Raw genomic sequence first — 62,453 nt, forward strand, 5'->3', positions numbered from 1 at the left:
TTGCATTTAGTCACTGGTTAGATTAGCATTTCCTCTGTGTTGCCAATAATAGTGCTGCTGTATGAAGCCCCGCCCCTTCAGAGGTGGACATCAATTTAAAGACCAATCAACTAGTCGATTAACCGAGAAAATAACCAACAGATTAATCGACAGTGAAAATAATCGTTAGCCGCAGCCCCAATTGTAGAGCTGAATTTTTGACTTTTTTTTTTTTTGACCAAATTTAGATGCTTATGGCTTGAAATGCAGGCCAAGCTCTGCCGCTCACTTCACCACTGAGTGTGTTAGGTGTGACCTCACAACCCTGATGCAGTTGTGACTTTGTGACAAGGTCAAAACACTGGGGACTCTGCGCTTTATCGTGTACCCATAGTGATCACCGTTTGTGCCACATTTAATGCCAGTCATTTTCTATCAGCTGTGTGTGTGCGTGAGTTCACGGCCTGCCTCGCTTCATCTAGTGTTGTGCCTCGCTGTGCCAGAATCTGACAGGAGCGTAATATGCATCTGTTTTTTGCCCAGAAAGTCTCTTTTAAGGCAAATTGTTTCCAAGAAGTTATAATGTCCTTCAGATGTTCAGTGTTGCCTTTGGCTAATGTTGCTTTTTTCAGCAAGTAGATATAAATATGGAAAGCAAAGGTCCTTTATCTGTCATATTAAAGGGGAATTCCACCCAAATTGCAGCATAATTGAGTGGTTATGGTGTAAAGTCATTCAGAGTGGTTTCGTATCGCTGTTGTTGTAATAAAACCTTGTATCTCCAAAATTGAACTTAACAGGAAAAGGAAAAAACCTACTCCTACTTTTAATGCAAGTCAATGGAACCAGACGTTTTTCCAAGTATTTTTGAGTCATTTCTGTTGGTCCATTTAATCACAGCATATTGGACCATGGGGACTTGTGTATTTGTCAAAAACTGAAAAATGAGAAAAATGGAGGTACAAGGTTTTGTTCTGGCAGCAGCGATTCAGAATTGTTCACAGTGGTGCTGATAGGAACCAGACGTCCACCTCTATAAAAGCTATTATATGAAATGGTTATGAATTCACTGCCTGATGTCTGAGACACTGTTTTGTGATAGATCTAATAGCCGACCAAGGAAAATGACTATTTTCAGATTTTCCGCTATTTTCCCATCATCAACATTCCATATAAAAGCTGGTGGCTCTGGACCGTTGTTGTTTACAACGGAATCTGAATTGGTACGTTTCTCTGCAGTGAGCCATTTCCTATCAGATCGCTCTGAATGGCTTTCCCAGCCTCTGAATTGCACAGAAATTTAGAAAACTTGGTGGAATTCCCCTTTAAGACTACACTGCAAAGACTACTAAAAGTGGAACCGAAAAGTTCTGCCTACCAAACTCATCCGGCTTTCCAAGTATTCCATGGAAAGCCCGACATAGGTTCTCAGAACACTGCCGAAGGATAAAAAATGAGCTGTTTTTTGTTTTTTTGTTTTTTCCTGGGAACTCCAGACGAGCATCTGAAAGGCACTGCGCAATTAGAGCGGCCAGTGGAGCTTCTGACTGGTTCAAATTCGTCGTAGTGCTATTAATCAGTACGTGGGCGGAGCTCAGCGAGGCTTGCTCTGTCATAGCCGCTCCCTCCCACAGCTGTGAGAAACCGACCGGTGGTCGAGGAGTGTGGTTTTGGAAAAACCTGAAAGACTTTCGACGTCTTCACACCACAGAAGCCCAGGATAGAACCTGCAGTGTCTTTTGAAGAGATAAGCGAGCGGTGTTGTGGCTTCTGTGAAGTCTCCTACAGATTTCGGTCTCTGAGCTGGAGGTGGTTGACTAATTTAGATAAGTTCTTCTTTTCTCCGGTAATCTTCCTCTTAGTCCCCGAGTAAATGTAATGACCTCAAAGTTCAGCGTAACTGAAGCAACTGACCTTTAAACTTCAATCTTGAGTGTAATTGTAGGCTTCCTCCCTCACTTTATTTCTCTGGAAGCTTAATCTGAGAAGAGGAGCTCACAGTAAGAGCTGCAGAGCTGCCAGCTGTCTCTCTTTTTTCTTTAACTCGTGGGCATGTGGTCTAATGCCCCACCTGATTTCCATAGCTAGACAGTGGCCCTCATTCATTAAAGCTGTATACGGTCAAATCTGATCATGCAAATCATCTTTGGCGTATCTGTACTCTCATCTGGTGGAAGTGCATGCGGGTTAGAGCATAATGTTCATATTTGGACAGACTGTACTCGTTTTTATCCTGCATACCTTTTGGAACAGGTCAAAGGCAGATAGGACCTTCTACTCCTAAGAACGCACCCTCTGCTTGGAATTAGGCTTTTGGCAAAACGTGAAGACATGAGCGGTTTACTCGTAATTAGTTTCAAGACATAAGATTAGTGTAACCGAGTGTCTGCGTGCATCGGAAAGGTACATTTAATGCTTTATTAATTACTGACATTTATTTGTATTATTTATTTATATTTTATGACGGGTTGGTAGCGCGGCTCTGGAGCCACCTGCAGCTCTTTTCCAGCCCTGTCGCGGCTCCACAGCTGAATCAGATCAGCAGGTAATAATAAAATAATCCTCCTCTACAGTAAAATAAAGCTCTGCTGATCCTTCAACTCAGTTTAACAGTAAATGGTCTTAAACGCTGGAGTTAATGTAGAACTGCTGATTCACCCTTTAACCCTGAAGATCAGCCCAGACGGCTGGTCACCATAGCAACACAGACGACAGTCTCGCCCAGCTAGTAGCTACGAAACGGCAAAGAGAGAGATTTAAGACGGACGTCGGTAATTTGGAGACGAATGGACTTACTGGTGTTTATAGTCACTCCAGCTGGTTTCCTGATACGTTTAATCTGCAACGAGAAACTGAAACACTAAGAAGTCACGAACGCTTCTCGTTCAAATTTTCTCGTTCCACCTTAAACAGTGACTGTTGCACCCTTTAAGGTGGAACAGAAAAATTCGAACGAGAAGCGACTTCAGCCTCGTAACAAAGCAAACGTTGAGAGATTTTGAGAGAAACTTCTGCTTTTGGGAAAGTTTCCTGCCAGAGATGTGAGAAAAGCAGCTGTAGCTGAGCTTAAGGTAGACATCAGCACATACCGAGACATATTTACAGCCAAGACAGCCAGGTTTTTAAAAAACGGAACAAATGGAAAATATGCAGGAGCGTGCTGTAGACAGTTCTATATAGAACCTTTTCAAAAAGTGTTCCACATACAGCCCGAAAAGGTTCTTTTATTGTTACAAGCTTGACACTGTAGCAATAGAATAACCCTTTTAGGTGCTGTATAGAACCTAACTGTCTAAAGCACATGTGTCTAAAGCTTTTATAATGCAAAGAACTCTTTAATCATGCAGAGGGTTCTTTGAGTGTTTATGGTTCTATATATAACCATCTGTTTTAAGAGTGCTTTAACGATAGAAGAACCGTTCTTGGTGCTATGTAGAACCCTTTTCAAAAAGGTGCTATTTGAAAGCATATACAGTATGTCAAATTGGTTCCATTGGTTCTATATAGGATTGTATGACATTGTAATAAGAAAAGAACCCTTTTTAGTGCTCTGTAGAAACTACACAGAACCATCTACAGCACGTTCTCTGTTAACCTGAAGAACCATTTCACCATGCAGAGATCCCTTTCATTATCCGAAGAGCTCTTTGAGTGTACGTGGTTCTACATAGAACCATTTTGTTTACTAAAGAACCCTTGAAGAACCATCCTTTTTAATCGGTAGCGTCCAGCACGCGCCCACTTTCTGCCTGCCGTGATTAAATCAGCCCACACTGGTGCTTCTGTTGCAGCTTAGTCCATAAAATAAACCTTGTTTTGATAGCAAGGAAATCACTGTGCTTGGAACTGGTGCACTGAGAATGGAGATGAGGAGATAACGTGAAGGACTTGAGCACTTCTAAGAAACCCAAAGCCCGCTCAGCTGTTGACATACTGAGAAGAGGACATGCTGAAAAGCTTAGAGGCACCCTTTGCTGCTCGGCTATGCACGGCCAGTAGACTGTGTCCTCGGTTTCCAGGGGCCGGATTCACGGAAACTTGGGAAGGTTCTGAAGACAAACACTGAGATGTTCGTGAGAATGTCCTCAAAAAAACTTTAGGAGTTCTCGGATATTCTTTATTGTTTTCTTAGGTGGGTTGTGTTGCATTTTACCTCATAATATAAACAAAGTGAGATACTGCTTGACTTTCTATTGACTCTTATTCCCGTTAATTCCGGTCAGAGGAGCAAAATGAGGAAAAACATCAAACCAAGTGCCAGAAAACTTGAGGTGAAGGTCCTCCTTAGAAAATACAGGGTGATTCAAAAAGATTCATTTCAAAGCGCCATATTATTACAACCGCCGAGGAACCAATCACACTCCAGCTGTAAGAGGAGGTCATTGAGTTTCTGACTGGCTCCTTCAGTCTGAGAGGAGCTGAGACCCCTGAGCAGAACGTTCTGCGTTCTCCACGTCAATCAATGTGAATCCGTCAGAACTGGGCAGCGGGATTTTCATCAGCAGTGAAGCTCCAGCAGCTCAGAGCGTTCGGCGCTGGTTCCACAGCACTGGACGATCTCCGAAATCCCACTGAAAGAGCCGTGAGAGCAGCGACGCCCGACACGCTCAGTCCAGTCTGGGATGAGTCTGACTGTGGTGTTGATGTCGTCCGTACAGCTGGAGGAGGTTCAGACTGAGACCTTGTAGAACTACATAATAAACTTTATGCTCATTTAAACTGTTTACAGCTCACTGCTCTGATCTGTGATGACTTACAGGTGAAATCAATCATCTTGAAATCAGACGAACCTTTTTGAATCACCCGGTATGATAACTGTGGGTGACGGAGGAGGATGAGGGGCAGCCGAGGCAGCGTCCGTGATCCGTTTAGATGCTCACCTCGTCAACTCGTACAGCTTAAGACAGCGTCTGTCGTAAAGTCACGAAAACATTTAAGAACGCAATATTTTCAAGAATATCGCTTGTATTTAGAATTATTCTTAAGAAAGTAGTTAAAAAAGAAAATCTTAAGATGTTACTTGATCAATAACAGTTTCTCAAGAAAAACACGTATTTAAGAAGATTTTGTGAACCCGGCCCCAGCTCTGTTATTTTGGATATGCCCTCAACCTTCGGGCGAGTACGAGCGCCTTTCTCGACCAGTCGCCAACAAGGCTTCTTTGTAATGTGTTTAAAAGGTTATTTCATTTATTTTAACTCCCTCAAGAACCATTATTTCTAGACGGGCGTGTAATATAGAGTGCCAAGTCAGAGACCACCCTGCCGTTACTTTATTTTCCAGTCAAAACGGCCCAGAAATTCCCAGTTATTTATTTCTCATCATCAGGCAACAAACTATACAGAACCTTTCCACCCTTTTGCCTTGGCTTGATTCTTTGCAGGAGACTTGCTTTCAATTTTCCGAAGAAATCCGCAGCCACACGTCCCCAGGCTGACTGTTTCACGTGCATTTGCACTTGTTTGTCTTTTTTTTATTATTATTTATTTACTTATTTATTTATTATTTATTTATTTATGTTTTTTAACCTGTCATGTTTGGCCATGTTTGCAATCGGAATGGTAATCCGAATGTACTGATGTACCAAACATATTTGTTTTCACAAGAAAAGCTCTATAGGTTACTAAAGCCTATTCTTGTTAAAGTTTGTATTTTATTTGTTTGGCCAGGCCTGACAGGCAATAAAAAAGAGGACAGGAAAGAAAGAGAAGAAGAGAGGAAAGAGAAAAAAAAAAAGATAATAATAATAATAAATCATAATAATGATAATTAAATAAGTAAATAAATAAATAGAAAAAAAATAAAAAAGTAAAAAAAAATAAGTAAATAAACAGACAACTAAATAAAAATAAATAAATAAGTAAATTAAAAAAAAGAGAAGGGAAAAAAAAACAATTATACAGATATACATACATATGTATATGTATTTTTTTATTTGTTTATTGACGTTATAGGTGAGCGTACAGTGCTGTGCACGAGTCAGAGACCCTTCATGTCTTTCATTTCTGACCAGAGCAGCTGTTAAAGCACTGGTTAGGTCAAATCTGAACACGTAGACTGAACAGAAAATTACACAACAACGTGATATAATATCATGATTTTCACTCCTGCCCTTTATTCCTGCCTCCATTCTTTTCAGGAGGCTCACTTTCAGTTCCTCAAAGAATCTGCAGTCTTAGAAGCTGGTTGATCTAAAAAACCTCAATTACAAGTTTTGACGCATCGGTTCATAAAAGCACACTAGTCTGGAGTCTCCTCTCTCTCGAAGATGAAAGCGTTAAGTGCTGTTTATCTGATGGGGGCAGTTTTGAGGTCGACCAGCTCTTCCGGGTGGTTGTTAGGAGCCACATTTTCCCCAGTTTTTTTTCCATTTTTTTCTTTATCTTTCTCCTTCCTTAGGCAAGTTGGTTATCCTATAATAAAAAAAATAATAATAATAATAATCAGCCTTTTTATTTATGTAGCACTTTTCTTGCCATGGCAGCTCAGAGTGCTTTACGGACAGGTGATAAAGCCAAACAGTAATACATGAAATTATTCATTTAGAATCATATAAGAAAAGATCAGATTAAAGATAAACAGCATGAGACGGAGAGTTTTAATGCAGCTCTGAGTTAAAGAGCTGCGTTTTCAGATGTTTATTTGAAGTGAGCTCTGAGCTCGACTGTCTACTGAAAGCTGAGCTCCACAGTTTAGAAGCAGAAGAGCTGAAAGAGCCTCTCCACGTTTTCTGTCTTTTACTGAGTTTGCTAGCGAAGGGTCAGTATCTTCACAGTATCTAGAACATAAACAGACAGACACTCTGTGATGTAAGCGGAGCTTTAAACTCTGTCCTGAGCGACACAGACAGCCGGTGCAGCTCTTTTAAAGCAGGACTCATCTGATCTCAGGCAGAACTTTAGTGATTTTCTCTGATACTCTGCTACCCTGTTCTTCAGTGGTCAGGACCCCCATGGACCCTCACAGAGCAGGTGGTGGGTCACGTTTTGGTGGTGTGTTAGTGTGTGTTGTGCTAGTGTGAGTGGATCAGACACAGCAGTGCTGCTGGAGTGTTTAAACACTGTGTCCACTCACTGTCCACTCTATTAGACACTCCTACCTTGTCGGTCCATCTTGTAGATGTAAAGTCAGAGACGACAGCTCATCTGCTGCTGCACAGTTTGTGTTGGTCATCCTCTAGTCCTTCATCAGGGGTCACAGGACGCTGCCCACAGGACGCTGTTGGCTGGATATTTTTGTTGGTGGACTGTTCTCAGTCCAGCAGCGACACTGAGGTGTTTAAAAACTCCAGCAGCACTGATGTGTCTGATCCACTCAGACCAGCACAACACACACTAACACACCACCACCACGTCAGTGTTACCGCAGTGCTGAGAATGACCCACCACCCAAACAGTACCTGCTCTGTGAGGGTCCATGGGGGTCCTGACCACTGAAGAACAGGGTAACAGAGTATCAGAGAAACAGATGGACTACAGTCTGTAACTGTAGAACTGCAGAGAGCAGCTATACGGTCAGTGGAGCTGATAAAGTGGACAGTGAGTGTAGAAACAAGGAGGTGGTCAGAATGTTATGCCTGATTGGGGTGTATACATACACACACACCCACACACACACATATATATATATATATATATATATATAGTTTGTGGCCACTGTCTGAAGGCTCGATGGCAGTTCTTTTAGAAGGTCAGTGCTCCAGTAGGGGATAAAGAGGCCGTTTCACTCGCTTCCTGTTTGGCATCTTTTCCTGTATCTGATTGCCTCACGTTTGTGTATTTCTCTGCCCTTGTCTCTGTCCATTCTTGCCTTTCATATCAACAGTGTTTTCCTGTTTAGTGCATTTACAGCTTATTTTTCAAGCTTATCTTAGTACAATTTGCAGCATGAGCTTTTTTTTCCCTTTCTTCAGCGTCGCTGCTTCCCTCTCCTGCATCGTGTCGGTGGCTATACTGAAATCTCTCACAATCTTGTTTACATTAGTTTAAAGGACATTCTGTTCAGTTCACCACAGACAGATGTAACGAACAGTCTGTTCAAATGCTCATGTGCAGTTGGCTCATGTTCAAGGCAGCAATAGGTACTTGAAGAGGCAGCAGCTGCGAGGATGCTGTGGTTATTTTGAGAAGTTATTGTTGTTAATAGAGTTTTCACCAGTTTTGCTTCGGAACCCCCGGCTCTCCCACCCTCTCGCAGTAAGAACTGAAAAATCTGTTTGATTAAGCACCTTGTTTCAAAACTATCATAAAGCAGTGCCTGTAAAGATTTGTACAGATTTGTAACCGTTGTTTAGTAATAATTCTGTGAGGGAGCTTTTAGAGATGGACGTCTGGTTCCTATCACCACCACTGTGAACAGTTCTGACTCTAGAACCGAGCATTTCACACCAAAACTCTCTGAATTACTGTCATCTTATACTCTTTTTACAAAATGTTCTTCCACATGGTGTGTGCAGTTACACATTTCCACCACAGAGGTCTCCAAATCCCCAAAGCTTACGTAATGCAGCTTTAAGCAGAGGTGGGTCCAGAAAGTAAAAATCCTTCTCAGGATTTTGTTACAACTGCCTGGACAGCTCTGCTGATGGTTTGATCCAACTAGAGAAGCCAGGCCTTTGGGACAAAATCCTGAGAAGGATTTTTACTTTCTGGACCTGAATTTTTCCACCTTGAATAACAATATTATTTGGTAATAATTCTATGATGGAGTTTTTAGAGGTGGACGTCTGGTTCCTGTCACCACCACTGTGAACAGTTCTGGCTCGGTACGTTTCTCTAGAATGGGGCGTTTCACGCCAAACCACCACAATTCCTACTCTTTTGTAGGAAATTTGAAAACCGGTGGAATTCCTTATCAGTGTTGTGATGGCGTGTCTTCAGAAAGGTGGGCTAGATTAGTCGGTGCCCCTGCGCTGTATTAAATTACAGGAGATAGTAAGTAGCTGGGAGCTGAGCTGTCAGATATCAGTTATTATACACACACTTAAAAAGGACGGTGCTTCAAGGGTTCTTCAGTAAAGAACATGGTTCTGTGTAGAACCATGAACACTCAGACAACCCTTTGCATGGTTAAAGGTTTCTCAGCATCATGAAAGGGTTCTTCAGATTGATGGAAAATGTGCATGAGTGTGCTATAGATGGTTCTATATAGAACCTTTTCGGAAAGGTTTGTGTGTAGCACCCGAACAGGGTTCTTCTGTTGGTGACACCGTAACAGTAGAAGAACCTTTTGGGTGCCATGTGGACCATTTTAAAAGGTTCTAAACCATATAGAACCATGCACACAAACAGATTAGACCAACATAAGCTCGTGTTATACCAGAGGTCAGGCGGAATTGTGGTCGGATGAGCGGAATGTGAGGGGCGGGGTGTTTTGTTTCTAGAGGCAAAGAGCAGAAATCTGATGAATCAATGAGTCTTTGTGCACCCTTTTGCAGGATTTTGCTGTTTGGAAACAATTAATACTTATTATTTTAATGTTAAATTGAGTTATATATGATAGTGTCATCAGATTCCCGCTGTGGACCTCTAGCCTCCCACATTATTGGCCCAAGGACCACCACTGGATGCTGTGCGGCCCAGGGGTTGAGAAACCCTGCTCTACAGCACGTTCTCCATGAATGTGAGGAACCCTTTCACAGTGCAAAGAACTCTTTTACCACTTTCTTTATTAAAGAACCATCATTTTTAAACGTCTACTGTTAATCGTCACATAAAACCCCTCGTTTCTTTATATCCTTGAAACGTGGACATCTGATAGAAAACGTTGAAGATAAGCGGCTCATTCTGTTACATCACTGTCTGCATCCAGTAAACAGCAGCTTTTCAGGATAATCAAGCATTTCCTCTGTTTCCTCCCTTCACTCAGTCTCTGTTGTCTCTGCAACCCATTGTGCTTTTTGAGCTGTAATTGCAGTCTCCTCCTGCGGGAGGTTCTCGGCCAGGAGTTTGTGAGTCACATTCATGCAAGTGCAAAATACCGCAGTGTTTTTACGATCAGCTCTGCGTCCCCAAAGTCTTCCTCGGCCCCTCTGAGCCCTGAGACTAGAACGTTTTTGGATTTCCTCTGTTCTACCACGCCTCACCCTGCAGATTCGCAGCTTTTTTACCAACTTAATCAGCTGAATTTGCTGTTCTACATAAGGGAGAATATAGAAATATAGAAACCCAGTACTGGAGAACCACTGCTCTAAAACCGTGAAGCCAGAACACGGAGAACAAATGCCAACAAACACACAGTACATGTTTGACCGGTGTGTCATACTGGTGTGAGTTTGGGTTTCTCAGATGTTCTCCACCCAGTTGTTGTGTTTCTTTGGGCTTGTCTGTTTTTTCTTTCTAAAGACAACTGCAAACAGTTGAGCGCTGGCAGCTGGAGGCTGTTTGGCTGGTGTGCTCTGAATCAAATGAACCAGGGTTAGTGAGGGGGAGAACGTCGTAGAACAGTTTGAGTGAGGGAGATAACATTTCAAAACGGCACGAAACAGAGGAACAGTGTGAACCTGGGGAGAACATTCCAGGAAAGTGTGAATGGAGGAGCAGGTTGTGTGGAGAGCATTTTAGAAGGATGTTCTCACACTTGGCAAATTGCCCACAGCGTGTCCTGGAGCAGGGTGAATGAAGGAGAACATTATAGAACAGTGTGAATTTGGAGAGCTTACTAGTACAGCTAAAATGGAAGAGAACTTTTTTTAGAACCTCATGTCATCGTACTGCCCACCCCTTATACTAGAACAAAGTGTAAACAGTTTAAGTGGGACATGACATTTCAGAACCGTGTGAATGAAGGAGAACATTCTAGAACCTTGTGACGAAGGAGAGAGCATTCCAGCAAAGTGTGAATGGGGAGAACAATCTAGGATAGTGTAAATGAGAGAGAGAACATTTGGGAACGATAAAAATATTCAGTATGAGTGCAGAATAACATTCTAGGTCAGGGACAGTGGGGAGAACAGTTTAGAAAAGCATGGGTGTAGGAGAACATTAATAGAACCGTGTGAATGCAGAACATTTTAGATCAGTGTTGATGATGGAGAGCATTCTGGAACGATGCAAATAAGAATCATATTCTAGAATGATGTGAATGGAGAGAACTTTCCTGAACAGCTTCAATGGATTCTAGAACAACGTAAATGAGGTAGAACAGTGTGAGTGAGAAGAACATTCTGGAACAGTGTAATTGAGGAGAACAGTCTAAAACAGTGTAAATGGAGAACACTCTAGGAGAGTGTGAAGGAGGTAAATAATCTAGATGAGTGTGAAAAGAGGAGAACGTTCTAGAACAACATGAATGAGGAAAATACTGCAGAAAACTGTGAATGAGAATGTTCTAGAGACTTCAAACAATCTCACACAGGTTCAGCACACCAGCCCATCATTTGGGTTCTTTGGTGATTTGTTTTTTGGAGAACACGGAGTCGCTGTGCTTTGAGCTTTAGGTCTCCATCCATGCCGGCTCTAGCTCACATAGTGTCCTCTCACCATTGGTCTCTGCTGTGTTGATGTGAACAGACGAAGCTGTGGGTTCTCGCATGGTTCTGACTGACTCTGCTCTCCCTGTTTTAGCTCCAGCTCCTGCTCTGGCTCCCAGCCTGACGCCTGCCGCCCAGCCCACCATCTCCCTGCTGTCGGACGCGGACGCTGAGACTCTCAGCGTGGACTCCCTCACCCTGCTGCCCCCAGCGGACCCACCTCGCCTCCGGGCCTTCAGCTCGCAGTCCTCCGTCCAGGAGGAGACGCCGAGCGCCGCCCACGACGAGGACCTCAAACCCGAAGAGTCTTCAGCTCGCTCAGGCCTGTCCCTGGGGGACAACACGGAGAACACCGCAGGAGAAGAGGACAGGAAGGACATTACTGTCATTCCAGAGGAGAACGAACCTTCTCCCGATTCTGAACCAGCAGATGTGGATTCTGAGGAGCCGGAGTCGACGTCGAGACAAGAGGCCGAGACTCGAGCAGAGAGCGAGCCTGCAGCTCACGTTCCTCAGCCAGACCCGGAGGAGAACCCTGACCTAGAGCAGGAGACCGAAATAGACTGAGCGGACCTGCTCTGAGGAGACACTTCCAGTGGAGAAGCTCACTCCTTAAAGCGATAGTTCAGCCGAATATCTCATTCACACACTTTTAACCTTGACCCAGACGTAGATGATCAGCCAAGACATGTTTGATGTCAGAGACTTGCTTCTTAAAGGGCCCATATCCCGCATTTTTCTTCTTTATTTTTCCCCCAGGGTTCCATTTCTAACATCTGTGCGAGTTTGTGTGCCAAAATCTAGCAGGCTGTTTTTCTTACTGTGCCTTTAAGACATATATATGTAAATGAGCTCTGTTCTGATTGGCTGTGCCTCAATCCAAAAGGCAGTCCCTCTTGAAATACTCCTCCTTCTGCCTTCGGTGTGAGGAGAAGGCATTAAACTGAATAGGGGGATGTAGAGAAATGATTTGGTCTTTATGACATCACAAAAACAGTGAATTCAAAACGGGTTTTAGGAGCTTATTTTCCATTTCTGGGCTGTAACTGGGGAGTGAGCAGGACATTTGGAAATTATGTTTACATACAGAATTAAACTTTTTAATGGCCAGTTCAGTTTTTATGATGTGGGCCCTTTAAGTCTGGGATGGATTACTAACAAATATTCCTTTAATATGTAATAAATTAAAAGCCCCCTCTTCTTCTACCCTGCTTAAATGATTTAAAAGCCCCCAGCAGCAAAGATATGGAAATAATAGCCTTATTGCACATTAATTGAAAATAAATGTTTGTTTACACTGTTTAAAGCGCACATAAACGAGCGGTTTATTAAAGTTATATACGTTTTTTTTAATATATTTTGTTGTGTTGTCAGAGTGTCAGGATGGGCGGGCCTCCAAAGACACCTGGGGTCTCGTGAAACTTTGATCCACCCCTGATAGCACTGGAGCTAATGTAGTATTAATGCAAACTTACACCCCACCATTTAGCATGGTGCTAACTGCATGTCTAGGTTTAGGTTAAAGGGCCCAAAACCTACATTTTTTAGACCCCCCCCAACCAGTTCAATTTATGAAGCAAAAATTGCTCATAATTCATTCATTAAAAGACAATTTTCTATCCACCCAGTATCCCTCAAAATTAAACAGACTGTGCCTTTAAGGCTGACGTATGTAAATGAGCTCGTGCTTGTGACATCACAAAAATCATTTATTCAAAGCGGGCCGCTTTTGCTGCATATTTTCATACAGCGAGTGAGTGATACCTTCTGAAACCTTTCCAGTATTTATTTCAAAGTAAGCAAGCAAAGCCCTTTTTTCTGTGATATGGGCCCTTTAAGCTGTCTTGCCGTGTTAGCACGATGCGACTGGTGCCTATAGGCTTTCACTGATTGTTAGCTACATTAGCTCTGAGCTCCAGCTCAGCACTAACGAAGCAGTGAGCATGTCTTGGCTGACCGACAGCGTTTGGAAAAGGGGCTGAATGTTTAGGTCATGTTTTTGGGGGAACCATCGCTTTAAGCCTGGACATACAGTTGTGTGCAGAAGTTTGGGCGCCCCATGTTTTGCTGAATGCGCGGTCACTGTTTGGTCACTGGGTTTAACAAATGCGTAAGACGCACTGGGGGAACATGAAACGTGGCCTGTGTGAAAGTTACAGCACAGGTCGTGTTGTGTTTTATCGTTTTTAATAAAAGGAAATAGAAATTTTGCACTAAGGTTTCAGTTTTCCACAGGAAATCAGCCGGAATAGTTTGGCCTGGGGTGTTTGAACTTTGGCATGCAGCTGTATCCGTACCTGTGTACCGGTTAATGATGGCGTGAATGCCCTTCTTTGTAGATTCATCGCGCCGGTGACTTCGTTTTGGCGCCTCCTCTTTGTTTAGGGCGCTCTGGAATGCAGCGTTTCTGTTTTCGTTCCCAGAGAACAGTGGCGCTCTCACGGGAACAATGCGGTCACTGATGCCCGAGCGTCCTTCAGAGCGCAGCTTTGTTTTCTCGTCTGAGCACCGTTGTCTTTCTCGTTTTGCTGTCGTGGTGCTGCGTGTCTGAGCGAGGCTGGATTACGAGTGAATGGGTGGGTTTGTCCGGAGCTCCTCGTCTGTGTGAGAGGAGGAGCAGCAGAGCGGGTTTGTTTTTATGACTATGTCCGAGTGGGTGAGCGAACGCCCGCTCGCTTTTACCAGTCTTAACACTGAGGAATGTACAAAGCCTTTTTGGAGTCTGTCCAGCGGTGCTTTCTCCTGGAGGACTGTTCCGCGTTGACTGAACGTGCGTTCGCACTTCATCAGTGGCTTTGTGTCTTTTTTTTTTTTTGAGATCGTAGGTGAGCAGACAGCACTGTGAGAGTCAGAGACCCATTTATTTATTACACGAAGTACAAGCTGTTCATTTTTCAGAGTGAGCAAACAGCAGAACATATCGCCGATGTCGGAACAAAACCTCCAAATCTCCAACATAGTAACTTTACAGGAGAAGGAAAAAACCTACTTTACTTTACCTGAGAGTCAATGGAACCGGACGTTTTCCCAAGTAATTTTGGGCCGTTTATTTTGGTCCATTTATCATGATATTTATTCACAATGTAATATATATATATATGCTTTTCACTCTTCATTCCTCAAAGAATCTGCAGACACACCTCCAAAGTTCAGTCCTAGAAGTTGGTTGATCATTTTCTGCTTCTCCCCATCCCAATAAATCCTGTAACAAATTTCATAAAGCCTTACTCCACATCTCAGATTCAGTCCAGTTCAAGTGTCCCAGGACAGTTTCTCCCATCTCTTTCCTTTTCTCAGTGAGGGCTACACGTCCTTTCAGACCCGCAGCATCGGCAGTGACTGCTTTGGGATTAGATGTTGGTTTGATGTCATATTTAGTGTTGCAGACTTCATTTTCTTTGTTTCCTGCTTTTTTCCTGATACTGAAAAATGAATAACTTGGACTTTATTTCGGATCATTTCTATTGGTCTGTTCATGTTGAGATTACGACACAATTAAAGGGCAACTGCCGTTTTCAAATTATGTCAAAAAATGAAAAACAGCAGAGATGGAGATGTGGGTGTAATTGACTGGTCTCTGACGTTTTCACAGTGCTGTGTATTTATATTTGACTACGTTTTCTAGTGAAACGTGTCCTGGTCATCAGAACGGCCTCTAAACCAACTCATCTTTTGTGCTGAATGCTGAATCCTTAGAGGGCTGGAGTGTCTTTGTAACGCACTGTCTGAGAAAAATCGGATGTACACAGTTTTCCGCTTTTTCCCAGATGGAGTCGATCAGTCAGGACATGTTTGGTGTTCAGATTTCGCTTCTTCAGTTTAGCACTGGGACTAAACTTGAACACCGTGTGCACATCAACAAGCAGGCTTGGATCTGAAAGGGTTGCCGGGGCTTTCCCTGACTCCTGATTGGTCACCCCAGATGCCGCCCCCAAAATTTCTGCCAAGTCATTGGCCCCCACCTCGCTCTGGGGCGGCTCTCGGGGGGGCTTGGCGGTTGTTTGCTGCCAGCGGAACAACTCCACCCCCTCACTCGCACGGTCATCCCCCTTCGCACGCTCTCAAAGTGAGCGTGTGTCTCACGCCGATTAGTGAAACTCCGCCCCCTCTCGCACTTTCTCTTAGAGAGTAGTAGGCGGGACTGACCCCCCCCCCCCCCCCCGACGCTCGCACGTTCATACTGCCACCTCGCCGAAACTCCCCACCACCGCTTTGCCACTCCTGCTGAAAATCTCTAGAGCCACCACTGTAGACGGGTCTGCGCTGCCTCAGTGACGACCTCAGTGCCGGCTGAGCAGGTGTGGGGATGTACTCAAGAAAAAGATTTGGGTGACTATTGACTTCTAGTGTATTTTTAGCCTTGTAGCTCCAGCGCTAAAGTAAAGAAGCAGAATTCGGACACCAAACTTGCCTCAGTTGATTGATTAAGTTTAAGAACAAGTGAAAAGTTTCTTTAGTTTTGTTTTTTTCGTTAATGTGAAAGACCGAGCCAAGTACAAAGACCAAGTACTGTAGGGTACTGTTCATAAGGCTACATGACACCTACATAAGCTTGTCATGACAAGTGACGTAACCCTACATAAATGTTTATGAATGCCTATTCCAATAAGTGTCATGTGTCATAAAGGCTACTTTAGCTAAGTTTCATCAAAACTGGTAAATGTAACCTTCAAAGCAAATTAGGTCTATTAGAATAAGCATTTGTAAAGTAGTCTTATGTCAGTTGTCATGACAGGCTTACGTAGGTGTTATATAGCCTTATGAGCAGCACCCGACAGTAAAGTGTCTAGTTAACTGCTTTCATAACTACTGACATAAACCCATATAAACGACTCAGCACTTTCTGAGCCCTTCTTAATGACAGTTGACGCTCATAGGAACAAGTCTTTGTAAGTGTTTATGTGGGTTTATGTCAGCTGTTATGGAGGGCTTATGTAGGCGTCATGAAGTTTTGGGTGTTACCCAGTTTGCATCATCATCCATGCAGGTAAAACATCAAACCAAGCGTTCAAACAGTTTTAGCTAATGAACTGGAGGTGATGGTGGAAAAAAAACAGTCAACAGGGAAAAAATCCTCTTTGAAAAATATGCAGAATATAATTGTGGGGCGACGGCGGAGATAAAGAGACGAGAATGAGGAGCAGTGATACAGATGCTTATCTCCTCGACTCTTTGAGCCTGAGACGAGTGTGAGGCTGTTGCAAGTTTAAGAACCTCACGTTTTCAAGAAAACCACTTGTTCTTAGAATTAGTCTTAAGAAAATAGATAAGAAAAAAAATTATCGTGTTTTTCAAAGAGGATTTTATCCTGTGGGCTGTTTTTTCATCACCTCTAGTTCTCTTTGAACGCTTGGTTTGATGTTTCACCTCCATGGATGGTGATACAAATTAGGTAGCACTCATAAAACTTCATGACACCTACATAAGAAGTTATTTGAATAATAACATTTTTTAAAAGAATGAATTTAAGAAAAAAACACGATTTGAGAAGATTTTCTGTCTTTAGACACTTTCTTGAATCCGGGCTTTGATTGGCATTAAGGTAATTTGGTAATAGCGCGCTGTGCATAAGGCTGCGTGACACCTACATAAGCCCGTCATGACAGCTGACATAAACCCACATGAACATTCATAAACACTTTTCCAGCAGGCACGTTAGTCATAAAGGCATTCTTTGATGCATTCCAGCTTTGATCTGTATCAGGTGACCTTGATCTCTCTGACTTTAGGTGTCATCATGACACTTGCTGGGGTGAAACGACAGCCGTAGCTCAGTGTATGTCACTGACGACATGTTCTAGCTTGTGTTCTCTGTGGTTCTTCAGTAAAAGTGGGATTGATTTGACCATTTATAAGAATAAGCTGCGTCTCATCATCATCATGATGCTTTACCCAAGCAGTAGAACATGGTACAAAGATGGTTCTTTAGTAAAGACAGTGTTCTGTTTAAAACCCTGACTTGTATATAGAACCATTTGCCTGCTAAAGTGGTTCTGCACATGGTGAAATCGCTTGACACGATATCAAAAAAAGAACCCTTTTTGGAGCTGTATAGAACCGTATACAGCACGCTCTCCCTCAATCTTGAAGAACCATTTAACCAAGTACAGAACCGTGTTAACCTGCAGATGGTTCTTTGAGTGTTCAGGGTTCTATATAACCATTTTCTTTACTAAAGGGCCCTTTGAAGAGTGTAGAACCCTTTTCAAGAGTGTTCTAGGTGTCTTCTGATGTTACAAGCTTGACATCACAATAGCAGAACCATGTTCTGGTGCTATATAGGACCATATGTAACACATTCTCCATCAGCGTCTGGTCTGATAACCATTTTCACCATGCACAGAACCATGCAAATGGTTCTGATGGTAACTCTTGGTGAAAAGAACCCTTGCCTATACTAAAGAACCCTTGAAGAACCATCTTTTTAAGTGTGTAGGAAGCGTTATGGTGAGTGCTATTAGCCGTAACACATGACGGCCGGTGTTCTGCGGCTTTAATACAGCAGTTCTGCAAAATAAATTAAATAAATGAATCAAATATTATATCATATGTGCTTTAATATCTTTCTATTAATATTTCTTCCACCAAACCTACGTTCTCTCACTCCTGAAAGCCGGAGAACCAACCACAACTGCAAACTCATTAAATTTTGCTGAGACACAGATCACCAGCCGTTCAGCTCTTAAGGGACCGTCTAAACAGCGCAGAACACATTTCCCACGTATTCATCTAAAATAAGGCAAAATCACATCAAATCACTTTGAATAAAGAGAGTTGCTTCCTTTAAGCCGACGGCAGCTTCCAGTTAAATCAGTGATTTGATACGATTTCAGCTACATACACGGGAATATATGTCGTGCACTTTGTAGACGGTCCCTAAAAGACAGACACATTGATGATTGAGGTCTCTGAGCCTGTCTCTGCGTCTTTCATCAGAGAGAATGTAGGTTTGACCGTTCCGGAGGCGCATTTCACAAAAAATTGAGGAGAGGAGGTTGAATATCCAGCACAAAGCCGTGAGCATCACGTTCATCTCAGCCTTTTCAGGCATTTCACAACCCATTCTGTTCATTTCCAGCTAATCCCAGTTTGTTTACATGTTACTTTGCAGCCGGTGCCCAGCATAATTACAGTGCAATTACAGATACGGTTGTGTTGTTTGTGATAACAGCACAGCTAGAACACGCCTCAGCTGATCAGACGGTGCCGTCGGAACTGTTTTGTGATGTGAAATAAGTTTCATTCCACTAGAAAATGATGTCATTCGACATACAAAGCAGCAGGTTTGTGTCAGCAGTCGTGACGAGCTTATGTAACGCAGCGTTATGGTCACTGCCCTACAGCCAGCGGTTCCCGATAGTCCTTTATATTTACGCTGAGGATGGGACGCATACAGACACATGCACTAAATCATGCCAGAAACAGCTTCAGAATCAAAGGGTGTGGAATCTGTTCTCTTTAATCTGCAATAAATTAAATTTAAACAGTGGGCTAATTTATCTCGTGTAACATTCGGTCTTCAGGCATCACGAATTCGATCATTTGTCACTTACCAGCGCACACCGTTCCTCCGTGGCTCACCCGGGATGAGCATTTCTCTCTGGAAGAGTTTATTTGTCGTGAAAAGCTGGCAGAATTTTGTAAACCGCAATCTTAAAAGCAATACAGTAAATTGTGTTAACTTACTGCAGTATTTTCACTCTAATGTAAATTTCATCTGTTAAAAACAAACGGAACGAAATGACGTTTATGTAAACGCTGTAAATTGCTTTTAATCTGCTTTTAATCTGTTACAGTTCCTTTACCGACAGATATTAAAGACATGCAATAAATTATTCTGCGTAAGTGAAGTGTCGTGTGTTGCTTTCAGGTCTGTTTTTGAGGTTGGATCTTGATGTGTGAGATTCCCTGGACATTTGCTGTGTTATCTGTAATTGTGCTCTTGTGCAGATTTCCCGTGGCTTCCTGTGAACTGCTGAATTACACTGTTTACTTCCCAGTTGCTCGGATTCCCCTGAACTGCGCGGTGGCGTCGCCTTCCAGATTTGTCAGCATTTAGTCAAGAACAACCACAACCGTCCGGGACGTAATACCAGTAAGTGTTCCTCCACTGACCGCTGCCTTTCGGTCATTTCTCATGCATTACAGTCAAAACTGGCCCCTCACCACTGAATATCCTCCACTGTAAATATTTAGATGTTGATGACGTTATTGTTGTATTTGCTGTCAGTTATTGCGTAATAGTGATTAATATTAAATCAGCTTTAATTCGGGACCATTTGCATCCAAATAAGGTGGACTGTGTAGGAATCACAACCATTTTTGTACATACTGCCTCCGTTTTAGCGGCTGAGAAATAATTAGAAATAACTAACATAAGTTGTCATTTTTAGTACTTGCTTGTAAATCCATCGTAGTCAGTGGCTGCCTGAGGACCACCTGAAGTCTGGAACCCATGCACATAACCCTGGTGGAGCTCTTGCCAGGCTTTTAGTGCAGTTCCTCCTTTTTCTTGGGGTGTTTTTGGACCCTTCGTTCCAGTGAAGGGAATCTTAATGTTTCAGCACCAAGACATTTTGGACTGTTGTACACTTCCACCTTTGTGGGAAGAGTTTGGGCAAGAACCTTTCCTGTTCCAGCAGGACTGAGCCCCAGCGACCAGAGTAGCTCCATAAAGTCAGGACTGGGTGAGTTTGTTGTGGAAGAACTTGACTGACCCTCACAGAGTCCTGACCTCAACCCGATAGAACACCTGTGGGATGAACTAGAACGGAGACTGTGAGCCAGGCCTTCTCGTCCAACATCAGTGTCTGACCTCACAAACGCTCTTCTGGATGAACGGGGAGAAATTCCCGCAGACTCCAACATCTTGTAGATGCTTCCCAGAAGAGTGGAAGCTGTTAGAGCTGCAAAGGGGGACCAGCTCCATATGAATGCACATGGATTTAGAGTGGGATTCGAAAAAGCTCCGGTAGGTGTGTTTTGTCCATATAGTGTGGTTTGAAGAATGCAGATCTCCAACCATTGCATGGATTTGCTAAATTCCATCAGCAACGCCCGATTTAACATAAAGTATTGATTAGATAAACCAGGTGTTGGATGATAACCACATATAACACTGGACTTCCTTGAGGAGAGGTTTGGAAATGTAAGTGAAATGGACGCTCAGTTGGATCGAGGTCAGGTGATTGATGAATGAGAGTCTTGAGTTCTGAAGCGTTCGAACATTAGAAGCACAGATGTAGCAGTGTTTACATTTCAGCTCCTTATTGACCCCATAATTCAGAGTGTCCAGTGATGTTCAGTGGGAAAATGTATGTAAGACGAAACATATAAAGTTTGCAGTCTTTTTTTCCCCCAAAATTTGCCATGGAAAAATCTAGTTAGACCTGGAGTTGAGAACATGAGCATGACGCTGACCACATCATGACATCTGTACACAGAATTCATCCTGCTTTACATCATCAATAAATACAAGGGAACCAGTTCCACTGGCAGCCATGCATTCCTATGGCACAGCACTACCTCCACCATGCTGGACGCTATGCTTCTCCACAGGTGCAGGTTTGTCTCATTGGTCTGTAACATGTTGTTCCAGAACTGTACAAGCTTTCTTAGATGTTTTCTGGCAAACTGTCATCCAGTCTTCCTGTTTTTGGTGTAAAGTAGCGCGGTAAAACTTGTCTTCTCCTGATTGTCCACTCCGATGTAGATACACCGACCTCCTGGAGGGGCTTTTTCATCTGACCAGCTGTTGAGAAGAGAAGGAATTGTCATCCACCACAGTTGTTTTCTGTGGTCTTCTGTCGTACAGTGAGATCTGTCCTTTTAAGAACTGAAAAATATTTGGCGTAGTTTTGTTGATGCTCATATATTCCTGGACCTGACTGTAAATTCTTGCACAGTTGGGTTCAGTTTGCATGAGTCAAGGAAGTGAAATTGTACAAATATTGACGTTGAAATGCAAAGTCGGGTTCCTGCGTGTCTCTTACACAATGCAGTTTTCAGTTAAAGGAAATTCAGATGGGCTCTGGCTCCCAGACCAGGAAGGAAACAGGGATGTATTTTGAGGCCTCTTTCACGGCACAGGAGATGAACGGCACTGGAGGCGGTGCTGGAGTCAAAGCTTCTTTACAAAAACGATTGTATTTATTTTCCATCGTAGTCTTCGTGTTGATGAACGCAGTCTCTACTGCGAACAGGTTCTCTGCATCCTACAGGCTGCGTTCACACGGCGGTGAAAGAATCCCAAATCAACGTTCTTTCTTTGTCTGTTCAGATTATCTCTTAGCAGAAGTATTGATGAGATAAAGCCAGTTTTGGATAACAGCTACAAACAATACTGAGCTTCCTGGAGGAGAGAGAGCAGGAAACGGTTAAAAAAGCCCCGACACACAAGCAGACTTATTTGCATTAATGTTATTTGTGTTTATTTTTGTTTTTCTGTGTAAAAATGCTTACTGTGCCCATAAATAACCTTCTAAATCTGAAGCTTTTGCGCAGCGTGTGCAGTTGGATAGTTGATATATCAAATACGATAATAAACAGACTGTGAATAAATATGGAAACAATAATTCATGTGTATATGGATTATAATTCTGAAAAATAATTGAAAGCATGAACAAAATGAATAAGTAAATACGAAACAAACATGCACATATATCTAAATGTGGAAGAAGCTCTGCCAGTTAAAGCAGTGCCAGCAAAATAAACAGCAAGGCCTCGTTAATCTTCCCAATTCCCAAGAAAATTCCCCAGGAGAACTTTTTTTTAGATGTGTCCAGAACAAAGAACAGAGCTACAGACGTTTCTGATGTGTTTGAGAAAATTACAGAACATTAAGGATGAAGACATAATAGAGTTAATATCCGAAATCAATCATATTCCAAAAGCCACGACGGAAAAGGGGCTGTAAACAGTTTAAGGGTTCTTTAGTAAGGAAAACGGTTCTATGCAGGACAACGAACACTCAAAGAACGCTTTGCATGGTTAAAGGGTTCTTTGTACCATGTAAGGGTTCTTCAGATGGATGGAGAATGTGTTGTGTACAGTTCTATATAGAACCTTTTTGAGACGTGTTCTATATAGCACCCAAATGGTTCTGCTGTTATATACAAGCTTGACATTGTAACAATAAAAGAACCCTTTTGGATGCTATATAGAACCATTTGCAGCACATATTCCATCAGTCTGAAGAACCCTTTCAAAGTGCAAAGACCCCTCTAATCATGCAAAGGGTCCTTTGAGCCTTGACGGTTATGTATATATGCTATAGTAATAGTATAGAACCATTGTCTTTACTAAAGAACCCTTGAAGAACCACTATTTTTAAGTGTGTATATGGTTCTATATAGCACCAAAAAGGGTTCTTCTATTGTTTCAGTGTCGAGCTTATAATAATAGCAAAACCCTTTTTGGTGCTATATAGAACCCTTTAGGGCAGGACATTTCTCATCCATCTCAAGAACACGTACACCATCCAAAGAACCCTCCAATCATGGAAAATGTTCTTTTTAGTGTTAATGGATTTTCTTCTACTTGGAACTCATGGTTCTAAATATAACTATTTCCTTTACTTAAGAACCCTTGAAGAAGCATCTTTAAGTGTCTACATCAGAATTTTATTTGAAAAATAATTCAGTGGTTCAGGCTCTTTAACCAGAAGGAGGCAGCTTGTGTGGCTTCAACGCAATGAAGTCCTTTTGTATGTAAAAATGTCAACACAGTCTTTTGGAACCTGAAGACTTCCAAGTAATTCTGTTACAGCCGGCTGTGCTATTTCTGTGATGCTGTTCTGCTGTTTTAAGGGCGTGTATAACCGGAAACATGGTCAAGACTCAAGGCCAGATGAAAACAGCAGATTATCTAAACCCTGGAGGAAATCTGCAGCCAGCAGCTCTGAAACCCCCGCATAGGTCAGGGCTCTCCATCAGGACAGACAGTTGAAGGCCGAGTCCAGCCAGCATGGGCTGCAGTGGAAGGATAAGAAGGTCCTGGAGTCCCTAAACCTTAATATCACTGACCCATGATGGGAGAGTGAGTCTACAAACCAAACAACTGAAGAGCTGATAGCACACTGAGGCCTTTGTGAAGACGAGGGGTTGTTTTACCTCCAGAGAAAACAGATGTTTCTGAGGAGATTAGATCGATATCACACTTGCATATGGATGGGGAACGTCCAAGAGAAATAAGTGAGTTTCCAAAACGTTTCCAAAATATGCAACAATGAGCTACAGAGAAAATGGGATTCCTAACAACCACCTGGAAGACCTGGTAGACCACTGTGATGCCGTGGTCGGTGTAGGTGGAAGGAGCATGGCGGAGGCAGTATCAGAGGGAAGATGTATTTTATTGTTACACTCAAAAAAAAAAAAAAACGAAACAACCAAGGACGCTCTTCACTCAGACTTCAGAGTCCTTTATCCAGTCTGACGGTTCAGGTTCTGGTATTTTTCTCTGCTGACTCAGCTTCTGTCTCCCAGGTGTCTCTCTCCCTCTCTCTACTGGGGGAAGAAGCTCATATTAGTAGCGAGAGAGACAATTATCCACAGGTGTAAGCGCTTGCTCATCAGTCTGCTTCCTCACTCAGACAGTGCCTGACCACACTGCCACCACCACCAACCATCAGATAAACAGCACTGAAAGCTTTGATCTCTGAGAGAGAGGAGAAGATCAAGCTGCTTCAGATCTGAAAACATCCACAGGTGGGTCCGTCCATCCTTCCACTGTGAGAAGACCACTCAGCGCTGTGGGTCTGAAAGGACGTGTAGCTGACCAAGAAGAACCTCACTGAGAAAAGGAGACGGACACATCAAACAAAGAAGCTGGACGATGGACTGACCACCCCAGAGTCCAGACCTCAGCACCACTGAATGGGTTTGATCATCAACCATCTTCTCAGACTGAGCTTTGGGGGAAAGATCCCTGCAGAATTTCTTTAATGTAACTAAAAGCGTTCTCTCAGTGCTGTCCATGCAGCCGTGTTCCCGTTGTGACCACTTAATGACCGAAATTCAAACGACTGATATTTGGAGGAAAAATGTACGAGGACAAACCGTATCAGTTAAACACGATGCAGCTCAGTATCGGAGATTTTTGAAAACGTCATTCATATTTGCCATTAAGAAAAATGGCTCATACGCAGGGCTCGCCCGTCCTCAGAGGTGTAGTCCAGTGTGACACAGGACTGGTCAGTAGATGGTAGTTGATTTAAAGTTGCTCTGTTGGAAGTGGTGATTTAGCTCGCAGCACCTGAATCCTTTATCATCACAGCTTACACAGTTTTACACTCTTTATTCGAGAAATGAGTGGCCAATGAGTTGAAGCTGCATTATGTAAGATTTGAGGATTTTGGAGACCTCTGTGGTAGAAATGTGTAACTGCACGCATCTTCCATGAGCAGATGAAGGTGGTTATTGTGAGCATAAGATAAGACAAAATAAGTGGTTTGATGTGTTTTAGAGTCAGAACCGTTCCCAGTGGTGCTGATGGGAACCAGACATCCTCCTCGCAGAAAGTTCCTACATGAGCTGGTTCTGAATTCACTGCCTGATGACTGAGACGCTGTTTTATGAGAGTTTAGAGAACCTCAACTCTATTCATGGTAGAGGGAGACATGCAGGGCGCTGTGTGGCAAAATTGTCCCCAAAGAAAACTCATTATTCCAGATTTTCCACTGTTTTCCATCATCAACATTCCATATAAACTCAGAAGACTCGTGTGGGTTCTCTGGTGGTTCTGGATGGTAAATAAAGTGTCTATATCTGTGTTGTAGTCATGGCGACGCCTGGTTCCCATCACCACCACTGTAAAGACGTCTGGACCACTTCACACCAAACGACTCTGAACCTCTCTGTCTCATCAGTTGACCTATGCTGAAATTTTGAAAAAGGGGGTGGAAGTCATCTTTCATAATGTTTGTGCTTTTGTTGTTTTAGAATTTGAAAAATGCCAGTAGCTCTTAACAATGTGGTCTCGCTGAGTGGACCGACAGAGCCCTCCGTCCACTCCCACTCAGAGTGAAGAGGGTTTTTTCCTCTGTCATAACGTTCCCAGGGACACAGCAGCAGAGATCAAGCCAACAGATGACAGTCGTCTTTTCTTTCATTGTCCACCCAGGGTCATTTCTGTCTAGGCCAGTTCTTTGGCACTGGAGTCCCTGTTGTCTTAGTCACAGCGCTGCCTGGAAGTCCAGTTCAGGTGTGACGTCAGTCGTACACAGTGTTTTCACCCCGTTCTCATCTCTGTCCTGCACCGCGTCAAAAATTAGTCGCCTGTGGTCGCAGCTTCCTGCTGCACGTCATCATCTTCGGTAAAGCGCCTGCTCGCTGCGCTAGAGCTGCCTCAGCTGTGTGAAAACCAGGTGAGCTGAGCAGGCTGGAGCTGCTCGGCTGTGGTGAACGCTGCCGGCTGCGCTGTTGCCTTGAGATGCTGATGTAATTGTAGTTGTGCACACGCTGAGGCTGGTGGAGCTCGAGAGCTCCTCGCAGGGCCTGCAGTTAAGCAGTCTGTGGTTTAAAGCCTGCGGTGACATGCAAACATGGCGCTGCAGCCGAATACAGCCGATATTAGTCTGATGTTCCGTCTGTCAGGGTCTGTCCATCTGTCTTCGGAGGGATTTCATCAGAAGAGTGATTTTATCGCTTTGGGAATGTCTGAGTCTGGAAATGAAGATTTTGTTCTTCATAATTGAGCATTTAAGATGTAAACAGTGGTTTGGTGTGAAACGCTCTGTTCTGGAGAACCTTGAAGAATTGTAAGACAGGATTGTTCACCGTGCTGGTGACTGGAACCAGATGTCTAAAGAGTGTAATGATGCTTTTTTCCCAGATCTTTTTATTGCATTTTGTAGAACCACAAACATACTGCATTATACAAGGACACCTGCAAAAAGTTCACCCTAGAACCTCCCACCCTAGAACCTCCCACCCTAATCCCTCCCACCCTAGAACCCATCCCTCCCACCCTAATCCCTCCCACCCTAGAACCCATCCCTTCCACCCTAGAACTCATCCCTCCCACCCTAGAACACATCCCTCCCACCCTAATCCCTCCCACCCTAGAACCCATCCCTTCCACCCTAGAACCCATCCCTCCCACCCTAGAACACATCCCTCCCACCCTAATCCCTCCCACCCTAGAACCCATCCTTCCCACCCTACACCCAAGAAACCCATCCCTCCCACCCTAATCCCTCCCACCCTAATCCCTCCCAACCTAATCCCTCCCAACCAAGAACCCATCCCTCCCACCCTAGAAATCAATGTGTAAATAATAAACTGGAATATGTACAAACGAATAAACAGCATTTGAGAGGGGGACAAACAAAAAACCCTCTAGAGCCACACACTTGGGCATCGCTATCCTCTTTGGGTGAAATAATAAAGTAAATAAATAAAATCCAGAATTGGATTCCGGGTCGAGTGAAAGGATTCCAAAGAGCTGTAACTTTTCAAGCTTGATACATAATAGAGCTTCCCAGATCCATCTGTCATGGGATGCAGGAGGGCCTGTTTCCATTTAAGAAGGATGGCCCGTGTGGCCAGTGCGGTAGTGGAGGCAGTAACGCATTGTGAAATGCAGGCAGGCCCAAATCAGGTGATCCGAGTTTAATGATTCTTAAAGCCACGTCACAAGAGGTTATTACTCTGAATGGTTATGAACGCGCTGCCTGATGCCTGACACCTTGTTTTAAAACGTCTTGTTAAGCCATTTATTTTAACCCTTTTATGGTTCAAGGATACATGCAGGGTGTTAGTCTCCAAAAAAACCAGATTTTTCAGGCTTCCTACTATTTTCCCATCATCAACATTCCATAGAAAAACTCATGTAGGTTCTCTGGTGGTTCTGGATGGTAAATAAAGTGTCTGTGTTGTAGTCATGGCGACGCCTGGTTCCCATCACCACCACTGTAAAGACGACTGAAAGTTTCTCTACAGTGAACATCAAACTGTGCTGAATGGCGTTGTTTACATCGGAACGTCAGGAATTATGCAAAAGTTTGGAATAATCTATGGAATTTCCCTTAATCTAATCCTTGAAATTAGAGTGGAAAAGATTTTTGACATAAAAAAGCAGCAGTTGCGCACAAATAATGTAAAAAAAAAAAATTCACTAACAAACCAACACACTTGGCTATTTTGTACTGGAGTGGTGTTGGAAATGCTTTTATTTTGATGTATTTTCTGTTTATTTTCCTTTGTTTTAATTCTTATCCGCTGTTAAACAGCATTAATGCCGACGGGTTTAAGAAGCCTCCTCCGTTTCTGGACTCCCACCTCCCAAGGAGGAGGTCCTGGGGCAGAACACAGTAAGGATCCAAACATCCCGCTCTGTTGAGAGTGGGGTGGGGGGTCAGCTGTGTGTCTGGGCTGATTAGACCGGGGTGACTCTCTAAGGCAGGTTTACTGAGCGCTCTCTCTTTTTAATGAACCCATCATTGTTTCTGCGAACCCCGGTCAATCAATGATCGTTTAATCTCAGCCAATACAATCCATAACACGAGCCAAACAAGCCAGCTGGCAAAAGGCTGTGGTCAGCTAACGGAGCCGTTTTTCCTTTTTCCCGGATTTAATCTGTTCTCTTTACTTACTTAGCTCTCTTTCTTATTTAAGCTTATCTGCTTATTCGTTCATTTAGTCGTCAGTTTTGATTTGTTTCAGTTGATTAAACTTGTTTTTTTTGCTTGCTCAGCTCCGTCGTAGATCACTGTCCATGTACTTCTGAGACGCAGTGAATATCGACTGATCGACTTGAACCCTGCGACATAGCACTGACTTAACCATGTCATAAACATGTCAGAGCAGATGTCTCAGGAGTTGTCAAGACAGATTCTGCTCTGTACTGTAACTATGACTTATCACTCATTGTCAACAGTTACTGTAATGAATATTTACAGTATTTATACTGTAATTTTATGTTCTGTATGTAGTACAAAACTATACAAGACTGCACATTGACAGTAATGCTATATATATATATATATATATATATATATATATATATATATATATATATATATACACACAGCTGCCGACTGAAAAGCTGCTCAGTGGCGACGACAGTTTGGGAATTTAGTGTCGTCTCGTCTTCAGAGTCGGACCAAATCGGCTGTCGGTCAGATGTGGTCTTAACAGTGTCCGTTTTCTGTTTGAGGCAGAGTAAGAAGTAAAAATGGCTCGAGCGTCTCCTACAGCTGTCAGAGTCGTTGCTTAGCAACGGCATCTCAGTGGAGTGATAGTGTTTGTGATGTTATGGTGAAATAACAGCACCGTTAGAGCGACTCTCAACCAATCAGCTCGCGAGGCCGGAACTGACTGTTGTATATTTAGCAGTAACTAATGCGACGCTGTCATATTACTGAACATAATCTTTCATAACGGCATATGACGTGTTCAGGGTCGTGTCGGTGTTGGAGCCTTTCTCGGGGAACTTTTCAGCCAGAACTGACTGACATTACATCCATGTGCTAACGACAGCCGTGTTGTCTGTGGGACGATGTTGGTGAGCACACCAGCGCCCCCTGCTGCGAGTGCCGCCTTCAGCCCAACATTTCTCTGTATAAGGTCACATCTGGATAAGCGAGACCTTCAGAGATCTTCAGTGCACGCTATCGTGACTTATTTCCAAATATATCACAGTTTGGCTGTGAGTTACGTCGTAGTTACCGATTTTCTCGTGACTGTAACGTTAAACCTGTGCGACTGTGCAAAAGTCTGCACCCCCATTCATTTCATTTACAGTCAAAACAGTAAAAGTTGTTCAAGTTGCCCACAATTCAGTCTTACTGGTTGGGCCTTTTAGCTCGGTGCACACAATTAAGAAACAGTTGAAAACGTCTCTCTAACCTAGCACTTAAAATTCTGCACTGCTTTAATAAAATATTCATAACTTCCTTAATTACGCTTAAGCTTTATCATCTCTGAAGCACTTTGAGCTGCCACTGGTATGAAAATTGGTCTATAAATAGTGTGTTGTTATTATTATTATTATTATTATTAGTAGTATTTTGCAGAAATAGCGTCATTAGTTAATTGCATTGTGAATTTGACGAGCATGTCCAGGTGACAGCAAATGCACTAATGTAATTTCAACACTTTAAAATTTGCATATTTTAAAAAAATTGTCGTTGGAGCAAAAATGTTCAAAATGATCCGTTTACAGCAGAAGAGAAACACTTTAACATTGATTCCAAGTAATTGGAGCATTTCTGTTAGAAATTTTGAAGCTATGTAAAAAAAAAAAAGAAAAAAAAAAAAAAGTAACACTCTACTGTTCATAAGGCTTCATGACACCTACATAAGGTTGTCATTGCAACTGACGTAACCCTACATAACTGTTTATAAATGCTTGTTTCAATTCGCTATAAAGGTTGCGTTTGCCCATTTTGATCAAAGTCAGCTAAAGTAGCCTTTGCGCCAGATGACGCCTGTTGCAATAAGCATTTATAAAGGGTTATGTAGGGTTATATCAGTTGTAATGACAACCTTATGCAGGTGTCATGTAGCCTTATGAACAGCAGTGAAGTGTTGCCAAATAAAGAATAAGTATTAGTAGTTAATAATAATAATAATCATTAGTATTATTATCATTATTAACTGAGCTCCACAGTTATAAAGCTGAATAGCTGAAAGTCGCTCTCCATGCTTTCTGTATGTCACAGAAGGTGTTTGCAGAAGTTCAGTATCTGCAGATCTGAGATTGTGTGCTGGAACATCGACGCTGTGATGTAAGCGGGTGCTAGGTCACTTAGAGCCTAGTGTCAGGAGATTATGTTCTAAGTAATTATGGGGCACGTTATGTAAAAATAATGTAAATAAGTGTTTTTGTTCCTCTGCATTCAGGGCCGTACTCCTGAAGGCTGTTGACGGGTGTGAGTGGAGCAGCGGCGTCATCGCGCTTGTCTGACTGCAGATCAGTGGTCTCTCCGCTCCGTATGGGTAAAGGCAGCCGTCTGAGGTTGGGAGGCGAAACCTCCGCCCACCAGCTTTCAGCACAGGCCGCAGGGGACCTCCTACCTTGATGTGGAACGGCACAAATTATTGTCATAGTAACCATTAGGTGACGAGTTGGCAGCATCTTCTGCCTTCCTGGAATTCAGTGTCATGGTGTGAAATATAGTAGGCCGAAAAAGTACTAAATCCCAGAGGGCCTTCAGTTGTGGTCGCGCTGAGTGGAAGAAGAGAGTTACAGTGTCACACACTGACTCAACTGGTGCACTTCTGCATTTATTCACTGCGTCTCAGACTTACATGGAAAATTCAAACTATTTAAATCTCTTCTGAGCCTCTGTTCCCTTTTCAAGCGCGCTGTGTCTTAGCCCTTTAATTTCATTAGTACTACTCTTATTCATTCAGGTTGAAGTGCAAGATTAACTCAGGAATTTCCAAAGACCTGCATGTACGTCCACGCTTCAGCACAGGCTCATAGCAGTTACTGAAGGTTTTAGTATCCAGAATTGTATAGTAAGCCATTAATAACTGCGTAATAACCCTAAATAATAAGTCTTAAGAGTTATAGAGTGTAATAAGTCTGAGATTTCATAACTGTATAATAAACCTGAATTATAGGTCCTAAGTTTAGTAGGTCTTAGGGTTAATATCTGCATAATAAGCCTGAATAAGACAGCCTAGGATTAATAACTATAATAATCCAGAATTAGTTTTATGATTAATAGCAATATTCAGTAGGCTTGAATAGCAAGTCTAGGTCTAGTAACTGTATAATCTGTAATAACTTCATAATCTGTATGAATGTTTTAGGGTTAATAATTGTGTAATACCTTTTAATAATAAATCGATTACTGTGTAATAAGTCTTAGGATTTAATAACTGTACGTTAATCATGAATAACAAATCTTAGGTTTAATAGCTGTATAATAAGCCAATAATAATATGTAATAATATGTAATAATAAGATGAAGTGCATAGTAAGCCTGAATAATAAGTTTTAGGATTAATAATTGTGCAGTAACTCTGAATGATATGGTTATAGCAAGTCTGAATACTAAGTCTCAGGAGCGAGGACTGTAATATTATAATCCACAATCAGTCTCAGTAGTAATAACTGTGTAATAAGCCTGTTGTTAAAGGTGTTGCTTGCGCTTACGCTGCCTTCTGCTCGTCTAAAAACAGTCGTGCACCGTTATAGATAGTAATCAGTAGCGCTGTAAGGCCTCTTCGGCGTAACCCCTGATCTGCTGTCAGAGGTGATTTGCGTTTGCTGGCTTTGGCCCTGCGCGGTCACTACGGCCAGCGTGTGGATCAGGAGCATCTGAGGGTGCCAGAGTCGGCGCAGGCCAACGTCATGAATAGACTCCACACGAGCGCGGCGGCGAGAGGGAATTAGAAGCGCTCTTTGGAGGAGACGTGCGGCTGTGAATGTGAATGTGTGCAGATGCAGTGGAGATTAGAGGCTCTTCAGGGAAACACAACTGTCTCCTTTCCTGGAAGTGACTGAGCTTTCATGTGTGTTCTTCACCGCAAGCGAGCAGGCAGTGATGGGCTGATTCAACACTGTCATGCCATCAGCACCACAGGCCAAAACACACAGATGTATATATAGATACGGTGGCAAAAAAAGGAGGTTTTGAAAGGTGGTGACGTCCCGAATGTGAAAGTGAATGTGTTTCTGTGAAATGAGAAGCATGCGCGTCGTTGGGGGGCTGAAAGGTTCACTTACAGGTGGTTTATGGAATTTGCAGCCAAAATGGCCATAAAGTGCAAATTATTCATTGTTTAGATATAAGATGATGCACTCGCACGAGGAATGACAAAACAAGGAACAGAGAACATTCTTAAAAACCACCTGGAAGACCAGGTGGGCCACCGAAACTGATTAAAAAGCTAAAGAGAAAATTCCTAACAACCACCTGGAAGACTTGGGAGACCACCACAGTCTCCTGAAAAGAATAGAAGCTGTAAAAAAGGTAGAGTGGACACCATAAATACTCAAACATCTGATACATTTAGTTGCTTTGCTGTTTTGATGCTGGAGAAAGAGGAGTGTGATTCTTTGAGGCAACCCGGTGGAGGTCCATCTCCAGAAGGCCCTGACTGGATTTGTACCAGAGCTACAGCTTAATTATGAGCTTTTATCTCCTCAGTTCGTTTTTGCGCAGCACGTTATACTAAAACTTGCGCCGAATTCTGAAACACTTCACCACACCTTCGATTTTTGATTTGCACGGTTTCGCCAGAAATCTGCCTTCAGCAGAACTCGCAGGTCTGATTTCTTAGGAAGATACGGTCCAGATCTTTGACAAAGATGAGAGATAGCGCCAAGTGGTGCTTTTGTTCTCTCTCTGATTTCCGTCATGGGCCACCGCACTGAGTTTCACCCCCGGGGTGCTTCTCAGTAAGCAGCGCCGATTTCAAGACAGTGTGGTGATTCAAAAAAATCAGGAAGCTTTCAAGAATTCTTCATTCATGAGTCAAAAGTCAAATCGTACATTTTCATAAACGCCGCGATTTCGCGGAGGACCGGGCGCCGCGGAACATCCGTGCTCTGGAAAGCTACAATAGATCACTTCTACAGTTCAGACTGGGCGGCTCGTGTTGTTTATAAATAAATAAATAAATAAATAATTAAAAAAAAAATTTTTTTTTTTTTTTTCTTTCTCAAACTTGCTCAAGCGTCTGATAACACAGCAGAGGTTGAGATACAAGCCAAACACTGGCCCGTCTCCAGGCTCACGGGTACTTTGTGTACTTTTCTTCTTTCCTTCCAAGCCAGGAAACACTCGACCGCAATATTGGTGACATAAAAAAAGAAAAATCACTTCCTCCTTCCTTGAATGGAATTCTAATCACTGATCTACAGTTTACGTGAACACCCGAGACTGCGGCCCTTATCTCGCTCTTACTCACTTTCTGAGTAATCCCCTAAGCCTGTGCTGAAGCATTTTATTGGCAGCATTCTTTGTGTACTTCACAAGCTCCGCCTTCCCCTCCACCACCCCCACCCCCCACCCTCTTCACCACTACTCCCTCTGTTTCTTGTAAATGCGTGTCTGAGCCATGAAGAGTTACGGTCACCGAAGCTCCACCCCTGCTCACTACCCAGATTAATCAGACTGCAGCAGGTTCCAGAGAGCCCTGGCGTGCTTGTCATTTCAGGAATGCGAGTGCAGGCATGCATACGTCTGGGGTAATCTAGAAAACACCGTACTTTGGGTGGAAGTCTACGCCGTCTGGGAGGTGACGTAGCTAGACATTAAAAAATTGTGCCCGAGTGGCTTCTGGTTCACCCAAGAACCTTTCAGTGGCTTTCGCACATGAGAAGAACCTTTTTTTTTTTTTTTTGTCATGCTTTAGTGGCCTCCACGTGATGTGAAGGACCATTAAATTATTAACGGAACCTGTAAAGAAGTTCTTCACATGCACAAGCACCTTTATCAAGCACGGGAAGCGAAAGGGTCCCTCTATGGCAGCACTCAGAGGGCTCTTCTTAAAGAGGATGGCCTACCTTTCGACTGAGATGAACCTTTTTAAAGTTGAAGAGCCTCCTTGTCATGTTTAAATTGTTCTTTGAAGGTTCCTCACATGCACATGCATGGTTCTTCTTGCTGGCACCACTGTCAGATCTCTAAAACCTGCCAGATCTTAAAAAAATAGATCTAAAATCACCTTTTATAACATGTATAATCACGAATCATGATACCTTCAGGTGGGTTCCCCAGCAGGCCCTGAGCCAACCTGTCTACCAGCACGTATTTTTGGCAGTGTGATCAGACGAGAACCAAAGAAACTCCCAAAGGCAGAACTCGTTTTTGAAAGGTTTACAAATATATTTATTACTACTATAAAAATACTGGTATAAAAATAGAGCTTTTTGCATAGCAAAAGAATCAGAGTCCGAGGAAGCGGAGCTCCCTGCATAGTGTAAACATTCAGAGTGGACGTAAACTTTGGCCACGGAGTGTTCAAGTCTGGTTCGTGACAATGTGCTACAAAGTGCCTGCTTCACACGACAACACCGGCCCTCTTGGAGTCTGTCAAGTATTTGCGTACGCATATTCCGGCCGTGCCTTAATGCGCTGCGTGGGGACTTCACAGCCGATAGGGGAAGGAGAGGAGGAAGTCCTTCAGGATGGGATTCACAGGGATGCCGTCCACGGCCGCCTGCCCGCCGCACGTCTCGATAATCCGCTTGCGGCACAGCTGCTGCAGCGACTGCACCCGCACTTTCCTGTAGGGCTGCACCAGGCTCTTCTTGGGTGAGCTGGTGTAGTATTCCAGCAGTTTGAACAGGGAGTCGAAGCATTCCTTGCTCCCGACCAGACTGAAGCTGGAGTTCTGGAAGGTAATCCGGATGCTGGCAGGCCCTGCAGGAGCCCTGTAGCTCAGCGTGAAGAACACGTCCTTTTGCTGGCTGTCCCGGATCAAGAAGGTTCCCACGGGCTCCTTCTTCAGCTTGTGATGGGCCTCCTCCACGGTCATGGGTCCCCAGTAGAAGCCGCTCTCCTCCAGCATGGAGGTGGTCTCGTTGATGATCCTGAAGTCGCCCTCGTTCCTGAAGGAGCGGAAGTGTGTGTGGGCCTCCGTGGGCTGGTGGGGCCTGGACCTTTGGGCTCTGTGATCCGCTGTGCCTGAAGTGTCTTCCACTGCACTGTGCGCTACCATCCTACAGGGAAGACCAGCCTGCGTGGTCTCCCATAGCGTACCTCGTCACAGTCATCTAGATGAGGCGCACAGGATCTGCTGAGGGAAAAGACAAAGCCGGTTCAGTGAAAGTTCCCCATGCATTGTGTTCTTAACATGCACAGATTTCCTTATCGAGCACGGTTCTGCAGAGATGCAAAGGGTTCCCCTGCTCAAAGCATCACCTGACCTGGTAAGATCTTTAAAATAAAGATAGTCTTCAGATGCTGTGCTTTAACAGACTGTGCCTCACTTTACTCTCTCCACCGTTCTCCATCTAATCACTGCAAAGGAGCCCGTTGGATGAGCGCGTGGAGAGGAAACCGAGGGGTTAAATCTTATAAATAGCTTTCTTTGCAACTGCAGGTTTAGATTAGGATGACAGTTTGTTAAAGTGGTGAGCAAAACCACAGCCCTCCGCTCCAGCCAGACGTACACAGTGTCCACAGTCCACGCTTACAGCAGTCTATACTTAACTCTGCAGCTCGGATTAAGCATTTCTTTTCCTTTCAACACAGAATCTCTAATCGGAATCCAGTGTGGTCCGGGATTGGGCTTAATCCCGGTCTGTAAAACTGGCCCCAACCCCTTTTAAGGAGCTGAACACTGCACAGTTAAGCTTGGCACAGAGCAAGACAACAAAGCCCCTTCACACCCCTGTCATGTTGATCACAACAATAGGAAATTTCATCACTTCAAACCAGCCGGAGCCACACCGCTCACTTCTGGGACCAGTTCTGCGTTCAGTTCAAAAGCAAACCAAAGAAACTCCCACCAGTTTTTTTTTTTTCTGTAAAGGGAGTAAACGAAGTGAAGCGTTCACGGTGGTGGTGATGGGAACCAGACGTCCACCTTTAAAGCTCAGTCACGTGCCTGACACACTGCTTCGCGACCGTTCTGACCGTTTCATTAACCGGCATCCTCTGCTTGCGCTGAGTAGTAGGTCAGATTTGCGTTTTGACGTCTGGGTCCTATCACCGCCACTGTAAACGAGTCGAGCGGCTTCTCTGCAGCGAGGCTTCCACATGCAATGTCACAAAGACTGAAATTTTAAAAAAGGCGGTGGAGCTGCCCTTTAAAAACAAGCACCGGGTTCTCCGGACTGCGGCAAACGCGTCCGTTCCACCTTAAAAGGCGCAGCGGGTGAAGTCTAAGTGGCTGCGTTTAAGGTGGGACGGGGGGGGGGGGGGGTGTTCCACCTTAAAGGCAGGGGAGGCGCGGTGACTCGAGGCTTACCGTTCAGAGGAGCCGGCAGGAGGAGAGTGAGGGAGCAGAGGGAGGAACGTGTGTGCTCAGCGGCCATTGGTTCCACTGCTGCTCCGCGCGAAGCCAGAACTGGTGCGTCTCGCGCTCTCTCTCTCGTCTGCGCGAGCTGCGCACCGGGCCCGGCCTTTAAGCGCGCGCCGCTCCTCCGACCCCGCCCACTTCCCAGAAAGTTCACTTTCGCTTTAGCGCAGCGCTTCTGTGAAACCAGAGAGTCCAGAGCTGCCCTGCACGCGCCCGCCGCGGCCTGCAGGGGGCGCGCTCTGTCTGCGCCTCTCAGCGGGGCTCTCACGCTCAGACCACCTGGGGTTACTATGACAACAGTAACAACCCGAGTAGACACAATAATAAAAATCATCATCATCATCATCATCATCATCATCATCACGAGGAGGAGTAGATTAAAAGACGGTTCTTTAAGGGTTCTTTAGGAAAGGCAGCCATGAGTTCCATGGAGAACCCTTAGCGGGGTGAAATGGTTCTTCAGACTGATGAAGAATGTGCTGTGTACGGTTCTGTATAGCACCAAAAATGGTTCTGCTGTTGTATTACTCTTAAGAAATAGGGTTTTCCAAAGGTTCTTTAGTAAAGAAAAGGGTTCTGGAAAGAACCACGAACACCCAAACAAACCTTTAAGGATTGTTAATATAGAACGTTCTTGAAAAGGGGTTCTGTACAGCACCGAACAGGTTCTTTTATCGTTACGATGTCGAGGTTGTTATAATAGAAGAACGCTTTTGTCAAAAATGTTCTATGTAGAACCATCTACAGCACATTCTCCAACAGTCTGAAGAATGCGTTCGCCATGCCGAGAACCGCTTAAGCGTGCAAAGGGATCTGCTTAGTACTTACGGCTGCCTTTACTAAGGAACCCCTGGAGAACCGTCTTTTTTTTATACACCACTTTGCGTGATGGAAGAGTTCTTCAGAATGTTCTGCAGATTCTCTATAGCACCCAGGAGTTCTTCCAATGTTCCGATGCCAAGCTTGTAACAATAGCAGAACCCTTTTTGGTGCTATACAGAACGGAAACCTTTGCAGGAAAGTTCTATATAGAACCATACAGCACATTCTCCAACAATCTGAAGAACCCTTTCATGATGCGCAGAACCGTTTATCCGCTCTCTGAGTGTGTAAAAAAGATGTAAGAAGACGGTTCTTCAAGGGTTCTTTAGTGAAGGCAGCCATGAGTTCAGTGTAGAGAACCCTTTGCATGCTGAAATGGATCTTCAGATTGATGGAGAACGTGGTGTAGATGGATCTATCTGGCACCTAAAAGGGTTCTGCTGTTGTATACAAGCTTGGCATTGCAAGTTTTAAGTGCCGTGCATAAATAAACAGTATAAATTTGCATAATTAAACTGGTAAGGCTTTTAATGCATCAGCTAATTTTCATAAACAAGCAGAGTAGCAGTTCAGCAGTTCAGCACGCAGTTTACAGTGGGTCTGATTGTTGTTGCATCTTAGAGCCGCACTGGTTTAAATGCGCCCCCTACTGGTGAAACCTGAGGAGACCAACTCAGTAGTTTTGGACTCATCAGAGGCCCATTTAAAACGGTCAGAGTTATGAATATTAATTCAAATCGATTGAATATTCATGCACTAAACATATTATATTCTGGTTATTCCACAGTACATTATATTCGTCATTTTTCTCCTTGTGTGGCATTTTTCTGGGTTTATATGTCAAAAAATGATCATAATCCGCTTTAAAGGGCCTCTCTTTAGCTGTTGTGACTGCCCTGCAGAATGGCATATGCAAATGAGCTCTGCTCTGATTGGCTTTCCATAATCCATGATCTGGGCCTTTTCCACTCACTTGGAAAGCTAGACTGAACACAGAAAGCATCTGGTTTGTGTGATTTAAGCTTATTTTGCATAAATTGTAACAGAGTGCAATCACAGAAAAACTATTATGACATGCAAATCGCGCATTTTAGCGGCGTGCCGCACTTTGCCGCAGTTGGCCGCACTTTGCCGCAGTTGGCCGCCGGAGCTGAGGAGACCTGGGCTTCCTCGTAAAGCGCAACTGGGCCGCAGTGCACGCGAGCGCAGCTGCAGGTTTCATTTCTTGCGAGCGGAGGTCTTTAGTTCCCCGTGCGGACTCCCGCCGCTGGATCTGCCGTGCGCCACCGCGTCTAACCGGCGCGCTCAGGCTGGGCCTGCGGAGCGGCTCTGCCGGTAGCGGCTCGGTTCTGGCTGTAAGACGCACAGAGGCGCCGGTTCTAACAGTGATTTCATTGTGAAAGTGAAATCTGGCGCGCGCTATCTGTGATCGGTGACGTGGTGGAGCCGGCCTCTCTGACTCGCTCAGCCACTTTCATTTCTCCTGCGTTTCTCAGAAACTCTGCATTTACTGCAGACGGGCCGCCGGCCCACTTCTCTCCAGAGCTGCGTCCCAACGCTTCACCAGCGGCTCGGGTCACCGCAGCCGGTATAAGCGAGCACCTGCTGTGTTGCGTGCGCGGGGCTGATAACCTGAGGTTTTTAATAAGGGCGTTTATTTATTTATTTATTTACAAATAAAAGAGTTTGCACTTTTAGTCTTGAAGTTTGCCAGACTTCATGCAGCATTTTAGATTTATTGTATTTTTATTTCCCCCATTTGCATATAATTGCATACATATCGCTGTTGCCTGAAGAAAACCTCGTATGTCCATTTTTGCTGTTTTGATGTAATTGGGAAGTACCTGCTGCTCCTCACATCGTGTGTAAGTTTCATGGCGAATGGGCTGAAAGAAATGAGCAGGAATGACCTGGAAAGACGTCTGGTTCCATTGACTCGCATTAAAAGTGAAGTCGGTTTTTTCCTTCTCCTGTAAAGTTACCGAGGTTCTCTTCCGACAGCAGTGATGCACACTCTTTAAAAAGATGGTTCTTCGAGGGTAAAGAAAATGGTTCTGTGTGGAACCCTGAACAATCAAAGAACCATGTACATGCTTAAAGGGCTCGTTGCGTCTTGAAATGGTTCTTCAGGTTGATGGAGAATGTGTTATACGGGTCTATATAGAACCTTTTTAAAAAGGGGTTCCATGTAGCACCAAAAGGGGTTCTGCTGTTGGTAAGATGTCAAGCTTGATACAACAAAAGAACCATGTTCAAATAGTTGTTTTTTTTCTCCATCAATCAGAAGAACGCTTTCATGATGCAGAGAACCGGTTAAACATGCAAAGGGTTCTTGAAGTGCGCATAGAACATAGTCCATTAAGAGCGTATGCTTCACATGCATATATACATATATACTTCACATTCACATTAAAGCTGTAATAAGGGTTTTAGTGTTGGCTGCTTTTGGCCTGAGCCACAGCCAGTCAGAACAGAGCTCATTTGCATATGAGATAAAGAGAGGTTGGGAACCACAACACTTCATAAGTGGACCTAAAGCACATGCAAATGTGGGGTATAGGCCCTTTAACCCAGGCCAGCCCCTGTTATTACTGTCCCGCATGACGTGGGAGAACCAGCTCTCAAACCCTGCACACTCACCTGCTCAGGTGCAGAGGACGCCTCGCAGTGTAGCGGGTGCAGGTAGCGCAGCAGATCGGACGGGATCTCGCTCCAGGGCGCGTGCCAGAGCTGGGATTGCTCTTACAGTCATGCAGGTGTTTTACAGGAAACTGAAAGTGAAAGAGAAGCGGGGCCGCGCACTTCCGCCGGCAGAGCGGCAGAGGGCGCTGTTTGTTTACGAGCTTTTATATTATAGTATATATAATGTCATATTTAAAATAGAGTTAGGGTTCGAATGCACAGCCTCGCTCATTTTACAGTGATGAATACATTATTTCCCGTCTAATAATCATTATTTCATCATAAATCATATAATATTGATTATGTGTAATAATCGATTATGGATATTTATTTCACACGTCATGTAAATGGTTCTTTCTTTGAGGGTTCATTAGACACTCAAGGAACCATTTGAATAAGGTTCTGTGTATGATGGTTCAATATAGCAACTATTGTTACAAATCAAAGTATATATATATATGTATGTATGTATGTATGTATATAGTACGGTCTATACTTGTTGCATAATGTCTTATGATTATATTTGAATGTATATAGTGTATGACTATAATGAAGTAATGATAAATATTTGCATTTTATATCCAGAATCACTGCAGGTCAGATTTCATCCCTTTCCTCTCGTTTTGAGTTCAGCTGGAGTTTCTGGAAGTGCGCCTGGTTGGAATGCAGGCTCAGAAATTCCTTCGTTACAGGCTCAGGTCTCGTTTTGCTTTCTTTCCCTCAGCTTCACTGAAACTGACTGATGACCGACTCTGGATCTCTTTCACATTCAGAGGGATTCTTACAAGTCACATGAGCTGCGGCTTCATCCTGAAACCACAACACAGAGTTCGCTCTCCCGCAGCTCTGGGCACTTTCCTCTAACACGGCGCTCTGCTTAGAAACGCTGCTGTCACTTTCACTACGCCCGATCACTTCACCTGCTTTCCCTCCTCCTCTGAAGGGGAAATCCACGCGCCAGCTCGGCGTGTTTGAGCAGTTCAGATGTAAACAGTCATTTAGAGCGGGTTCGGTGTGAAACGCGCTGCGTTTAAACGCTCCCATGACGCACTGCTGGGTTTTTGGTAGTAAATAAAAAGTAAACGAACAGGCTTGTAGAGCCGATCTAAGCGTTGATCTGTCGTAATGAACGACCTCTAACTGGCACCTCTATACCATAAAAACTGTAGAACGAAAGGGGGAACACATCGTTTGTGATCGTGAGGGGCCTTTTGTGCCCCCGGGTTTATCTAATCAGTCCCTGATGTTGTACCAGCTGATGGAACTGAACAAACCCATGCCATAGCTGAACTAAGGCTGGGCCATGACAATATTTATCATTAATCATTTGGGGGCAGTCGTGGGCTGGAGGTCAGGGATCCAGCCTCGTGACCGGAAGGTCACCGGTTCAATCCCCAGACCCGACAGCACATGACTGAGGTGCCCTTGAGCAAGACACCTAACCCCCAACTGCTCCCCGGGCGCTGCGGATTGGGCTGCCCACCGCTCCGGGCAAGTGTGCTCACTGCCCCCTAGTGTGTGTGTGTGTGTGCTCACTAGTGTGTATGTGGTGTGTCACTTCACGGATGGGTTAAATGCGGAGGTGGAATTTCCCCGTTTGTGGGACTAATAAGTGTCTCTTAATCTTAATTACCGTGATGAGTTATGCCTTTGTACATGTTGTGTATATCATCAGTAGTTGTAGACACAGTCCGACTGCATGTTTCATCACAAGGAGAACGAGATCCCAGTGAACTGGATTTAGTGCCAGATATTGAATATAAATCAGTTTTTGATAGTATTTTTTTAATATATATGCTGGCTTTTTTTTTTTTTTGATCAGACATCTGAAAAAATAAGTATCGTGACATATTGTGTATCGATAAAGTATCATAATATTACCCTTTTGCCATATCGCTCACCTCTAGGCCGGCGTGCGGTCGGGAGCCAAGCGTGTTCTTCTAACTGTGTTCTTGTGAACGGCAGATTAAAGGGCCCATATTCTGCATTTTCCCTACACTTTACCCCAACCCCCCAACCCCCCAACCCCTAAACCTAAATCTTTTCCTTCTAATCCAATTAATCTTGTTCTTGTAGGTAAACAGTAAATATGTACTAAGGTACATACTGAACACACCCACTGAACAATGTTCCACTGACCAATAAGTGACCGATATGTTTCACCATACTCCTGTCAGTGTAAACTGGCTAGTCTTAATCTTGGGTAAAACTTCCAGAATCATTCCCCTGACCAATCGCAAGGCTGCGTCTCTGGCCCCCTAAACTGCTGTACGCTGCACAGGCGAATATATGTAAATGTGTTGTGACATCACAAAAACACTGAATTCAAAACAGACAGCGTAGCATCAATACATGGACTGGGTTTGAGACTTTAATCAGTGCCTACGTACTGCATCAAACTTTTTTTCAAGAGGAAGAGGAAAATTCATGGTTCAGTTTTTATGATATGGGCTCTTTAATACCCTCACATCCTTGGTATTATTTGTTGATTTCTGTTTATTCCGATGTTATACAGTGTTGTTACAAGCACAAACAAACTTACTGCCTGAAAGTTTTTCACAGCACTACTTAATTCCACTCATACATGCACGATTATAGATTTATTGATAATCACAGATCAAAGCCTCGTATCTCCATTTTTGCCGTTTTTCACTTTTTGATATAATTTGAAAACGCCTGTTGTTCTTCACATCGTGTGTAAATTTCATGATGATTGGACCAAAAGAAACGGCCCAAAATGACTTGGAAAAAGTTCTGGTTCCATTGACTTCCATTAAAAGTAGAGTAGGTTTTTAGCTTCTCCTGTAAAGTCACCGTTTTGGAGATGCGAGGTTTTCTCCCGACAACATGTTGTTTTGTTTGTGTAAGTGTGAAATTATGTTGTAATTGAACTCAGCAGATTTTAATCAGTCTCGAGTTGAAATAAACATCATAACATTGTCACTTTTTACTTCCAGTTGTTGCTCCTGTTCAAATCCTGTTAAATATCGCCACCTGCTGGACAGAGCGAGCTCTAACAAAACCCCCTCACACGCGCTCTTATCTGCAGTCCTGCAGCCCTTGACCTGAGTGGTCAGTTAAACTGTGAGCCACACCTTCTGGTCAGAAGCTGATAATATCAGCCCTGCGTTACTCTCCAGCTGCAGTCTGTGCATCACCCATATGGAGAAATATATCCCAAATGAATTTATCAAACTCAACGTATGAAAGCGGCCAAAAATGTATGAGTTAAATACGTTTAACTGCATTTATTAGTATTGATTATTATCTGACTGTGATCTGCACTGTACTTTACATTAACCGTGTACGTCTGCAGTCAGACTCTCACACACAGTGTACTTCACATAAACAAGATATCAGATCAGCCCTGCATTAAACAGAGTATCAGTACCTACAGCCCTCGCTTCTGTCCTGCTAAAGTGCATTAGACAGTATTTTGGCTGTTTTCATACAGTTTCTTGTATGATGTGTGTACACACACACACACACACACACACACACACACACACACACACATATAAATATATATATATATGACCAAGTTATTGTCCTCGAGACTGAACCACCACTTGACAGCTATACACACACACACCAGTCAGGCATAACATTCTGACCACCTCCTTGTTTCTACACTCACTGTCCACTTTATCAGCTCCACTGACCGTATAGCTGCACTCTGTAGTTCTACAGTTACAGACTGTAGTCCATCTGTTTCTCTGATACTCTGTTACCCTGTTCTTCAGTGGTCAGGACCCCCATGGACCCTCACAGAGCAGGTACTGTTTGGGTGGTGGGTCATTTTCAGCAGTGCAGTAACACTGACATGGTGGTGGTGTGTTAGTGTGTGTTGTGCTGGTCTGAGTGGATCAGACACAGCAGTGCTGCTGGAGTTTTTAAACACCTCAGTGTCGCTGCTGGACTGAGAACAGTCCACCAACCAAAAACATCCAGCCGACAGCGTCCTGTGGGCAGCGTCCTGTGGGCAGCGTCCTGTGGGCAGCGTCCTGTGGGCAGTGTCCTGTGTCTGTCTTTAATGGTATGTAGCACTGTTTTGACAGTATCAATAGAACCACATTCTCCATCATTCTGAAGAGCTATTTCACCATGTGAAAATGTATGGAACCGTCCTCTTCACTAAAGAACCCTTGATGGACTACATTTTTAAGAGTGTACTATACAGAGGCCTGTCTGCTGAGTGCAGGTAGCTTCGTCTCTGTTGTCTCTTCTGTAGCTGCACTGTGGTCACGTCTGCGACTTCAGTTCCCTCCAAAACTTCGGCTCTTATCTTCGTGAAGGTTGTTATCAGGAACATGGGCACTTTTCTGTCTTGCAGTGTCATTGTGCTTTTCTCTGAGGATCAGTGTGCAGCGGCTGCGGTTCTCTCTGCATGTAAGTAGCTAAAAAAAAGCCAACAAACGTGGTGAAATTTTGCTTGTGTGATTCTGTTTATCAGCCGAGCTTAAAACTCTCTTAAATGCGCTGAGAGAAATCAGCCGAACTGCAGGCTCAGTAGTCAAACAGCCTACTGTCAGACACCTGTGACTAAGAGAGACATACAAGAGAAGAAATTATGTATATTCTTAATAGTATGTACATAGTATTTAAATAATAATAATAATAATAATAGTATTTGTGCTTACTGGTGAACTGTAAATGCTCTATCTTACTGTTGTGTCACTGAAAGGGATGTTAGGGAGAAAATTGTATTATATATGATTCTAATTCTAATCTAAAATGCCTCCTTATCCACTGCATTGCCATAATATTTCACTTTCTTATTTATTTAAAGGTATTTAAAGGTACAGAGCCCCTAAGGTGGCTAATGTTATACAGTGATCATTTTTAACACTGCATGGCCACAAATGACTATATTAACGCCACAGATTAATATATTAAGGCCAGAAACTTATTTGTGTGCTCAGTATATGATTTTGAATATTATGTACGCCTTGTTTATTGTTGTTATTATTATGACTTATTGTCATACTGTGCCGGTAGGAACGAAACATCTGATGCCCGTTTTACCCGGCGGATTATTTTAAAAGGACCATCAGTGGCCCTGGAGCGCTATTTTAGCTAGCGCTACTTTCAGCTCTTAAATATTGTGATTTTTAAAGCATTAATTCGACTTTAACGCGTATGTGGAGCATATTTGACAGCGTTGGGTGTCGGAGAGGCGGTTTCTGGGTGACGAGGGTCGCGGAAAGGTGGAAAATATGGCTCGACGGGCGAGCGGGCTGCAGTAGAAGTTAGCGACTGTGCTAAGCTAACGTGCTAACTGGCTCGTCGATCATCCGCGAAAGTGAACGTTACGGATTATTTTAGGGCTTCTAGCGACTTTCTCGCCCCTCTGCGGCGACGCGTGTGCCGGGAGGCTGCTTAAATGTGCCGGTCAACGCTCGGGGCTGGTGTCAGCTGTGTTTGTGTGCTGCGATGAGTGGGTGTCTGTTGTGCCCGAGGCCCGTTTCTATGGAAACGGCTGTACGAGTCAATAAGTGAAGGGCGTTAGGAGGACAGCAGCAGCAGCTGGACTGGTGTCCGTCTGGTCCAGGGTTCTGGCTGGGTAAGACCTCTCCTCTCTTATATTTCCATCTAAAACTTCATCAGAGCTGGAAAAAACATCTTAAATCTAACCAACACACTCAGCATCTCTCACTGATTCAGTGTCACACGACTGTCTAAACTCGGTTTCAGTGTTTTCCTCATTTCAGATTTACATTTACAGCATTCGGCTGACGCTCTTATCCAGAGCGACTTACAGGTTGATCATTTTTACACAGGGAGCTGAAGGTGGTGTTAGGAGTCTTGCCCAAGGACTCTTATTGGTATAGTGTAAGGTGGTTACCCAGGCGGGGCACTGAACCCCAGTCTACAGAGTAGACGGTAGAGGTGTTACCCACTACACTAACCAACCACTACAACTCATTTAATCCAGTGAATGGGGCTGAAAGATTCATTTTAAAAATTGAATCTAAGGGAGTGCAAACTTTAAATCGCGAGAGCTGCATTTTCTATTTTATTATTATTATTATTATTATTATTATTATTATTTGTTGGTGGTGGTGTTGTATTCTACATTATAAAAAAAAGGTCTTAACTTTTTTTTCTCCCGGGTGTGTTTTGGTTTGTCTGTCTGATTTTCCATGAACAAATCGTAAGGCAAATTATTGAGTAACTGCATGATATAAATGCAAATTTTTATTTTTTTAAAATTGATTATTTATTTATTTATTGTAAAAGCTCCTCAGATTAACAGAACGTGTGTTTTATGATCTCCACACGTCGCTATATGCTCACAATTTACTGCTGAGAGCCAAAAATCTGCGCCGCTCTTTGTGTTGTTCTCTAAAAGTGATGTTTCCAGAGCAGATCACTGAAGAGACGCCGTCTGTTTATAGTTTAGAGCCCAGATTTGGGGAAAAACGGGTCGACTTTCAGTAGAAAAACAAACTGAGTTCAGCTTCTTTTATTATAAGGGTTTAAAATGACGTCACCGTCTATTAGACTGGAGAGTAGAGCTTCAGCCTCACACGACGCCCAGCTTCTGAATGGAGCTTATGGAATATGAACGTTATGAGGAACATGATGGAGTGTGGTTTGGAACCAAAGGTGGTCCAGAGGAGCTTAAGAGGCAACCATCCTCTGCCCCCCCCCCCCCCCCCCCCCCCAGCCTTTCTGTGTGGATATCTGAAGTTTATTCCTGCGTCTACAGAGAAAAACTAATTTAAAAGAAAAAGATTTTACTGTAGATTTAAAATCCAGGACAGCACGGTTGTGCTGGATTATATCTGTTTCTCTCTGGGACTTATTTACTTGTTTACTAAACCTGCTGTTTTTTGTTTTTTTTGTTTGTTTTTACAGGACTGCTTCACTTTTAATGTAACGACTGCTTCACTTTTAATGTAAGTTAATGGAACCAGACATTTCTCCAAGTAATTTGTCAGAAGAAATTTGTCAATGTCAGAAGTTCAGATCCAAGCTTTTCTTCCAACAACAGCGATGTGTAACTTTGATAGACTGGTTAAAACTTCTGATGAACATACTGACTTTATTGGTCAGTATTGTAGAAGAAGAAGTGATATTGTGCCATCTCTTCAGATTCAGACCAGATCACACGTCTTTGTGGAAAATAATGATCTTATAAAACTTTAAAGCTGTAAACAAAACGAAAACCTGCCTGGTATTAAACAGGAGGCTTCCACTTTCAGATCTTAGCATTACCACGTCACAAAACACAAAATATCATAAAGGAGAGGTTTAATGATTAATAAAAGGTATAATTTGATTCGATATGAGACACTGGAGTTTGATATTACAAACATAAGCCCTGTTGATGTTTCCATTTCCACTGTAGTAGAGCATTCAGCTTTGTAAAAAGTACAATATTTAAAATAAAAGTTGTCTTTTATGGTGTCCTGATCACACTTTTGCCATAAGCTCGTGCGTTAGTGGCCGCAGGCGGGTCACAGTCCAGTGCAGTAGGTTGTATTGATGCGTCTCTACTGAAAATGCCATTCTGTTTATTGAGGTCGGAGCTCTGTTAATGCCTGGCAAACCTCTCGGCTGTTGCTGTAGTGAATTTCTTTTGTGTTTGTTCTGCAGACGTTGTCATTTTTCCTCCGTGGGACGTGTTGAAGGACCAGCCATGGTGCTTAAAATCTTCTTCCCCAAGTGCTGCAACACTGCCGACAGCGGCCTGCTGGTGGGTCGCTGGGTTCCGGGCCAAGACTCAGCTGTGGTGCTCGCTGTTATCCACTACCCCTTCATACCAGGCCAGGTGAAGAAGTATCTGAGCCAAATTCGGGACCAGACCCAGGTGGACCTGACCGTTCTGGGCTCGTGGAGTAAGCCCAAAGACGGGCAGGAGGGAATGGACAGCTTCTTGAAAGACCTTAGCACCATTTTCCCTCACTCACGTTGGCTTCAGCTGAGTCGCGAGAGCGGCAAGAGAGCCTTCACGTGCCGGGTGGTGCAAAACAACGGGACGCCTCCGGCTGACCAGGAGGGCGATGAAAAAGTAATCTTCATTCATTACGACCAGAGGAAGGTCATGCTGTCCCAGCTCCACCCGATCCAGGAGAAAAGCTCTGAGAAAGGGTCTTCAGAGCTGCGCGTGGTGTTTCAGACGGTCGCTCAGAGCCAGCCCCTGTTCTTTCTCGACCGGTACGACGAGGGGCCTCTGAAGCTCACGCACTGGCAGTCCGAAGGCAGGGAGGCGAGCATCATCGTCGAGCTGCTCAAGCAAGCGTCCGTCCCGCTTTGCGTGGTTCTCACCTGGCTGGTGTCTGTGTGGCAGTGGCTGTGTAGCTTCAGGTGAGACAGCACCAGTGCATACACGACATGGTAAATTTACAGGAACCCTCTGCAGGTTCAGCAGGTCCAGGCTTCTATTTCTCAGAAATACTCAGCTGTTTATTTATGCTTTGTTTATTTATTCATGGCTCGGTTAGTTCCTGGGTTTCTGGGCCACAGTTTGGTTTGTATTGCAGTTCAAGACACGCAGAACCCAAAAAAGAAGACTTTTCAAAAAGAGAACGACAGAAATACCTTTTAAAACTTCATAATGTAAATATCAGTAAGTGGAATAAAATATGTAAACATCAAGTTCAGAGTGATTGTACCAATCGGCAAATATAAAAATGTGAACAGCAAGCGAAAGACCATTTATTGACTATTCAGCCAATATTTACTTTCTTTTCTGTTTTATTTTGTACAACACTTTTTACACTAATATGCCAAACTATGCTTTATTTACATTTTCGTGACCTTTATTTTACATACAGATCAGGGAAATATACACACTTCAGTACAGATACACGAAGAAACTACTTAAATACAGAAACCAATTACATTTACTTAGTTAATGTCCACAACTGGTGGATGAAGAACACGAACCATGTATGTGAGTTAAAGTCGAGACCCCCAAGGTAAAATATTCCTCCAGTAAAAGTAGAAGTTCCTCCCTTTAGACCTCCACTGGAGTAAAAGTACTAAAGTATTTCCCTTCAAATGTACTTAAGTATAAAGTAAAAGTACTAAAAGAGGAATTCTGGCTCTGATGTCCTGTTATCATTTTTATGACCAGACTGGCTTCATGAACTCATTTCAGGTGAAAGTCCTCCAGCGTCTCTCTTGGTAAACCAGTCTTTTAATAGAAGGTCATTAATTAGTGACGCTGACGTCTATTAAAATGATCAGAAGCACAAAACACTGAAGGTAAACAGTTTCCATCAGGGAGAACCGAGTGGCTCTGAAATCACTTTTTACACACAAGCAAAGTTTCAGTTTCAGATTTATTTACAACTTAGTTCCAAGTTTAAGTTGAATAAAAACTGGCTTTAAACTCAGGATCACAGAAGAGCTCCTTTACTATGTTGATCTGTAGGCGTCTGTTCATAAACATAAACCAGCCCAAACTCATTTACTATAAAATGAAATGGTGTTTGTAGAAATTCAGAAAAAAGCCGCGTCAGTCTCGACTGCATATGTGGACATATTTCTATATTGAGCTCTATTTACACAAAGTTAGGTTAGTTCATCATTTATGTTGAACAGACTCTCCCAAAGTTTTACGCTGCTGCGCTGACGTTGAACCGCGTGCTGCACTGGGTCGGTATGACCAACAGGTCAAAACCAGCTCTAAACAAAGTGACCGCTGGGCCCTGATTGGTGCTCTGGCTTTGCGCTTCTTTCGTTTTGACATGTTACGTTTTTATACACACAGAAACCAAAAGGAACGACAGATTTCTCAAAATGTAGGAGGAAAAAGTCGGATATTAGACTCTGAAATGTAGTGGAGTGAAAGGAAAAAGTCCAGAACGGAGAAACTTCAGTACAGATACACCAAAAAATACTAAAGTACAGAGACTAATTACATTTACTCAGTTACTCAGTTACTCAGTTACTGACCACCACATGGATACATGTGCCGTGACCACATGCGTCTGTGTGTGTCTGTGTCATCTGAAGAATGATCAGCCGAGAGTGAATCTACAGTGTTATCTGTATTCGCTCTCCTGCAGATGTCTCCATACGTGGCCAGTGCAGTTCATCTCAAGCAAGCTGTCTACCTGTGTTCAGTCGGGATACCGGACGGACCACTTTCAAACTGTTTTCTCCACCAAGAGAGCCACAACGCACATAGAATTTATGAGGTATGTAATAACACAGTAAAGCTTTGATGCCACTTTAGTTGCCAGTGAAACTTTCATGCAACTTTAGTTGCCTGATGAATTCTAAATTGCGCTTGATATAACGTAAAGCATCCTTCAACTCACTTCATACTCAGCGACAGCTGCAAGTGTCTCAACTTCCTAAAACAAATTTCATGAAACAGTCAGATCTTTCAGAACCTTAATATATACACCAAAACGTCAAATATAGAGTAAACATCCATAAATATGTAGACAAAAACAGAACTGCAGCCTTAGAACAGGAGTGGCAGCTCACAAAATTATATGAAAATGCTGCAAATATGTAAATTATGCCTTCCGGATGTCAAGAACGATGTGATGTATTAAAAAAAGTACAAGTGCTTGAACACGTTGCATGCAATTTTGATTGTTTTTGAATTGTGTAACTGACTAGTTGCACAGAAATGATATTTCTTGCAACTGGTTAGATGACGGTTGCACTGTGTAAGCACTGGCTTGTTTGACGAAGTTGATATGCTTGCAGCTGCTGCAGCACAGGACACCTAAATTGTGCAACTCAAGTGCAATTTAGTTGCATGAAAGTTTTTTTTTGCACCCAAAGTTGCATGTGTGTTTCAACTAATAAAGCCAGCAAATACATTATCACACGCTTTAAGTAATATATTTTCATGCCTCTAAACCAAACTAGGCTTATTTTGGAGTGGTGTGCTGTGCTTTTTTCCCTCTTAGGAAGGCAAATATTTTTGTGTCCTTCCTTTTGGACGTAGCTCTTGGATTGCTGCTGATCTCCTGGCTCTACAGAGAGAATCGTATCAGCCAGCTCGCCAATACTTTAGTGCCAGTTGCTGACGTAAGTAGTTCTACACTCACTACACAATATAATACTTTCTGCCTTGATAGTGGATTACAGGGAGATTCACTCGAAGGAGAGATTCACTCCGAATCTTCTGTGGTAACTCTCAGTATGATGAAGCAGTCAGAACCAAAAATACGGTACATACCTCGACGGGTGTGTAATCGATTGTGCCCTGTACGTTTTTCGGACGGCCTCCACCATGAGATGGGATCAGTGATCCCGTCGTTTCCAGTTTCCGCACCATCTTCGGAATAACGCTCTTTAAGGGTACGTCACGAGCACCATATTTCTTCCTAAGCTCATTTTGACATCGCTTAAACGAATTGGTGAGCCAAGAGGTTCGCACCATGAAGACGTGCTGCTAAAGACTCTACGCCACCATCCTGATGAGAAGTCGAGTGACTGAGTGAAGGGACAGCGAGACAGCTGTCCGACGCCTACGTCATCCCTCCGACGCAAGGGCATCCCGGCTTGTTCAAAGCTCCATACGCTGCACGTTGCACTTTGTTTTGTTCAGATTGATTCATCCTAGTGAGATTTATTACAAAACATTCTGGGCCTCTTTCGCCCTAAAGCACCGATTTTCACTTCCATTGTAAATTCACTTCCATTGGCACAGGTGTATAAAACCAAGCCCCTAGGCCTGCAGACTGCTTCCCAGAAGAGTTGGAGCTGTTATAGCTGTAAAGGGTGGGCCGACATCACATTAAACCCTATGGATTAAGAATGGGATCTCACTCACGTTCATATGCGTGTGAAGCCAGACGACCGAATACTTATGGAAATATAGTGTATCTGGCATACAGTCGCTGAATCTAGCTTGCAGCTGGCAGACGGGGCACGGTGGGTCATACCCGTCGTTCTGAAGTACTGGAAGCTCTGCGCCTCATCTGATCCACGCATGCGCTGTAAAAAGCGGCTCATTGGGTCCACTTAAAGAATTACTTCATGTAGTAACAAGTAAATTAACTAGTTTTATTTAACCTAAATAAACGATTCTTTTAACCAGAGTCATTTTTTGAGTTGAGTCAAACTAGTTCAACTGCTTGTTACCACATGAACTAATTTATTAAGTAGATCTAATTTGTACAGTGAAGGCTGAGCAAGAGACACAGACTCTCCGTCTTTCCCCCGAGGCCAGTTCAACGGCTGCGCTCCCCACTTTCTGCTGAGTCTTTTCTCTTTTCACCTCAGCAACAGGTGAAGCAGCGCACTCGCCTTTACTGTTGACGTGCTTGTCCTGTTTACAGATGCTGTGATTTGTCCCCGTCGCCCCCCTGAGTGCTGAGTGTTTTACCGCCACAGTAACGTGAAAACGCACTTTGAGTGTGCAGAGTTTCGTTGACCGGGCGCGGCCGTTTCTGGCCTCACAAAACCAGTTAAACTACACAAGTGAAACCCTGGCAGTCTGTGGTCAGTTTACGTTAAAATAGGGTTTTCCGCTGTTTACGTTTTTCAGCATGTGGCTAAGGAGCTACAGGAGCTGCTGGAGTGGCTCATGGGCGCCCCTGCTGGACTGAAGATGAACCGTGCGCTGGACGAGGTGCTGGGGAGATTCTTCCTTTACCACATCCATCTGTGGATCAGTAAGTTTCTGTCTGTTGTCCTTCTGGTCTGTATATCGCTGTTGTCGGAGCAAAACCTCGTATCTCTGTTTTTGTCATATTTCAGTTTTTGACATAATTTAAAAATGCCCGTTGTCCTTTATAGTGTGTGTCAGTTTCATGATGAATGGGCTAAAAGAAACAGCCCAAAAAAGTCTGCTTCCGCTGACCTGCGTTAAGAGTGTGTTTTTTCCTTCTCCTTCGGAGATACGGGGTTTTGTTCCAACAGCGGCAATATTCTCACCAGAGAGGTGGCAAAAATGTAACATCACAATATTTTAAGTTTTTCACAATACATGATGTAATAATATATGTTATTTCCTGATATCACAAAAATGACATACTGTCATATTGCCCACTTCTACTTTACCAATAAATGCTTAGTTTTGTAGCTACTGCTGTGAGCTTTTTGTCAGAATGTCTACACCATGAGCGCAGAGAGTGGCCACTATAACCTGACTTTATACTGAGAGGCTCTCACTGTGGTAGATGTTCACTCTGGGTTTGGCGGTTGCCAGGAGACGGTACTTGTCTGACTGCATTGTGCCGAGTGTAAAGTTTGGTGGAGGGGGGATCATGGTGTGGGGGTGTTTTTCAGGAGTTGGGCTCGGCCCCTTAGTTCCAGTGAAAGGAACTCTTAAAGCTTCAGCACCAAGAGATTTTGGACAATTTCATGCTCCCGACTTTGTGGGAACAGTTTGGGGACGGCCCCTTCCTGTTCCAACATGACTGTGCACCAGTGCACAAAGCAGGTCCATAAAGACACGGATGAGCCAGTTTGGTGTGGAAGAACTCGACTGGCCTGCACAGAGTCCTGACCTCAACCCCATAGAACACCTTTGGGATGAATTAGAGCGGAGACTGTGAGCCAGGCCTTCTCGTCCAACATCAGTGTCTGACCTCGCAAATGCGCTTCTGGAAGAACGGTCAGAAATTCCCATAAACACTCCTAACCCTTGTGGAAAGCCTTCCCAGAAGAGCTGAAGCTGTTATAGCTGCAAAGGGTGGGCCGACATCATATTAAACCCTATGGACTAAGAACGGGACGTCACTCAACTTCATATGCGTGAGAAGCCGGACGAGCGAATACTTTTGGAAACAGTGTAAATAGCATCTAATGAAATACCGTACACCAGATTGTGTCAGGGCCGATTAACTGAGGTGGACGTCTGGTTCCTATCACCACCACTATAAACAGTTCTGACTCTCAGAAGAGACTCAGATTTTCTTTTTTGTTTACAGTGCTGACCATGTCTACAAATTATATCCACTTTATTTACCACCCATAACCACCAGTAATCCTAAACATCTTAGTTTTTACATGTAACGTTAACGAGGTCGTTATGAACCTGAAAATTACATTTCTGGGGGAGCTATTTTGCCTGTGCATACCCGTGTCTGCCATGCGTAGATTAAAATAAGGGGGTTAAAATACATTTTGAGCTAAAACGTCATCACAAAACTATCATAATGTCTGAGTCATCAGGCAGCCTATATTTAAACATTTCATGTAGGAACTTTCTGTGAGGGAGCGTCTAGAGCCTGACGTCTGGTTCCTATCACCACCACTGTGAAGTCCAAACCGCTCTGAATGAGTTTGTTTACATCTCAACCATGCCGGTATACAGGCTTACTGAAAAATCGGTGGAGTTCTCCCTTAAGAACACGTCATGAATCTTTTTCTTAAGACCTTTCTCAAAGAACACATTTCAGAGCAAACTTGGGAGGATCCTGGTGATTGAGGCCCACTGTTCTTCTTCAGGTTTCTAATAAATATTTTCTTTTTTTGGTACTGCGTGTTAGTTTAATTCAATATATAAAAATTAATTTCATTTTTTGTGTTTATTTTGAGTGCATGTTAAAGGTCATACGGTTTGGATGGTTTGGGTGCAAGTAAATGATCTTTTCATTTCGTCATTTACAACATTATACAGCGACACAGAACAAAGATCCTTATAGTTTCTCGTTATTTTAAATGGGATTTTTACCCATTCAACCTGGAAACGGCGAAGAAAACACGGAACGATTGCATGCACAGTTGCAGGAGGGTAATAAAACTGTTTTCCTGCCAGAGTACAGCCGTCTGGAGCACTCTTGGGTTTCCCATATGGTTCGTTCATCCTTTGTGATTGTCAGTATGAAGAGCAAACGTGTGTGTGTGTGTGTGTGTGTGTGTGTGTGTTAAACAGAATAACTCCCCATTCAAATACAGATGCCTTTCAGGAAGCCCAAAACAGCTGGCTGGCTCTGTGAATGTGGAGATGATGTAGGCGAATTTCTCTTGGGCAGATGTTGGTTCAGCTTAGAACAGACCTGCTGGAAATGAATGGAAGCTAATTAGCTGTTTACTCCACACACGACGTGCTCACGCCGCTGTCCCACCTGTTTGTGTCCTCAGGCTACATCCGTCTGATGTCTCCCTTCATCGAGATGATCCTGTGGTATGTCGGACTCTCCGCTTGCCTGGGTTTGACCTTTGCCCTTTCGGTGCTCTCGGACATAGTGGCCCTTCTGACCTTCCACATCTACTGCTTTTATGTGTACGGAGCCAGGTGAGCCAACGGTGTCGGCACAGCTAGCCCGGCTTAGAGACATATCGTGGCATTTGACAGTGGGGTACCACCACCTTAGCGGCGTTTTAGGGGGAATTCCTCTGATTTTTAACAAATAATTCTGCATAGTTCAGTGCAGGGACATATGATCAATCACATTTATGAGTTTAATACCACTTTAATGGCTTTAAATCCAGCTACAAAACGCACGCTGAGACCTTAAAAAGCCGAATGTCGCTTGTTTAAAGTCACCAAGGTGCGTTTTATAATTATGGCTGATATTTCCAACCAGCAGAGGGCAGCATCTGTTCTGTTTTAGCTTGTCTGAGCTCATTTTTGTTTGTTTAACATCTTGACTAAAAAACACTAAAAAAGCTTTTGTGCTTATATACATTTAATTTTCACGCCTCATCTTAGTTCATTAAAAACTCTCTCACTTTCTCTCTGCAGGCTTTACTGTCTGAAAATCTACGGCCTGTCCTCCCTCTGGCGTCTTTTCCGGGGTAAGAAGTGGAACGTGCTGAGGCAGCGTGTGGACTCCTGCTCTTACGACCTGGACCAGGTACTGACCACCTGCTCTGCTTTGACCGGAGACAGGAGAGAAGGTTAACCCCTTAACTTCACAGGAACCCTCTGCAGGTTCAGCAGGGCCAGGCCTCCATTCCTCAGAGATACTCAGCTACTTATTTATTGTTGAGGTGTAGAAGTTCCTCTTTTTCATGGCTCGGTTAGTTCCTGGGTTTCTGGGCCACGGTTTGGTTTGTATTGCAGTCCGAGACACGCAGAACCCAAACCAGAAGACTTTTCAAAATGAGAACGACAGAAGTACCTTTTAAAAGTTCATCTTTTAAACAAAACAGCCTAAACAAGTCCAATAAATGTAAATATCAGAAGGTGGAATAAAACAGCAAATTTAGGGTGATTGTACAAATCAGAAGGGTCAAAAACTCCAACAAAAGACTGTTTATTGACTATTCAGCCAGTATTTTATTTTATTTTATATTTTATTTTCATAATAACACATAAAATACACATAATAAAGGAAACACCAGAGACGTTTCTAATAAAAAATGCATTTTAGAAAATGCATCAAACCACACGCTGTCCATCAGGGAACATCCACTAAAATATAAAATTTAATTCTATTCTATTCTTTTCACAGTGACCTCAGAATAAAGTCGGTCACACCAGTGACGTCAGCTAGAAGCTGGTCAAAGGAGGTCGAGTGACGTCATCGGCGTGACTTTTATTTCAAAATAAGAGACGCAGTAACACCAGTGACTCGACTCCTGGGGGACTTTTATTATATATTTAATAATGTGTAGTGTGTGTGTGTTCGCTGCTGTGTGCGCGATGTTTCACTGCGGAGGTGAATTTCCCTGTTGTGGGATTAATAAAGGATGACTTTCTTCTTTCTTCTTTAACACCGGAATACAGGTCGCGTAACTGCTGAGGGTTCCCTTCTATTTGATCTCGGTACAAATGCATATTCAGGTTCTTTGTCTGTGCATAAACATATACAGAAAAGGTTCATCATGTGTTTTTATTCTTTCTGCAGCTCTTTATTGGCACTTTGCTCTTCACAATCCTGCTGTTTTTGCTGCCCACCACTGCCCTGTATTACCTGGTCTTTACACTGGTGAGTGATTTAAAAGCCGATGTGGATTTAGAGCTGGAAGATAAATCGCTTTTCTGTCAAAATTGCAGAAAGAGTGTAATTTACAAACCGAAAGACCTGCAGTTTTAATTATAGCCTGAATTGTCAACTGGCAGTTGAGTGTTTTAACATCAAAGCTGGATATTTTGGTCAAAATTACAGCCAAAATCACAGGCCTGGATATTCATTTAGATATCAGCAAAACCTTGTATCTCCAAAACTTTACAGGAGAAGGAAAAAACACACTTTAGTTTTAATGCAAGTCAATGGAACCAGAATTTCTTTCCAAGTCATTTTGGGCTGTTTCTTTTGGTCCATTCATCATGAAATTTATACACAATGTAAAGAACAACAGGTATTTTCAGACCATGCCAAAAACTGAAAAATGACAAAAATGGAGATGCGAGGTTTTGTCCCGACAGCAGCGATATAAAAAAGTTAAATCACAGTCACGATATTGGTCAGAAAAATCGCAATCCTCAAATCGTCCAGCCCTGTGAGGCTCGGAGTCCTGAGATGGAAATGAACATGAAGTCATGACTTGGGTCGTGGTGGGTCAGCACAATGCTGAGTGGTGCTGTTTTGATGTGGTTGCAGCTGCGCCTGGTGGTGGTGATGTTCCAGGGGCTGATTCATCTCAGCGTGGACTTCATTAACTCCTTTCCCCTGTTCGCTATGGGACTCCGTGTGTGCAGGCCCTACAGACTGGCAGGTGAGTCTTATTAACACTAACACGAGCTTTTCATTGCAATATGGAAAACCATAACTGTTCATCAAGGTGTGTAGGTCCTTTCCATGGATACTCAACCACCACCTTATTGTTGTATTTACTGTTTTAACTGCATCCATGCTTTTCAGAGGGAGTTAAATTCCGAGTACTGAGCGAAGAGCCTGGCGCTCCTCTGCACCTGATGATGGAGGTGAGGGAAGACGTGAAGAGGTTGTTGCTATCTGCTATATTAGTAATCCAGTAATGTACTAAATAAGTGGGTAATCAGAGTTGAGCTTAAAATGAACTTTTCTGAGCAGTAAAAATATTTAAACGACTGCCTTTTACGCTGTCAGACAACAACAAGACTAACAGAAATGGCCCAAAAGGAATTAGGAAGGAATCTCGGACATTAACAGTTGGCTTTTTCTCTAAAGTTGCAACATATCAGTTATCATATAATATACGATGCTAATTATCACTTTTATATGACAATAAAATAAAGTGAATGAGCCCTGAATATTGTAACAAATGTACTTTAATAACGGCGATTCCTTCCGCCAAAAAAAGTAAGACCCCTTTTGTCTAATGGAGCCATAAAACTGTTTTCCAGATGAAGCTGAATGTGGGTTTGTTCCAGTCAGGCTGTGAAGCATTTCACAGCCCACCTCGTCTTTCCTGAATTGTATTCTGTTCGTTTCTGGCTGGTTCCAGTTTGTTTAGTTGTTCCATCACAGCAGTCGACTGATGCTTCTGGTGCGTTCACTTGTTTGGGGTAGACAGACAACAGCAAACCAGATGTTTTATTGTTTTCACAACTGAAAATACTGCCACTGCAAACAGCGACCGTCTGCAGACTGTGGTAGTAAACAAAGCGTTCCATCAAGAGGTCAGTTAGCCCAGCTTTCTATGTCGACCACAGCGGTGGAAACTGGACGCTGATTTCTTTGTAGCTGTGGATGACCAACATCTCATTGTTGAATTCCAGACAAACCCAATATTATATTACACAAACACAGGGCATCCTCCTGTCCTCCTGTCCTCCTGTCCACACTGCCGTGTGCACTGCTTTTCACCGGTAATGTCACCGTAGGTGTGGCTTCGTGCCGTTTGGCTGGAGTGTGGAGTGTCGCCCCCCCCACAAACTTATTATTAGATCAGTGGCAGGTTCTGCGGTCACTCTCTTCTTCAGTATCTGACCAAACCGTCTCAAACATTAACTTATCAAGCTATCGATCTTATTATTTAGTCATAGCCACTGCTTCCCCTGCTTTTCCCGTTCCTGTACTTCAATATTATTTCGATAATAATGGTAGAATCTTATTCTCTGTTAATTTTGCTCGTGTTATTGTTTGCTCTCCGGTGTCGTCCAGAGGAGGATGGGTTCCTCTTTTGAATCTTGGTTCCTCTCAAGGTTTCTTCCTCTTACTCTTAGGGAGTTTTTCCTTGCCAGCAGCCACGTTTACATGCAGCCTGATAATCTGATGGTAATCCGAAATCAATCAGAATAGAATACGTCCATGTAATACACCACAATCGGAATAGTCAGGTCCGATTGAGGCCTTTTCAGAAAACAGTATCTGATTGATCAAGGTGTGTAATTCTGTAAATAATCCGTAAATAGAAGAATAATATCTGTGTAAACGCCTGTTTCCGATTACATTCCCTATCGGAAAGTTTCAGTCCGTTCTGCATGTGCGTCGCGTCACAGTGAGAGTTTATACCGTTCAACACGGCGGAGCAGAAACTGGTCTGCAGAGGAGACGAAGTTCATGCTCTGATCTTTAAAAGACGGCGGTGGGACGGACGTCCAGCTTATGCGTCTCAGAGCACGACGTCTTCCTCTCGGCCTTCTTTAATAAGGACGTGTGAAGGACGTTTTCCTGAGTCTGACGTCATTTTAAAGCAGTTAGAAACACAATCACTGCTCACTGCTGCTCATCTCACTCTGACTGGACTCGCGTGATGTTCGCTGTCATGGTGACGTTTACACTAAGCGGTTCTCTACACATGCACGTAATTTGGGATCGGATTACTTGTAGCGCGCATGTAAACGGAGATTTTCAATCAGATTGTTGAGTAGAGTGAGAATAAACACAGTGTTGCCCTTGGCGACGCTCATGGGGGCACGGAACCAGATTTTTCTTTGAAGGTGCTTTGTGACAGCGGTGGTTTGATTTGACTTGAATCTAATGTGTCTGTTTTTGTATGTGCTTAAATAATAACATTTGGCTGCAGCGTACGTCATTTCTTAGCTCAGCGGCATGGCAGTTATTCTTCAAACAGATATTCCATTATTATTTGTAATCACAGATAACATGTATAGAGGCTTCTCTGTAACCGTTTAACAGGATGGTCCACTGTAGATACGTTGTAGATGTTCAGTCCATCTTTAAATAACATTCAACTAAATCTATTAAATACAACTAGTGTTAATTTTATATTAAATTTATATTAAAAAACCTTAAACCTAACCATAATGTGCTTGGTCCTCAACTGAGTATCACCAGAAAGTCTGTTGATAATTTAAATATCTGTAGATCATCTATAGGGGACTGTCCAAATAAAGTGGTGTCATAATGAAGTTTTATGCATTTATTTTAATCTGTTTCCTCTTCAGATAAACCCTCTGAAATTCAGCTCTGTGCTCCAGGGCTACCGGACACCCACCTACAGCTGCTACCCCAGGGACTCGTGGGCCGCCCTGTGCAAAAAGCTTTTCGTAGGCGAGCTCATTTACCCCTGGAGGCAGAAGAGCACCAAGACAGACTGAAGCAGCAAAAGGCACAGCTGACCCCTCCCATCCCCCGGGCGGACAGCATTCACTGCCTGGTGATGTAGTGACAGAGGATTAAAGGGAAATCACACGTATTTTTTAGAAGTTCTGCACAATTCAGTGGTCAGATTCATTCAGAGGGTTTGGTGTGAAGTGGTCCAGACGTCTTTACAGTGGTGGTGATGGGAACCAGGCGTCGCCATGACTACAACACAGATATAGACACTTTATTTACCATCCAGAATCACCAGAGAACCTACACGAGTCTTCTGAGCTTATATGGAACGTTGATGATGGAAAACAGTGGAAAATCTGGAATAATGAGTTTTCTTTGGGGACTATTTTGCCGCACAGCCCCCTGCATGTCTCCCTCCACCATGAATGGAGTTGAAGTTCTCTAAACTCTCATAAAACAGCGTCTCAGTCATCAGGCAGTGAATTCAGAACCAGTTCATGTAGGAACTTTCTGTAGGAGCTTTTAGAGGGACGTCTGGTTCCCATCACCACCACTGTGAGGAGCTTTTAGAGGGACGTCTGGTTCCCATCACCACCACTGTGAGCAGTTTCACACCAAACCGCTCTGAATGGCTTTATACCTTAATCATGTAATTATGCAAACTAGTGGAATTCTCCTTTAAAAGAGGTTCAGTGAGTGAAGCTGTCTAAGCCGTCTCTTCTTCAGGTATTTCAACTCAAGCTGCACTGAGTTTTAGTTGCTTTTTTTTTATCCCGTATAGAAATAAACTCACATAAATGTTGAGATCATGATTATTTTTTTAAATGATTATAAAGATTAATATTAATGATTGATCGCTGACTAACTTTGTAGTTTCTACGTCTTCTGATGATGATAAATGTGCCATTTTTTAAAATAATAAGCAAAGCCATCGAGTCATTTGGTTCATTTTGACAAATGTCCCATTTGTATGTGGTCACAGTGTCTCTTCTGTACAGGGTTTTTGGGTAAAGCTGCACATATAATGTTGCTTAGGCCTTTGTAAACATCGTCACATCTGAATTCCTGTTAAATAAGAAACTGGACTAAATTTTGAAGGTCACTGCAATGACCTGTGTGCCAATCACTGTTCAATCATAGTTGTTGTGTAGTTGTGGTAATCAGTGAATCAGTATTACTCATAATAATCCAGCTAAAATGACCTGATTGTGAATTTGTATGTTGTTTGTCATGAAGAGAATTCTTAATGAATCCCCTTTTGATTTATATTTGCTGTCATTCCTTTGTTTATGCTTGTTTATAAAACGAAAAGTTCCAGTAATAAAATCTGAGCCGTTGTAAAATCCGTGATGTACCACAGCTGTGACCGCCTGACCGCCTCACAGCAGCTGACCTCTGTATTACTGTATTCAGAAACCCTTCTGCTGTTACCGGATTAATCGCTCAGAGCACCGACTGTAATGAGTGCGTATACATGCTGGATTTCTGTAGTTATCCGATTATTCAAACGGCCATGGTAAACATCTTACTCCGATCTGGAAATCTGATAGAGAGGCTGGATTTTAGCTCTGTTGTCAGATTTCTCAGTGCTGTAAACTCTCACTCTGATTTCTTTTGGATTCCTATCAGAGATCAGACGGTGGACGTCGTGAGACACAGCAAAACACTGTTGCAGCAGCGCAGTAAACGCGTCGATCAGATTACTGACAAAATCCGATTTTCTGCAGTTGTCGGATTATTGAGTGCCTGTAAACGCGCTGATCGGATTACTGACAAAATCCGATTTTCTGCAGTTATCGGATTATGGAGTGCCTGTAAACGCGTCGATCGGATTACTGACAAAATCTGATTTTCTGCAGTTGTCGGATTATTGAGTGCCTGTAAACGCGTCGATCGGATTACTGACAAAATCTGATTTTCTGCAGTTATCGGATTATTGAGTGCCTGTAAACGCGTCGATCGGATTACTGACAAAATCTGATTTTCTGCAGTTATCGGATTATTGAGTGCCTGTAAACGTGTCGATCGGATTACTGACAATCTGATTTTCTGCAGTTATCGGATTATTGAGTCCATGTGAACACGCTCACTGTTGAAGTGAGAACCTGTTTTTGTTTAAACGGAGGGGCTGAAAATGTGTTTTATTATCTAGAACCAGGCTGGTCAGCTAGCCAACAGGCTACAACACAGCAAACAAGCAACTATCATTAAATCACAAGCTTGAATTATTGCATTAACGCACGGCAGGAATATTTAAATTCCTACGTAGTGCACCATGTAGGGAGGAGGGAGCCATTAGAGATTCAGCCC

At 43.3% G+C, this 62,453-nt stretch overlaps 3 protein-coding genes across 12 annotated transcripts in view; 2 read left to right on the plus strand and 1 right to left on the minus strand.

Moving 5' to 3' along the window:
* The window catches only part of clec16a (C-type lectin domain containing 16A), a 129,614-nt gene extending 115,138 nt beyond the window's left edge, over positions 1-14,476 (plus strand). For all 6 annotated transcript variants that reach the window (XM_017718318.2, XM_017718321.2, XM_017718319.2 and 3 more), the window contains one exon: positions 11,544-14,476. In XM_017718318.2, the coding sequence (XP_017573807.1) occupies positions 11,544-12,016 (473 nt within the window). In that variant the 3' untranslated portion in view covers positions 12,017-14,476. The remainder of the gene's footprint in view (positions 1-11,543) is intronic.
* A 19,735-nt stretch (positions 14,477-34,211) lies between these two features.
* socs1a (suppressor of cytokine signaling 1a) lies at positions 34,212-36,475 on the minus strand. 2 transcript variants are annotated; one of them, XM_017718337.2, is made up of 2 exons: positions 36,325-36,475; positions 34,212-35,145 (listed from the first exon to the last, which is right to left on the minus strand). In XM_017718337.2, exon 2 carries the CDS (start codon positions 35,068-35,070, stop codon positions 34,498-34,500), a length of 573 nt encoding a protein of 190 aa, XP_017573826.1. In that variant the 5' UTR covers positions 35,071-35,145; positions 36,325-36,475; the 3' UTR covers positions 34,212-34,497. The 2 variants fall into 2 exon arrangements, with proteins under 2 accessions (XP_017573826.1, XP_017573825.1); XM_017718336.1 differs by having other exon boundaries at positions 34,212-35,148; positions 36,325-36,468.
* Positions 36,476-44,250: 7,775 nt separating this feature from the next.
* On the plus strand, positions 44,251-60,442 carry pigq (phosphatidylinositol glycan anchor biosynthesis, class Q). 4 transcript variants are annotated; one of them, XM_037544516.1, is made up of 12 exons: positions 44,933-45,442; positions 46,741-46,781; positions 47,482-48,192; positions 49,902-50,033; positions 50,763-50,883; positions 52,349-52,475; positions 54,892-55,045; positions 55,496-55,607; positions 56,604-56,684; positions 57,300-57,414; positions 57,561-57,622; positions 60,032-60,442. In XM_037544516.1, the coding sequence occupies exons 3-12, from the start codon at positions 47,525-47,527 to the stop codon at positions 60,182-60,184; spliced, it is 1,725 nt and encodes a 574-aa protein (XP_037400413.1). In that variant the 5' UTR covers positions 44,933-45,442; positions 46,741-46,781; positions 47,482-47,524; the 3' UTR covers positions 60,185-60,442. The 4 variants fall into 4 exon arrangements, with proteins under 4 accessions (XP_017573815.1, XP_037400413.1, XP_037400414.1 ...); XM_037544517.1 differs by having other exon boundaries at positions 46,741-46,758; XM_017718326.2 differs by lacking the exons at positions 44,933-45,442; positions 46,741-46,781 and adding an exon at positions 44,251-44,268.
* The last annotated feature ends 2,011 nt before the right edge of the window (positions 60,443-62,453 follow it).

Source organism: Pygocentrus nattereri, chromosome 14, assembly GCF_015220715.1.
Source record: "Pygocentrus nattereri isolate fPygNat1 chromosome 14, fPygNat1.pri, whole genome shotgun sequence".
NCBI lineage: Eukaryota > Metazoa > Chordata > Actinopteri > Characiformes > Serrasalmidae > Pygocentrus > Pygocentrus nattereri.

Bases quoted from the DNA above. Each gene is read 5' to 3' on its own strand.
- socs1a (XM_017718337.2), bottom strand. From the start codon at position 35,070: ATGGTAGCGCACAGTGCAGTGGAAGACACTTCAGGCACAGCGGATCAC.
- pigq (XM_017718326.2), top strand. From the start codon at position 47,525: ATGGTGCTTAAAATCTTCTTCCCCAAGTGCTGCAACACTGCCGACAGC. The intron at 52,476-54,891 runs GTAAGTTTCTGT...TTGTGTCCTCAG, and splicing joins CCACATCCATCTGTGGATCA to GCTACATCCGTCTGATGTCT. The intron at 57,415-57,560 runs GTGAGTCTTATT...CATGCTTTTCAG, and splicing joins CAGGCCCTACAGACTGGCAG to AGGGAGTTAAATTCCGAGTA.